At 47.0% G+C, this 53307-nt stretch overlaps 1 protein-coding gene, 1 long non-coding RNA gene and 2 pseudogenes across 2 annotated transcripts; all 4 read left to right on the top strand.

Annotated features, from left to right (window-relative positions):
- Positions 1-11038: 11038 nt before the first annotated feature.
- Positions 11039-12569, top strand: LOC101768518 (annotated as a pseudogene).
- A 734-nt stretch (positions 12570-13303) lies between these two features.
- On the top strand, positions 13304-14594 carry LOC111256642. Its single transcript, XR_002676785.1, has 2 exons — positions 13304-13625; positions 14174-14594. It is a non-coding gene; the product is annotated as an uncharacterized LOC111256642 (long non-coding RNA).
- Positions 14595-16260: 1666 nt separating this feature from the next.
- Positions 16261-18566, top strand: LOC101756058 (patatin-like protein 1). The gene is made up of 3 exons (XM_004962758.4): positions 16261-17118; positions 17405-17566; positions 17731-18566. Exons 1-3 carry the CDS (start codon positions 16483-16485, stop codon positions 18313-18315), a joined length of 1383 nt encoding a protein of 460 aa, XP_004962815.1. The 5' UTR covers positions 16261-16482; the 3' UTR covers positions 18316-18566.
- A 23626-nt stretch (positions 18567-42192) lies between these two features.
- On the top strand, positions 42193-46253 carry LOC101767708 (annotated as a pseudogene).
- The last annotated feature ends 7054 nt before the right edge of the window (positions 46254-53307 follow it).

Here is a 53307-nt window from a genome sequence, read left to right as displayed (position 1 = left end):
TTGACGTTCTTGTTCAACCACGGGCTGGCTATCCCTGGTCATCTTCAACACCACCTACGCAGCACCCCAGTTCATCTTTAGCACCACCTATGCACCACCCCGGTTCGTCTTCTGCTGCACCCACATGTTCAGCGTACCACGCGGCATCTTGTGCACCACAAGCACATGCAACCCCCCCGGGGCGTGGACTCCTCCACATGCACTATTTTGGATAGCTGCTGCAGCACATCCTTCCACTTATGCACCAGGTCCACAGTATTTGACCCCCACAAGTATGTGTTCATTACTTTCTCATTTTCCATTCACCAATTGTTCTCTAATTGGTCGTACAACCTTATAATTTTGTGACACAGTTCCGCAACAGTTTAGAGCATTTAGTGCAGTAGGACCGTCTTCACGTGGGCTCTGTGTGGACAACTTCGGCGCGTCATCAATACATGCATTCTATTCCATTACAAATACGGATTGAAATTTACAATAACACTTCTTGGTTCGATAACAGCGTACACAGGCCGCGAAGGGACCGATGACGAGTCTGTAGAGGATGAGACCCAGAGGACAAGTACAAGCTAGGTGGACTCCTTTTTCACCTACGACACTAAGGAGATAGGTCCTTCACAGTCGGGTGACACGCTAGTGCCTCCGACACAGGGCTACACCTAGGAGTTTGCGACACTAGTAGCAGATGCACCAGGATGTCCGGCTCGCGAGGTTGCCCCTCCAGAGCCCTTTACGTACGACCATCTGCAGACCAGAGCAGCGCAGCGGGCTGCGAGACGTGGTCCTGGTGCTGTGCATCACAAGCGAGGACGCATTTATTCCATAGGGCCTCCTTTATTTTTTGTAGGCTGGTGTTGGCTCTGATGTGTTGGATGTTGTACACTATGATGTGTGCTCCTTTGCAGACTATATTATGTAGGCCGGTGCAGAGACTTTGATAGATAGGCCGGTGCAAACTATGTTGTCCATGCATATCCTTTTCCTTTTGCCATGATGGACATGGTCGATGGATCATGTCACTAGTGTTCAAACGCACTACTACCACTTCCCAACCCGAATGCAACGCTTGTAGCGATGGTTGCGTCTCCCTCTAAGAAATGATGTAGTGGAGGGATGAGCAAAATGAGCGCCTCGGCTTCCGTGCGTGGTTGCAAGTATGGGAGGATCGAGTACCTATTGGGAAGAAGGGGTGTAGGTACTTCAAATGTCTCGACATTGATGATGATTTTAAGGTTATTTCATTCATAAACATTTTAAATATATTTTCTATGTACTGGTACCTAGAACTAATCACGAATGAACATGCAGGCTTACGCATTTATTGAATGGATCAACACTAGGCCTTTAGGGGAGGTGGGCATAATCCCAGTGGTGCTAGAGACCAAAGCCCAATACTATGGTAGGCTGGAAGCCGCTCGAGACGCGGCACATCTTGCTCGGCTCGAGCAAGAGTGACGCATCCGCCAACAACAGATCCGTTTGAAGGGCAAGGAGGATGAACTGCAGAGGCGGCGTGACCAGTTAGGTGCTCGAGAGGCAGCACTAAAATAGCAGTAGGAAGAATTCAAAGCTTGTCAGGTGCAACTCCTCCAGGAAGAAGAGAGATAGAAGAAGATGAAGAAGTAGGAGGCAAAATTTTCCTCCAAAATAATGAGGAAGGGGAAACTTCCCTGGTTCACCCAGTAGAACATTAGTTGTGATCCATCAATTTACATTACCTAAGGCATTTTATCCTAGGGAAGGTGCTCTTTAGGTTTTTCATATTGGGTGCCTTAGATGCCATTGTACTGTTATTTGTACTGTGATAACATTTCGTCTCCATGCTTCAAGTACTCAAATTCCACAGTATTCCCATTATACTGCTATGCAGCCAATATAATACTCAAATAGTGCTAATCCACTATTGACATGAACCGTCACTGAAAAGCCTACTGGAAAGACCCTAAACGTGAGCCTTCTCAGGTAGATGGGACTCGACACTCAGCTCTACGTCCCTACACCTACAAAGCCTATATCTAACCTTTTTCAGGATGATTGAACACGACAGGGTACTGAACAGTGCATCTCCGTCTCAATACTCCTTATATTGGATCTCCCTCTCCCGTATCCTTCCACACCACTTAGTAAGAGGAAGAACAATGGCATCTACAAGAGGGAGAGGTCGTGGGAGGAGGGGAAGAGGAGGGGATGCGCCTATTCCCACCATCAGTTGGCCAGGTTCTTTTGGCCCAACTGAGTATGAGGCACCCCTCGACGACTTCCCTCTGTATGACAAGGCTAACTACGCCCCTCCAAACTGCCTTAGGCCTTATGACGACCACCATGATGCATGGCCAATATGTCACCATGGCGTGGCTTGTGTCATGCAACTATTTGATGGCTACGGTGATGGAAGCCGGCGTTTCTTTTGATGCTCGTATGGCTTGGTCAATCATGTTATTACTTCCTTACTCTTGCTAAGCTTTTCGTGCTACAAACTAACATCACGTTCAGTCTTATCTCGATGAAGGAAATAGCCGCTATGCGAAGTGGGTCGATCCTCCACTTCCTGAGCCAACCCAAAAATACATCCACTACCTCAAGTGCAAGATATTTGACCTCGAGCGTAAGGTCAAGAACCTTCAATCCGAAGTTGATGCAAATTCTTGGGCGGTTAACATTGCAAGTGACTTGATTTGTACTGATTCATGGTGCAAGTGCCCCTACCACCACAACAAGGATCACCCCACATCTCCACCTTGCTTTGAGGGTGTTGGCTACTATGATGCTAGGCCCTCTCACTCTCCCAAAGCCAGTTCTACTAGAAAGTAGAGATGGCTCTATCCCCGTTCTATTTCAATTACCTAATGTATGCTAGGTTTAGCAATGGCACATGTTTAGGATAGCATCCGTGCCACACATGCCACTGCAATCTATAATTAATTGTTCACTTTAGAGTCATTGGTGTTCGTATGTTGTGCACGAATTTTGTTTTTATCTATTGTAATTTCGCTGAAAACAGCTATGTATCTAATGGCCGGAGTTAATTCATTTTCAATTATTTCCTCCAAGCACTCTACCTCTCTCAAATTAGGAAGTTTCATAGCACTCTACCTCTCTCAAATTAGGAAGTTTCATATTGCAACCAATAGTGACATATTCGAATATTTAGTGCTTCCAATGTAACTTCATATTTTTTTTACTCGAAGAAAAAATTACACGAAAATAAAATAATAAAAAAAAATCTCCAACTTATAGCCGGTTGAAACGGCTACTGTTTCAACCGGCTATAGCTGGCTCCACCCAATGCAATCGACGGTTGGAGCGGAGGCGGTAGCTACCACCCTTTCAAATGGCGGTATTCGGCTACCGCCGTTTCAAATGGCGGTAGCTACCCCCTCCGCTCCAACTAGCCACTACTAGAGAAAACGCATCTACTACTGGTTGGGAACCCCTCTCCAGTACCGGTTGTGCAACCGGTACTAACAATTCGGTACTAGAGGGGGCTCCTTTAGTATCGGTTGAGATAACCAGTACTAAATGTATTGAAAAATTAAAAAAACAAATCCCCACCCGCACCCCGCGCCCCCTCCCCCACCGCCCGCCCCCGCTGCCGGCCCCCGCAGCCCCTCCACCCCCACCCTCCGCCCGCCCCGCCGTCGCCACCCTCCATACGATGATACAGTGGACAGATGAGTTAACGGCGTGAAGCCGTGTTGGTAAGACCAGCTTGACCGGCGCGAGACGTACGTACGCGAGGCCAACAGGGGCCAGGGGCTATTGAATCAAATCAAGAGTACGTACTGTATATGCAAGAGCAAAAGGAGTCCTGGGTCTGTCCAGTCGGTAAACACATGTTTCGTCAACTGTCAAGTTGTGATACTTTTGTGTTGGCTACCTTTTTTTTCTTGATAAATATCACATTTGAAGCCTCCTTTTGGATTTCATTCATTCTCAAAATAAGGGCTATATATTAGAATGAAAATAATAATCTCCACGTGCTAATTGTGGGCCTGTTGAGCCTGCAAAGGTGACTGTTCTTTTTTGAGACTCCTTTTGGTCACCCATTTTGTGCACCCCTTTTGGTCACCCATTCTCTAGGATAAACTTAAGACTTGGAACTGATTTTGATAATCCATCACTACATTCAGGTTTATCATTACCACTAGTCTTTTCTGAAGATGGCGCTGGGGGCTACCGTTGGTGCCGTGCTTTGTGCCACTACATGCCGCATGCACTCTACCAAGTGACTGAAGATGTGCTGCATCAAGTTTGACAACACCTAGGATCCAGCAGGAAACATGTTAGTGTTTGCGCATCATTATGTAGTTGACAACCAAGCTACGTACGAGACGACCTTGAGAAGTAGGTGTTGTGTCATGGTGTCTAGTGCATGCCATGAGCACCATGTGATGCTGTCGTGGCGACGCCCAACATGTGTTTACCGACTGGACAGGCCCAGGACACAATTACGCAGTCTTCAATTGCTTCAGGAATGCATCCATCATGCATGCACAAGCTGATTGGAGAAGAACGGCGTCCTCTCGTCTAGTAGAGCCATCCAGCGTTTTTATAGTTCCGATCGTATTTCACCCGAAACTAAAGGGCTTTTAGTCCTAGGTCAAACGGCCACCACCACAGCCACCGATGATGGGAGCTTTAGTCCCCGTTGGTAATATCAACCGGGACTAAAGAGCCCCCTTTAGTCCTGGTTGGAATCTGGTGGGGCTTTAGTCCCGGTTGAAAATTCCAACCAGGACTTACTAACCGGGACTAAAGTACCAACTGGGACTAAATCTTTAGTTCCGGTTGGTGGTTCCAACCGAGACTAAAAGTCCTTTTAGTCCCAGTTGGATTCTCCAACGGAGACTAAATATTTTCATGCGCCCCCCGCTCTCTCTCTCCACCTTATCTTCTCTCCTCCTCTACCTTTCTCCCTTATCTCGCGCAAGGTAGCTCTCTTTCTCTTCTTCCTTATCTTTTCTCCTCCTCCTCTCCCTTTCTTCCAGGTGGAGCGGTGGGGGCACGAGCAGCACGGGTGGGTGGGCGGGCTAGCGCGGCCTGGCCTCTGGCGGCGACTGTGCCGCCGCTGCGCATCGTCGTCTACTGCCCCTCATAAACCAGAGCTTCGACGTTCGCTTGCTGGCTCGTCGTGGCAGCTAAGCAAATGGCAGGAATGGGCTGGGAGGAGGATCTACCACTTGTAGAGAACTCATCTTCCATTCAACATTTTTTTATCCCAGTTGTCTTTGGACCTGGGACTAAAAGGCCTTTAGTCTCGGGTCAAAAATAAACCACCGATGGCCACCTCTGACGGGCTCTTTAGTCCCGGTTGTAATGGAGGAAATCTGGTGGGACGTTTAGTCCTAGTTGAAAACACCAACCGGCCCTCTTTAGTTTCGGTTGGAATTACCAACCTGGACTAAATGTTTAGTCCCGGTTGGTGGCTCCAACTAGGACTAAAAGGCCCCTTTTAGTCCCGGTTGTATCCTCCAAGCGGGACTAAATATTTTCACGCCACCCTTTCTCTTCACCTTATCTTGTCTCTTCCTGTCCCTTTCTCCCTTATCTCACGCAAGTAGCGCTCTTTCTCTTCTTCCTTATCTTCTCTCCTCCTCCTCTCCCTTTCTTTCGGGCGGAGCGACGGGGGCATGAGTGGCGCGGGCGGGTGGGCGGGCTGGTGCGCCGGCATGGCCCGACCTCCGGCAGGCGGCCAGCACGGGCGTGCGGGCGATGCGGGCGGGCGGCTGGCGCGGGCAGGAGCAGGCAGGACGGCGGGGGTGGCCCATTTTTTTTATATTTTTCTGGAACATTTTTAGTCCCGATTGGTAGTACCAACCAGGACTAAAGTAGGTCTTTAGTATTTTTATAGTACCCGGTGAAATACCATGAACTAAAGAGGGGGCCTTTAGTGTCGAAAAATTAGTTTCGGTTGGATTTTCAAGACCTATGCGTCTCTGCAACTAAGACTAATGCTCACTTTTCCACCAATATCCATGTCCACTGCAAGGTTTAATATGGCCACTTGGCTAAGCACTACGATGACAGCAGTGTTAAAATATCCTTTGTACAGTACTTCGTGTCCTTGCTCGATGCATGCGTTTCTGTTCATCGAATAATGGAAATCCAGCTGCGCATCCAGAGATAACTCCATCGATGCAGTATACCTAGCATTGGTCAAGGTCGTCAGGCTGAATATGGTGTCCACTTTCTCACTGTGCACCTCTTGGTCTCTCTATCAACTTACATTTAATTTGCTAAATAAATAGGGGAAAATAGTACGTAGTACAAAACACTGTACCCAGCTAGTAGCTACTCGATCAATGTATCCATCATCTTGTTAATTATTCCTCGTTGCCATCAGAGCTCTTCGATCCATTTCGCCTGCATGCTTTGTCTTGCAAAATTTTGCCGGCGATTGTGCCGCCGCCGCGCATCGTCTACTGCCCCTCAGAAACTAGAGCTTCGTCGTGGCAGCTGAGCAAACGGCAGGAATCGGCCGGGAGGGGGAGCTGCTGAGCTCACCTTCCATCCAACTTTTTTTTCCCAGTTATTTTTAGATGAGGGACTAAAGGCCTTTAGTCCCAGGTCAAAAATAAACCACCGACAACATCCTTTAATCCCGGTTTTAATGGAGGAAATCTGGTGGGGCGTTTAGTTTTGGTTGAAAACACCAGTTCCCTTTAGTCCCGGTTGAAATTAACAACCATAACTAAAAGGTCCATTTTAGTCCGATCCAACCGGGACTAAATATTTTCATGTGGCCCCCTCTTTCTCTCCACCTTATATTCTCTCCTACTCTCCCTTTCTCCCTTATCTCTCGCAGCAATGCTCTTTCTCTTCTCCTTATCTTCTCTCCTCCTCCTCTCCCTTTCTTTCAGCGGAGTGACGAGGGGCACGAGCTGCGCGTGTGGGGACAGCCGACGCGGGCGAGCTGGCGTGGGTGGGAGCACGCAGGACGGGGAGGGTGGCCCATTTTTTTATTTTTTTAAGCTTTTTTAGTCCCGATCGGTAGTACCAACCACTGAAGGAGGTTTTAGTCTCGAGTGAAATACCTGGAACTAAAGAGGGAGGCCTTTAGTCTCGAAAAATTAGTCTCGATTGGATTTTCGAGACCTATGCGCGTCTCATCAATCAGGACTCCACTGCAAGGTTTAATAAGGCCACATGGCTAAGCACTGTGATGACAGCGGCGTTAAAATATGATATGGCCACATGGCGAAGCACTGTGATGATAGCGGCGTTAAAATATAATATGGCCACATGGCTAAGCACTGTGATGTGTGATGACAGCGGCGTTAAAATATCCTTTGTATAGTACTTCGTGTCCTTGTCGATGCATGCATTTCTGTTCATCGAATAATAATGGAAATCCAGCTGTGCATCCAGAGATAAATCCTAGGTTAAAGTTTAGTACGTGTCACATCGAATATTTGGAGGTTAATTAGGAGGATTAAATATGAGTTAATTATAAAACTAATTACACAGATGAAGGCTAAATGGCAAGATGAATCTATTAAGCCTAATTAATCCATCATTAGCAAATAGTTACTATAGCAGCACATTGTCAAATTATGAACTAATTAGGTTTAATAGATTCATCTCGCCGTTTAGTAAATAGTCTATATATAATATTTCTAATTAATATCAAAATATTTGATGTGACAGGAACTAAAGTTTAGGCTAGATCCAAACACCCTAAGTATACCTAGCATTGGTCAAGGTCGTCTGGCTGAATATGGTGTCCGCTTTCTCACTGTGCACCTCTTGGTCTCTCTATCAACTTACATTTAATTTGCTAAATTAACAGGGGAAAATAGTACGTAGTACAAAACACTGTACCCAGTAGCTACTCGATCACTGTATCCATCATCTTGTTAATTATTCGTCGTTGCCATCAGAGCTCTTCGATCCATTTCGGCCGCCGCCGCCCATCGTCTACTGCCCCTCAGAAACCAGAGCTTCGACCTTCGCTTGCTGGCTCGTTGTGGCAGCTGAGCAAACGGCAGGAATCAGCCGAGAGGAGCTGGTATCCAACATATTTTTTCCCGTTTGTCTTTAGATCCGGATCTAAAAGGCCTTTAATCTCAGATTAAAAATGAATCACTGGTGGCTACCTTCGATGGGCTCTTTAATCCCAGTTGGTAATATCAACCGAGACTAAAGAGCAACATCCTTTAGTCCCGATTGTAATGGAGGAAATTTGGTGGGACGTTTAGTCCTAGTTAAAAACACCAACCGGGACTGAATGCTCCTCCGTTAGTCCCGGTTGGAATTACCAAATAGGACTAAATTTTTAGTCCGGTTGGTAGTTCCAACCGGGACTAAAAGGCTCTTTTAGTCCTGGTTGGATCCTCCAACCATGTCTAAATATTTTCACGCAGGCCCCTCCCTACTCTCTCTCTCCACCTTATCTTCTCTCCGCCTTTCCCTTTCTCGCTTATCTCGCGCAGGCAACACTCTTTCTCTTCTTCCTTATCTTTTCTCTTCCTCTCCCTTTCTTCCACGCGGTGCGGGAGGGCGGGCTGGCACGCCGGCGCGGCACGGGCTTCGGCGGGCGGCCGGTGAGGGCGAGCTGGCACGGGTGGGAGCAGGCAGGAGAGCGGGAGTGGCTCATTTTTTATTTTTTTGAACATTTTTAGTACCAACCGGGACTAAAGGAGATCTTTAGTCCTGGGTGTAATACCCAGGACTAAATAGGGGGACTTTAGTCTCGAAAAATTAGTCTTGGTTGGATTTTCGAGACCTATGCGTCTCTTCAATCAGAACTAATGCTCACTTTTTCAAAGTATCCATATCCACTGCAAGGTTTAATATGGCCACATGGCTAAGCACTGTGATGACAGCGGCGTTAAAATATCCTATGTATAGTACTTCATGTTATTGCTCGATGCATGCATTTCTGTTCACCGAATAATGGAAATCCAGCTGCGCATCCAGAGATAACTCCATCGATGTAGTATACCTACATTGGTCAAGGTCGTCAGGCTGAATATGGTGTCCACTTTCTCACTGTGCACCTCTTGGTCTCTCTATCAACTTACGTTTAGGGGATGTTTGTTTCCTCGAGCTAAAGTTTAGTCCATGTCACGTCGAATATTCAGAGGCTAATTAGGAGAACTAAACATAAATTAATTATAAAACTAATTGCACAGATGGAGGCTAAACGGCGAGACGAATCTATTAGACCTCATTAATCCATCATTAGCAAATGATTATTGTAACAACACATTGTCAAATCATGAACTAATTAGACTTAATAGATTCGTCTCGCCATTTAGCCTCCATCTGTGTAATGAGTTTTGTAAATAGTCTATGTTTAATACTTCTAATTAGTATCTAAACATTCGATGTGATAGGGGCTAAAAATAAGCAAAGGAAACCAAACGCCCCTTTAATTTGCTAATAAATAAACGGGGAAAATGCGTAACTATACCCAGCTAGTAACTACTCGATCACTGTATTAATCATCTTGTTAATTATTCCTCGTTGCCATCAGAGCTCTTCGATCCGTTTCGCCTGCCATGCTTTGTCTTGCAAAATGTTTACTACTAGGATTGGAAATCCCCCCTTAGTACCAGTTTCACAATCGGTATTATTAGTTCAGTATTAAAGGGTCTGTAGTACTAGTTGAAATAATCGGTACTGAAGGGGTATTAAAAAAATAAAAAAAATTGAAATCCACCCGCTGGCCCCACCCTCACCGGCCCCCGTCCCCCAGCCTTCCGCCCTCCGCTCCCGCGGGCCGCTCCCGCCACCCACTGTCGCGGCTGCTGCCTCACCTCGCCCCAAGCGGAGGGGGAAGGGGAGGGGAGGTGGAGGAGGAGAGGATGAGGGTGCCAAGAGAGAGAGGATAGAGATAGGGAGACGGGGGTGGGTGGACGGATGGATAAAGGAGGCATGGGGAGACCGGGGAAGGCGGATGGATGGATTAGGGAGGCGGGAGACCGGGGCAGGCGGACGGATGGAAAGGGGGAGAGTTCTTTAGTACTGTGTGGGAGTTCCCACTCAGTATTAAAGGGGGTCACGGGGAACTATACGTTAGTATTGGGCCAAAATACAACCGGTACTGAGCCTCGGGATGAATGCTCAGTTTTTCAGTAGTGGTTGCCGGTGACTGCTGCCGCCGCGCATCATCTACTGCCCCTCAAAAACTAGAGCTTCGACCTTCGCTTGCTGGCTCGTTGCGGCAGCTAAGCAAACGGCAGGAATCGGCCCAGAGGAGGAGCTACCACCGGTAGACAACTCACCTTCCATCCAACGTTTTTTTCCGGTTATCTTTGGACCCGAGACTAAAAGACCTTTAGTCCCATGTCAGAAATGAATCATTGTCGGCCACCGCCGACAAGCTCTTTAGTCCGGAGGTAATATCAACTGGGACTAAAGAGCCCCTTTAGTCCTGGTTGTAATGGAAGGAATCCGGTGGGCATTTAGTTCTGGTTGAAAACACTAACCGAAACTAACGGCCCAACCAGGACCTTTTCACGCGCCCTTCTGTCTCTCTCCATCTTATTTCCTCCTCTCCCTTTCTTATCTTGCGCACGCAGTTGGCAGCGCTAACTCTTCTTCCTCCTCCTCTCCCTCATCCTCCCCCTGCCAGCGCTAACTCTTCTTCCTCCTCCTCTCCCTCATCCTCCCCTTCCTTTCTTCCAGGCGGGCGGGCAGGCAGCTCCGGCGTGGGGCGAGCTGGCGCGGGCGCGGGCAAGCGGCGTGCGGCCGGCGTGGGTGGCCTATTTGTTTATTTTTTTGGAACTGGTTAGTTTACGGTGAATAACCTGGGACTAAAGAGGGGACACTTTTATCCTGAAAAGTTAGTCCCAATTGATTTTTCGTGATCTATATCCCTTACCAATCGGGACTAAAAGCACGTTTTCCACCGGTGCACGCTGCCGTCGGTGACCAGGTGACGGTCCTGACCATCGACAACGATGGCATCCGGGGCCTCATCCCGGGGACCATGCTGGCCTTCCTCGAAGCTCGATCGGCTGCAGGAGCTGGACGGCCCGGAGGCGAGGCTGGCGGACTACTTCGGCTACGTCGCCGGGACGAGCACCGGCGGGCTCATCGCGGCGATATGCTCGCCGCGTCGGGAGAGGACACGTGGCGGCGCCCGCTCTTTGCCACCGAGGACATCAATCCCTTCTACCTCGAGCACGGCCCACGCATCTTCGCTCAGAAGTGGAGCAGCCTCGCTGGCATCCCTGTGGCTTGGGGACCCAGTACGACGGCGAGTACCTTCGTGCGGTGACTAGGGATGTGGTTGGGGAGACGAAGGTGCGTGACACGCTCACCAATGTCGTCATATCCCCGCATTCGATCGACGTCAAGCTTCTGCAGCCGATCGTCTTCTCAACATACGACGTACGTGTAGCTTATTATATTTTGACATATCACAGATGCTTCATTTCATACAGAACTGCATGCTGCCATATCATATTACTGCTAATGATGATTAGAGTCTATCAAGTTGATTGTCGGATACTATTTCTGTATTTTTCTTAAAAATTCTATAATTTGTGTCCTGTTTTTAGCACAACTCTGTTATGCATGCAGGCAGAGATCAAGCCTTCAAAGAATGCACTGCTATCTGATGTCTGCATCGGCACGTCGGCAGCTCCGACCTACCTCCCTGCGCACCATTTCTGGACCCAAGATGCCGACGGAGTAGATCGTGAGTAAAACCTCATCGACGGAGGTGTCGCTGCCAATAATCCAGTACTTACACGGCCACTTGTCCTGACATCGTTCTAGGAAATCAAGTTATCTGCATACGGTCTTGTTAGAGAATTAGCCCTAGCATCGACACACCGCTTTGGGGTCCTCGTGCGGAACCTAGGTATCATGCTTATGATAGCTACCCACATCTTATGTTTAATAAGAAATACGAGCTACATATCTTGACATGAACTCTACCATATAATGCTAAATACAACATTGTAATTAAATTCATCGTAACCGGGCTTATACAAATATTCGATATATATTCTAACGAATACGATCTAAGCATGAGGCCTTGCATCTTGCAGACAATGGTTGCCATGACTATGATCACAGAGGAGATCATCATGGCCAAGGCGCACAACCTTCTTAAGGCGCCGGAGGACGACTGCGGCCGTTTCCTGGTGCTGTCCATTGGCACCGGCTTGAGTTCAGACGAGGGGATGTACACTGCGAAGATTTGCTCGAAGTGGGGCATCCTCGGCTGGCTCCGCAACAGGGGCATGGCTCCCATCATCGACATCTTCATGGCCGCTAGCTCCGACCTCGTTGACATCCATGTTGCAGTCAAGTTCAAGTTGTTTCGCAGCGAGAGGAATTACCTCCGCATCCAGGACAACACGCTCGGCTGCACCGCTGCAGCGATGGACGTGGCGACGCCAGAGAACATGAGGAACTTCGTCAAGATCGGCGAGCGCATGCTAAAGCAGAAAGTCTCTAGGGTCAACGTGGACACCGGGAAGTACGAGGCTGTGCAAGAGGAGAACAGAACCAATGCTGAACCACTCAACGACCTAGCAAAGGAGCTCTCCAAGGAGAGAACGGTGAGGCGGCTGAAGGCTGGACCAGCCAGCGGTGGCGTGGCCCAGTGAGGAGCGCCGGTTGGTCATGTAACGAATCCATCTTGTATTCTTGTTGCGCAATGGTTTGTTTCGAACATTCCGATTTCCAAATAAATTTGTCCTTGTTTGAAAATTCAAAGCTTTGAGCTAAATATTATGATAACTAGAGCAAGTACATTGCTACACATCAGCGGTCTCATGGGTCGTCTCATATGCCACGTAAGATTTTTAATTATTGGAGGAGAGAGAGAGTGAGGAGAGAGAAACATGTCATTGTTTCGTGAAACAACCGCCTCATGAGCTAAATTTTAGGACTATGAGACAACTCATCAACCATTGTACGAGTTGTTGTTGCCATGCAACTCATACTATTTTTTTTATATGCATAAATTGAGGAACTATATAGCTCTACTAGACAACTTATAAGACAATCCATTGTAAAGGTTGTATGTTGACTCGTCTTAAAATTATGTGTTCATGTATGAGACCGCCTATTAGACGATATCAATGTACTTGCCCTAAGTTTTCTAGGAAAATTAATATGCACTAGTTTAGAAATTTTTCACCAACGGTTTATCATCGCCGATTCTGAAGTAGTTGGACGTAGTCGACGTTGGAACTGATAGTAAAAATGTATATCACCGTTATTTCCAATCACAAACTGGCAGTGAAACTAGCGGTAGTAGTTGGTTCGGACCCGAAAATTTTATCCAACTTGATTTTGAAGCCAAGACCTCGCGTCTACACATATTTTTAACCACCGTCCAATACTGGCCCCCTCTCTCCTGAAAACCCCAATCACCCTCTTAGCCTCTTCCATGCCCAGCCCTCCGTCTCCCCGCCTGGTGGCCTTCCATTCCACCCCTCTGCCGGATTTTTCCCTCCCCCTCCCAGATCTCGCTCGCTTGCTCTCCTTGTTGCCTCTCCCTTCCCCCCTCCGCTCGACATCACTTGCATGGAGCCGCTTATGGAAGCAGTGAGGAGTGGCGGTAGGGCAAGGAGCGGTGGTGGCCCGTGGGGACGGAGGCGGAGGAGCACGGCGTGCGCTGGATCTAGTGGTAGTGGCTTTTCTTCGGCGTGAATCAGGTGAGGGGGGAGATGGATCCGGTGATGTTCAAGTACTTGTACATTCTCCTCTCTCTCTCATGGCGCGCAGCAATGGGCCATGGTGCCCTCGGTGACATGCGGCTGCAACGATGCAGATGTGGCATTAGTGGCGAGCGGATGTTTGCAGTGTTTTTTTTCTTTTTTTGTTTGTGGCACTGAGCATCATTGTCAAGTGGGAGTCCAGAAATCTTACCTGTGGGCATCACCAATGACCCAAATCCGCTACGGCCCAAATCCAGCGGTGATGGATGTTTTGGGACTGACGGTGACCCCTCCTGTAGTATTGATGCATCTGCAAAAAATATGTATATATGATGATGCTGTTTCCCTAGATGTTCTATTTATATAGAAAAATCTCCGTATGTTATTTTTTTTCTAATTCGATGATGTGTACTACGCCTTCAAACACAATGTTGGAACCAAACTTTTTATGGCTTCATATGGTAAGATCCGTCTCTGTGCTAAGATCTTGCAAGATTACTCATCTCGTGTTGTGGAATTTATGTTCATCATACGGCGGAGGACAGAAGATGGAGCTGCCAGGTGGTGGGTTGTCAACTCGTCACTGAAAACCTTGGAGCAGATGAGTTCAAAGAGCGTGCAGCAGTGGAAGGGCCTGCATGTTATTGATGAATGATGAAGCCGAGTGTCGTCGATTGGCAGGTGCGGTCGTACGTGTGGCTCAGACCCAAGACGGAGTAATGAGATGGTGAGGTCAGGGTCCCAGCTTGACGGGCGCGACACACGAGGTCAACCGAAGTGAAGAGCAAGCGTGAGGTCGTAAGTAATTCTCAAACAGGCAGCCGGCTGTTGGCTGGTCAGTTGGCTGGTCAGTTCAGACTTTCGGAATTAAGCTATTGGATAAGCTTTGCAGAATATGGCCGTTGTAAAGGATAAAAAAAAGGGACCAATTGTTCAATGCGCTTGCACGTTTGATTCCTTTGCTTATTTTTAGCACCTGTCACATCAAATATTTATATACTAATTAGGAGTGTTAAATGTAGACTATTTACAAAACCTATTACATAGATGGAGGCGGAATCTATTAAGCCTAATTAGTCCATAATTTGACAATGTGCTGCTACAGTAACCATTTGCTAATGATGGATTAATTAGGCTTAATAGATTTGTCTTGCCGTTTAGCCTCCATCTGTGCAATTAGTTTTATAATTAACTCATGTTTAGGTCTCCTAATTAGCCTTCGAATATTCAATGTGATATGAACTAAACTTCAGCTCGAGAAATCAAACGCCCCCTTAAACTATTCTCATTTGATATGGGAGTGCATGAAGTTGACTTCACATCTCCCACACAGTACCGAAAAAATAACAACAACTTGTACCATGTATGTTGGAAGCCGCTTACGCGAGCACCACATCTTCACCTTGTGAGGTAAGTGGACCGCAAGTGGATGGCAACCTAGGGTATGTGTCGGACTAGGGCCGGCGACAGTTTGTAGTGGCAAGGCCCTTGTGCTTGGGCTGGGAAGCAGCCGGAGGGCCGAGGACCAATGCAAGTCAGGACGAGTGCAGAGCGAAGAGGGACATAATTTGATGCACCCTTCCCGGATGCAACTTAGTACGTAAAAATGGTCCAAAAAAGGTTTGTAATGGTACCGATCCATTTATAAGCTATTTTGAAGTTTTAACAATCTAAAAAATTACTTTTATTTGTGTTCTTGGTCCACGCAAAAATTATATATAGTTCTGAAAGAGAACTTTGACATGCAATTGCACAAGAAGATAAATTTGTCCGATGGTGCTATGCACTTGAATTTAATCACTTCTTATTCACAAATTGGCACCCTTTGTCAATTAAGAGAAGGGGGGAGCGAGAGGAATTAAGATAGGTGGGGCCAGGGCAAAATTGTCTTTTTCCACCTCAATTATCAACACATTGACGGAAATGGCAACAAAATTGCATTGAAGGGATGGAACAAAATTTCTATGGCACTGAAGGAATTTTCAAAACTTTCATGGCACTGAAGGAGAAGGCAAGAATTTCTATGGTACCGAGGGAATTGACTTTTGAACGAAGGACAGCCTCGTCACACTAATAGATGTTAATGGCAAGGGAATGGCAATGCTAGCCAGGCACTGGACCTGCAGTCACCTTGACATATATATTTATCGATGATGTGATGAGCTGAGAGCGGTGTCGCCCTCAGCTCACCTCCATCTCCATAGGTTCCAAGTTAAAAATCCTTTGTAGTATTAGGTTGCAATACCCTTGTTGAGTTTGTTTATCAATTAGATGCATTTCTAATCATCAAATCCATATACAAAGTTAGAGACAGTTCCATGAATGTTCTTTATTTATTTGGGTCCATACCTTTGTAGATAATGCTAGTCCATCTGCTAGATATGAGGTTGCACAAGCTGTTCGAAGGACGGCCTCCTCACAACGATGTCAACTGCAAAGGTTTAATGGCCATTTGAGGTGGTATAGCATTAATTGCAACATTTAGTTTTGCCCTGCCATTTTATCAGGCCACCAGTTTTTAGTACTGTTGATCAAGGTTACCTCTGAATATAATCTCCACTTGCTAATTTGTGGGCCAGTTGAGCCTGCCAATCGATTGGTAGGTGAGTGTTATTTTTTTGAGACTCATTGTGCACCCCAAGGTCATTCTTATCGGAATATATAGTGGTAGGTGAGAAGACTTGACCCGGCCCTTTTGGTCATTCTCTATCCACCTTGACTTGCAAAAGAAAGTGGAAAACTGAGGTCTACAAAACACAACCGGATCTGCCCCAACTTACGACCGTAACTATTTGGGCCACAGTGTACTCCATCTCCATACTCCTCGACGCCAGCCATCATCTCTATTTGCTCGATGTTTTCACTTCGTAGTTGCGGTCGACAACTGTGCCGCGCATCCTCTAGTGTCCTTCTCCTTCATCGACCAGTGCTTGTTTCCTCGTCGTGGCAGCAGAACAAACGGGAGGAACCGGCGGCCGGGAGGAGGAGCTACTCACCCCGGCATCCTTTCTTCCACCACAAATGCAGCAGCGGGGCGTGCGATGCCGTCGGCGACCGAGTAACGGTCCTCACCATCGACGGCGGCGGCATCCGGGGCCTTATCCCGGGCACCGTGCTCGCCTACCTCGAGGAGCAGCTGCAGGAGCTGGACGGGCCGGAGGCGAGGCTGGCAGACTACTTCGACTACATCGCCGGGACGAGCACCGGCGGGCTCATCACGGCGATGCTCGCCGCGCCGGCAGACGGCAGTAGGCGCCCGCTCTTCGCCGCCGAAGGTATCAACCCCTTCTACCTCGAGCACGGCCCGCGCATCTTCCCTCGGAAGTGGAGCATCGCCGCGGCGTCGGGACCCAAGCACGACGGCAAGTACCTTCGCGCGGTGACTCGTAGAGTGCTCGGCGAGACGAGGGTGCGCGACACTGTCACGGATGTCATCATCCCCACCTTCGACGTCAAGCTGGTGCAGCCCATCATCTTCTCCAAATGTGACGTACGTTCCTGCCATGACAAGAATTCAGACAGTTTTTAATTCGTAGTCACCGATCTATGATATCGACCGACGGTTATTATATTTTGGAGATGTCACAGATGCTTTCCTGTAGAACTGCATGCTGACATTGATTAGAGTCTGTCGAATTGATTGTCGGATATTTATATTTGTTCTAAAACTTTTAGGATTCGTAGCTTTTCTTAGCACATCTCAAGAGATTCGCAATCAGTATTATACGTCGTGCGCGGCAACCAGTAGAGATGATGCCTCTTGGTGTGTTGTGCAGGCAGAAAAGACACCTGAGAAGAATGCACTGCTATCAGATGTATGCATCGGCACGGCGGCGGCTCCGACCTACCTCCCCGCGCACCACTTCCGGACCAAAGGTGCTGACGGAAGGGATCACGACTACAATCTCATCGATGGCGGCGTCGCTGCCAATAATCCTGTACGTAGACACAGCTGCTTTTACGACATCCTATACTACCTATAATCCAAGACATCGGTGTAGCAAAAGAAATATACCTATAAAAATTAAAACGACCTACAATTTGAAATGGATGGAACGACTTACAATGATCTAAGCCAAACTTGAATCCTTGCACCTTGCAGACAATGGTTGCCATGTCGATAATCACAGAGGAGATCATGGCCAAGGCCAAGGAAAAGGATTCGAAGGCGGTCAGGCTGCTCAAGCCGTCATCGGAGGATGAATGCGGCCGGTTCCTGGTGCTATCCATCGGCACCGGCTTGAGGTCCAACGAGGAACAATACACTGCGAAAGTGTGTTCCAAGTGGGGCATCATCGGGTGGCTGCGCAAGAGGGGTATGGCGCCCATCATTGACATCTTCATGGCCGCTAGCTCGGACCTAGTCGACATCCACGTCTCCGTCAAGTTCAAGTTGTTCGGCTGCGAGAGTAACTACCTCCGCATCCAGAACAACACCCTCTGCAGCGCCACTGCAGCGGTGGACGTGGCGACGCCGGAGAACATGAAGAAGCTCATCGAGATCGGCAAGCGCATGCTAGATCAGCGAGTGACGAGGGTCAACGTGAAGACCGGGAAGTACGAGGATGTGCCAGGGGACAACAGGACCAATGCTCAAGCCCTTGAAGACCTGGCGAAGGAGCTGTCCAAGGAGAGAACGGCGAAGCGACTGAAAGCTGGGCAAGCCAGTGGCGGCGTGGCACGGTGAGGAGCACCGGTTCGTCATAGAATTAATCCGTCTTGTACGTAGCACAGGTTGTTTCAAATATTACAAATAAATTTGTTTTTTCCGTTGTTCGAACAAATTTGAGCTTATATTAAGACAAGTCTAGCTAAGTGGTCGTTGCCCGTGAAAATATACATCTGTAAAAATGATGCATGACGATGTTGTTTCCCTAGATGTACCATTTATAGAAAATTATCTCTATTTTCTTTAGAAAATAGAATTGTTTCCAGCCACACATCCATAAAATTATCTCTATATGTTATCTTTTCTCTAATTCGGTGATGTAAACTACCACTTAATATGTAACTTTGAAACCAAACTTTTCATGGCTTGATGGTAAGCTTCCTCCGTCTCTATGCCAAAGCTCTTGTAAGATTACTCACTCTCCTGTTCTGGAATTTATGTTCATCAAACAACAGAGAGGACAGAGGACGGACCTGCCATTGACAGATGGGTTACATTGTGGACCTCGAAGCAGATGTGTTAATAGCGTGCAGCGGCGAAAGGACCCGCCATTATATTGACAGACGCGGCCGTGTAGATGTTGCTCCGAGGGAGTAACGCTGGTGGTCGGGGGATCAGCAGCTTGACTTGGCGGGAGACGCGAGGTCAACCGAATTGTTGTCACTGCGTGCTCCACATGCACTGTCGAGGGGTTTGAATCTGGAATGAGGAGTTTGTACGCGGGGCTCGCTCGTGCTCGACATGAATGTCTTTTGAGTTCGTTCCTGATCTAAGGGTTGATTTTCCCCGTAGCAAGTAGTAGTAACCCTTGCAAAATCCAAGCCACGAGTACTACCGGAACAAAGCATCTTTGGCAGTCAGCTTTATTTTCCTGTATTCTACAATCTAGTCCCTCGTTGTTCATAATCCAGCAATTTGTCTCCCAACAACCTGGCCTGCTTGAGCACATTCCATTGCCCCGTTACTGCACGCACACGGTTGTGTTCAACTACTGCAATTGTAAGTTTGTAACAACAGATATGAGCAATCAGGTTTTGCTTCAAGAACCTTTTAGACCAAAGACCTGTCAGCCCTGCTTTATTAGAAAGGATATGATCATAGCACTACTGTAGAGAACGTCATTCGTATCGGCTCATTCGTGCCGGGCCAAAGCGTACCGGTGCATTTAGTCTATTCGCACCAGCTCCAAACAAGAACCGACATGAATAAAGACATAAACTTGCCTTACAATTTATTGGACGCCATCACCGATAAATGGGTTTATCGATTTTATTGAAAATCTATCAGTTTATCAGTTTGGTTTTCAGGCACAATTTAAAGATAAATTTGTAGGGTCACACTTCAAGGGGTTAAAACGTGAAGCTATTTGTATAGTTGAGCCTAGTGCAAATGAGAGGCGGTTGGATATATGCCCTAGAGCCAATCACTACTCCACAACCCTACATCACCGCCGCTCCAAACCCATCATCACCGTTGGTTTCGGATCCGTTGTATAGAACGAAGCAGTGATGGGAATGGGCATCACCGCCAAACCTAGAATTGGCGGTGATGCCTATTAAAAAAATAAAAATAAATTCTGCCCGGTCCCGTATCCTGCCAGCCGCAGCCGGCCACCCCACCGCCGGGTGCCACCACCGCGCCGCCGCAGCCCCCATTCCACGCCGCCGCCCAAACGCCAGAGAGAGGGAGGAAGAGAGGAAGAGAGAGGGGCGCTGTGCTTCTTCCCCCGGCGCCGCACGCGCACCGCGCGTGAGCGGCGACAAGGACGTGCCGCCTCACCTCGGCCGCTACGCGCCACCGCCCGCTTTTGTGTTGGCATGCTCGGATCGCCGCCACGCCGCTCACCTCCATCCCCACCGTCGATGCCGCTAGAAACCCTAGCCGCCGCCACTTATAAACTCCGTGCCGGCCACCCCTCCCTATCCGAGCTGCCTTTGGGGTTTTCTCCCCCGTCCGTGTGGCAGAACCACCCAAATTAACCCGGCTAAAGTGTGCTAAACATCGCCTCAAATGCGAACCGACACTTTAATCAGATCAAGATGGTAATCTGTCGGATTTCACCCGATACAACCACATATTTACGATCGAAACAAGCATACAATACTCGTACGAAGATGAGCCCAGAGATTACAACAATCGAGGTGAAATATTACAGAGGTTCCAAATTATTTATTACAAACCAAGTTCAAATCATAAAGTAGTTCAGAGTTCAAGTGCAGTGGAAAATAATGATAAATCTAACATCGATACACGATACCATGGTGAAGCCGTCCATGATATCACTCACCACGGTTCTCGCCCACCGAGGATGGGTCTCACTCAACCGTTCATCCCGGAGGGAGCTGGTACGACCAAGTAACACTAGTACGACCAAGTAACCATTGTTTGAAACAAACTTAATAGTGCAGGTTAGAGCAGTACTAAGAGTTTAAAACATAAACCAGTCCAGGTAAATAATTAAACATCTGAGTTTTGTTCTAGGGTATTGTGAGACTTGTAAAATACCCTAGTTCTTCGAGGCTTCTCCCTCAGCGGACTCCTGCTGAGTTTCTGAAAACAGCAACAAAGGATCCCCTGAGTACGAGGGTATTCAGCAAGACTGACCCGACTAACCAAAATAGATAGATTTCAAATACTGGATGATAGCTTTATGGTGTACTGGCTGACTGCGAAAAAGCTTATTATTAGTGGAACCTTGATTTTGTTATTTTATTTCAGTTTAGTTTTTACCTAACCAGTCTAGATGAATAAAACATTTGAGCACTCAGTAGGACTAAGTCATACATCATATTAATTCCAGGAAAAATATTATATTCAACTGGATTACACTACGGTGCTTAACGGTGATCAAGTGCATTCATAACCGAGAATTGTGGCGATCCGAACTGATTTACATCCTGCAGTAGATACCCGACCACCAGCTATGTACAACTGTCCGGGTTGCACATAACGACCTTTCGATTAGCCGTACTCAAAGATTGGGAATATGACTACCCGAACCCAGGGACGCGCCCCCACATGGGACCCCACGTCTGGCCTGATCTCCATGTGAGTTTCAGGCTACGCCCCTGCCTTTCCACTGCATGCCAAGCATGGGTACGAAATATTCCCGATCAGAGAGCCAACTAACCTACCGGGCTTTACTGGTCCCATACCTAGTAAGCAACTAGGTAAAATCACTTGATCAAAGGTTAAGATAATGAACGGGCCTTAACCAAATTAACTTAGCAGATAGAACTACCATCTCTAGCTTCTGTCCACATTTCCAAATTACATGCTATTTTCCTTGATTAACATGTATGACCAAATTAACCTTAGAGTTGAGTAACCAAAATTACTCATAGGTATCTAAGCATTGCTAAGCATAGGATAGTTACTAATTAGTTGAACAAGTGGCAAAGATGTCCTAAAAGATAAGGTATGATTATGCACAAAAGTGGGTTGCATTCAACTCCTAGACTTAGTGCGCACATAAGGAAATAACCAATAATTGGACTCATGATAGTAATTTCCAAAAGTAGATGGGTTTAGATGCATCGGGGCTTGCCTTGATCCACAAAAAGGTTAGCGTCTTCAGATGAACCTGCCTCGCATGGGATCAACTTGACAACCTCCTCAAACTCCGAAGGTTCTTCAGATAATTCCAAGAATTCCACTTCTAGAGCTTGAGTGTCTATGATTTAGTACATGCAGGAGTTAGAGATGCAAACTTTTGAACACATGACTATACAACTTTCCTTCATGATAAAGTTGCAAGCCAACAAGTGACTATACAACCTATCTTCATGATAAAGTTGCAAGCCAACACTAAACTATCCATAAATATTAACCCACAATTTTAGTTTTATTTACTAACCTAACTTAAGCCTTTTTCTTTTATTTTTGAGAAGCATTATAATTATTTTCTAATCTCAAAACTTAATTCCTATGGATTAATAATAATTTGTGAATAAGAAAGCATTATTCAGAATTTTATGCATTTAATAAAGGCTAACCATTTATTTAAATACCTTAATCAAAAGGCATTAAATAAATACCTAAATTTTATTATTTTTCCTAGGGTTTAAGAATTTTAATGCATAAAGGAAAATAAAACAATCCTAATAAATTAGTTTCACTATTTTTGGACATTTCTAAAATTTTCAGTGAATGAAATGGTGGAATCCGGATTTAAGCTATTTATCTACAAACACAAAAACCTTAAGATTATCCACCCTCCCCCGAAATTCTTTTCTCACCCGGCCCTTTCCTACCCACACCCACAGACACGCGGGGCCCCCCTGGCCAGACACCCTGCCCAACCCAAAGACAGGGCGCCCGCCCGGGTAGCTCCGGCGGCTCGCCGCCAGCAGCCTCGCCGACGACGGGGCCAGGCCGGGGAGCGTCCCCAACCCCAGGCACACCTGCGGGTGGCGCTAGTGCCCCCGGAGGCGGCCTGAGCAGGGCCCTTCACGGCGGCGGTGCAAAACCGGCCATCGACGCGCCCTACGGCTTCCACGGAACCCACCTAAGTTCCTAGAACCGAGCAAATGAGCAGAGAGGGGCAGCGCGAGGGAGCTCACTGGAGGAGCGGCTATGGTGGCCAGGCGGATAGCGGAGGCGGCGGAAAGATGGTCGTCAGCGGGGATTCGCGGAGCGGAGGATCTTGGGGTGTTGACGAAGTGCTGGCGGACCTATGTGCGGGCGGAATCGCAGAGAGGAGCGGCGGAGCGGTTGAATCGGCTAGCGATGGTGCTGCTCGGCCGGCTCTGCTTGCGATGGTGAAAATGGCAACGCAGTGGAAACAGATATGAGCAACGGGCGGGCGCGGTACAAATATGAAGTTTTTCACCGTGCATGGGCGCCACCTCAGCTCACCGGCGTGCTGTGTGGACGTGGACGTGGCCTGGGGCATCGCGCTGGCCGGCGGGCAGAGATGCCGCGCTGCAGCACGCCTTCTCTGTTCTGTCGTTTCTCTTTTCTTCTTCCTCCCAACCGACATGTTCAGGTCCATTTTTCATCGAACTTTTAAACCAAACTTTCGAATCTACTTTAAACAAACTTGTATAGGAATCCAAGCACTTCATTTGATAGATTGGCCCCAGGTCAAAATAATCACTCTAAGACCCTGATTTTTAAGCCCCAAGTTGGGGCAAAACCAAACTGTAACTGAATCCTTTGATTCAGTTTCGTCAGGCATTATGACAGGACCATTTGCCCTTCTTTGGCTCAATTTTAAATACTCAATCCTGTGCTGTGCCACTGAACCCTTATCTATCTTTGTTCTACAACTAACAAGGGTTCCATTTTGCACAAGAACTCATATGCCTTTTACGCTAGATTTTTCAGAAACTTGCGCCAAAAACTGCTAATCATCGCTGTTTCTCAGACTTAGAACTTATTTCAGCGATGAGGCTGAAATCTGCTCATCTTGCCTACTTTGAGCTTAATTTTAAATTTGAATCCTTTACTTTCTCTGGCCAACAACATCTCACTTAGCTCCTCCAAGGACCATATTCCACTAATGTCCAAAAACATTTGCTCACTTATATGAAAAATTATTCAAAAACTGGTTCCAAAGTTGTGCACCTAGCACTATTTCCGGTCGCGTATTTTCGAATGATGAATAGTAGCTTCATTGATTCCATATTTTTGCCAGATTTATCCAAATTTGAAACTCCAAATTGCAAATTTGATCGAATTCGGCTCAAATTTGACTTTGACTCAAATTACCTTCTTTTAATCCAAATCTCACCATTAGCTCATTAATGTCATACTTAAGTTGTCATTAACACTAGGTGTTACAACTAGCAACCACATCATCAATGTCATTACCTGAAAACATAGCCAGAAGCAAGGCTGAGTATACTAATACTCCGCAAGACTTACTCGTCAGGTGGTATCTAATCCACCGACTCCTAGACATGCAAAAATTTTTGGCTAAGGGGTTTACTTTTGCCAAAAGCTCCTAAAGTGGATCCTTACTTTCAAGTTTTAGCATCAATTTCTAGTTGATTAACCATTCTAGGTAAGCATCTACTCTAAGCAAGCATGGTAGAACAAGCATTTTAATCAAGCATCAATATTAAGCATCATCCTTGTTCATCTTCTTACTCAATGCAGAATAGTGATCAAGTAGTATCAAACTATGAGAAGCAAACGATTCAAATCGAATTTCTTAACTTTGCAAGGTGGACCTAAACACACGACATATGCGTACCGCGATGGGTTCACATATTATCAACGATCCCTATCGATCCCCAGCGCTTGTCTAGAGCCCACTTCCCTTGGATACAAGGCCCCACCGGCCCCCGGAACGATGTCATGCCGTGGCCGCACTAGTACCCACATGAGGCCTCATGGGAACCTGGTTCCAGAGAGAGCGGGGTAAAGGTCCACGCCAGTTCAATCAGGTACTAGGCTTCCTAATTACCCATTCTCTCAGTATGTGTTTAGGACGTTCAAACACTTGACCATGACGCCGACATGGTTTGACCTTTGCAATTTTCCTCTATACAGATGGGGCATCCACAATTTCAGGAACACAGTACCAAGCCTCGCCCGTCAACCTTATGATTCCAACATAAGTAAACAGACAACTCCTATAGCTCACGAGTGACAGGAAATCACTCGACTTTTGCCGTGTCCCTATTTAGCATAGCAACTACGTGACTTAACATGCTAGTATTCAAAACATAGGTACTAGGCTGCTAAGGTTTCAATACAACTCCTATGAACGTAATGCACAAACATAAGCAATGAGAATATTGTATAACTTTAGAAACCAAGGTTATGCTCTGGGGCTTGCCTTCTTGTCCTAGGTTAGCCTTGGGCTCTTTCGAATCTTGATTCGGGTCTTGAGTCACCTCGATCAGGTTCAGCTTAGCAGGAGAGTGTCCTTCTTCAGGTGCCGGGACAAGCTTGTAAGTTCTGTCCACGAGGTTAGCTTCTACACGAGATGCATATGCATAATATTTCATTTATAATCTTTCCTGATATAGGTTTCATCTCGTTAATCATTATAAAAGCATAGGGTGTATTTTCGGCCATATTCTCTTTGACAAGTTTATAAACCTTTCTTTTCTTCACAAACGAGGTTGGTTGGAAGGAAAACATAGCTTTTATTTTGATGGTGATTGTGTACACATATAAAATTCTTAGAAACTTATTATTCAAAAGACAATAGGTGGTGTCTTGTTGGTATTGTTTAGCAACCTTTTTAGGTATGATCATGTTACTGATGAAAAGCACAAATAATTACTTGTGAGCCTACAAGTTCTAATAGTAATTATTACTAATCATTAAACTAGCTTTCAACATGAATAAATATTTTAGGATGCATCTATTAATATATGAACATGAACTTTTTACAGGAGCATTCCCCCACCACAAGATATCTATTGTAAAAATTTGAGATGAATTTGACAACCATAGAATTTACTAAAAATCAAATATGGTTATATTGCAGATTATGAGCAATGATTTTTAACTAGAGTTTTATCATCAGTTTAGTTCCACAAATTTTACAGAAAGGTTTCCAGCATGAGAACTATTTATCCCACAATAAGGAGATTAAACAACATGTATTTTATTAAGCAATGAAAACACATATTTCACATAAACAAGTATTTTTACTAGTCAGGCATGAGCATCCAGAGTCTAACAAAATTTATTTTGTATTTTTATCGATTGTCCACTAATTATCATGCAAATAAAAATATTAAGATAGCAAATAGGAAATTAGATTTAAACAGTACGAATACTATAGATTCTACAAACACAAGTTGCAGATTTGGAACCATAATATTAAATGGAAGCTAAAAAAATTGGTTTCGGAATTTTTTGACCATCACATGATTTATAAGGCATTTAACAAGTCTAGAAAAAAATAAAATATAACATCAGATATGCGACAGTAACATGCACATAAACATTTTTAACAAATTAGATATCATCTGGGACTCAACAAAACAAGTTTCACATTTTTATCATTTTTCTACAATTTTCTATGCATTTTCCAAATTTGTAGCCACTTAAATGCATTTTATTCAAATCTGGGTTTTCACTTTTACGGAACCCCCCTTAGACTTTTCAAAATCTCACAGCAAGGCCCCTTCGTTTTTGCACTAAAGACTCTGGGGCAAAACTTTAGCTTGCAATGGGGCCCTTAGGGCCGGCCGGCAGCGCAAGCAGCGTTATTCCGGCGAGGTCCGGCCGTAGGGGTGCAGGCTAAGGGCGGGAAAGTGATGAGGGGCTCACCAACGACTTGTCCTGTGTAGAGCTTGAGGTCGAAGGGTGGTCGGCGGCGGCACTCGACGGAGCAGTGGTAGGCGCGCCGCTTCGGCTCGGATTTCGACGAGTGTGGCGGCGGTGGTGGCCGGCTGTGGGGCTGGGGAGGGGCAATGAGGGTCATGAAGGGCTCTCGGGTGCTTGGACAACAACGATGGTGGCCGGAGGGGAGGGCTCCACGAGGTGGTGTCAATGGCGGGCGGCGGAGGTGTGACGGGCGGCCGGCGGTATGGGCAGCGGCCCTTTTATAGCGGCAAAGGGGAGGAAGGGGGAGTGAGATGCCAGAGCAGGGGTCTTCGCGCATTGGCGAGGTAGGCGGTGGCTGGGCGATGGCGGCAGTGGGCAGGCACGCGTGAATGGCCGGCGGTGGTGCGGCTTGCGTCGGCGCGCGGTGTGTCGCGGTCGTGGGTTGGGCGGCGGGGATATGGCGTGCCGGGGGGGAGGATCGTGCGCGCGCGGTTGGCCAGCTGCGGCGCTTGTGCTAGCGCTGAATCGCCAACAGTTGGGCGGCGTGGCGGTGCCAGGAGGTCTGTGCCACGTGGCGCCGGCGAGTTCACCGTGGCACGTTGACCGTGCCCGGTGCACATGGTGTTCGCGTGTGGCGCGCGAGGGACGGATCTTTTGTGCTAATATTCTCTCAAAATTTGAACTGCACGAGGAAAACTTCAAATACAAAAGTTTGAGACCAAACTATAGGCTCCAACTTCAATACAGGCCAAGAGGTGAAAAGCTTGCTAGATTTGGAGATAATTTCGAGGGAACTTTGGTGGAACGCTGGCCAAACCGGTTTTTGAATTAAATTTGAATTTTGGCTGAACTTCAACCAAGTTTTTGAACACCTTCCGCTCAAAATCAGAAAAAGTGCCAATTATGAAAGTTGTTCCATTTCAAGAGATCTACCACTTTTATATTGGATAAAAATTGAGTTCTTATGTAGAATCTGTTTTTAATTACTTCACAAGTGAGCATCAATATAAAGGAGTTTTAACACTTAGCAAAAATTTGATTTGTCTTTGATCTTTAGAAATTTTGATTTGTCTATAATCTCTTTCTTAATTGCTCTTGGTTTGTTCTTAATTACTTGAGATGTCACAGTCCGCTGCCAGCCTTGGAGGAGAAGAAGAGAGAGAGAGGGAGCCATGGCGAGAAGAGGAGAGGCAGAAGAAGGGGAGCACCTTCGCCATGCCTCCCGCGCTGGAGCTCACCACGGCACGCCGCCTCGACACGCCGCGCCCAGTCCGCTCCAGCTCGCTCCTTCGCTGCTTCCTTCACCGCCGGTAAGCTGCACCGCCACCCCCCTTGTGTCGTTACTTCACCTCGTCTGAGATGTGGCCTCGCTGGGCTGTAGGACGCCGTAGGACGCCGCCGCCGCGGGCGCGGTCACCACGCCTGCGGAATCAACGTTGCCCGTGGGCGTGTACGCCACACCACAGCCGGGACACGTTCCCGCGCCCGTGTGTTATGTCGCTGTCGCTCGCACGCATTTGAGGACCCAAGCTTCGCGTTGTGGTTTGAAGTTTGCGGCGCTACTTCGCCGCCACCTACCGCTGCCTTGCCGCTGCGGCCAAGGCCGAGCATTGGCCCCCGCGCGCGTACGGTGTTGTTAGGGCCCAAACCCTGTCTTTTAGGCTGTGTTCACGAAGCTGCCGAGCCATGACGCCGCCCTTGCGCCGCTAGTGGCCGCAGGGGCCGCCGCCGGCCGTGCGCCACCATGAACCGCCGTTGTGGTGTTCTACCAAACACCTTAAGTGCACCACCGCCAGCCAATAGGAGTGAGCCACACCGCCGGGCACTCAGAGAAGTTGCCACACCATTTGCAGAAGATCCCATGGAGCAGCCGGAGAAGAGGTGGCCACGTGAGTCGCCACGTGTCGCGCCACGTCAGCCTACAGTCAGCCTGTAGCCGCCTAGTAGCCTACCTATAGATGCCACGCAAGCGTTGGCGTAGCTGGCGGTATAGCCACCTACAGCTGCCACACTGGACTAACAGTTAACCTATAGCCAACCTAGCGCTACCCTATAGTCACCTTGTAGCTAGCCGGGTGCCACGTCAGCATGTGGGGCCCACTGACCGTTGACCTGTTGACCGGGTCAACGCTGACGTCATCAGAGCCCACTGATGACTTCAGCAAGACGCGTGGCACGCCCTGGTGATGCCACATGTCGCACCCCTGTTTTTCTTATTTTTTGCTAATTATTTAAAATTCCAAAAATCGGTTTAAACTTCAAAAACTCATAACTAAATCAACTTAACTCTGAAAATTATGAAACCAGTTTCATAATTTTTCTAAAATCATGACTAACACGATAGGCTAGCTCTTGTTCTTGTTTGGGTCTTCTTTGGATCTCTTTTGGTTCTTCTTTGCAAATAGGACCTCGGTATGTATATTAATTGCGTAATTAGGAACTGCTGAAGACACGGAGCCGAGCTAGGATCCGGAGTGGTACGAGGAGGAAAAGTACTCAGGTTCACACCCATTCAATTTGAATACCCATTAGGCATTGCTATTAGAATGCTATCGCTTGATTTCCTCGTATTATGATGATAAACCATGCATAGCCTATTTTTATGCCTTGAATCCTTGTGTGACCTACTACCATACTACTTATATATGTTATGTGCTATGCTTGCATGTGTATGGGATATCGTGAATAGGATTCTTGGCGTGAGTGGGGTTAAAACCGGCATGAGAAGGTGTTTTTAGGATACTTGACGAGCGTGAGCTTTACACAACCCAATCTTCGGATTGGGGGCTTGGGGTCCGTTCTCGGACGTTCCCTATTTGGTACTTGTTGCGGGTACACAGTTGAGGAGCATAGGAGTTGGTGGCGATACCTGTAATGAGTGCAGCTGCGGACCATGTTGCGGAGACACTTTTGGAAGTTAGGAGCTCGCCCCGGTCTGAATCCGAGTGGGTTGCCATTCTTCACAGGAATATGTCAAACGTGCACACCACTCGCCGAATTATGGGTTTAGACCTGGGTCGAGACTTGCAAGTGTGGTACCATACCTGCCGTAGGATGGAGTATTAGTGTAGTGGGGAGTGGTGCTAACCTTTTGCCCCCTGATTTGCCATAGCCCCCGACTGGCCCCGGAGGGAGGGCTTCACAGTACCGGGGTGTTCCACTGCGGGGGATCGCATTCGAGCCCGGTAGCAGGATGGTATCGTAACTCCCAGGTTCTTCACTTAGTAGGGTGTGGTTCAGTCGACTACCTACCAGCTGCGCTCACCCCGATATGGGTCCAGGTGTACACACTCTGCAGAGTTAAAACTATACATATAGCCGCATCCTCGATCATGGACAACCCTGTGATATCATGACTCTCCATTGTTTTGGGATCTTCTACCTCCCCTTATAGCTACATGTGAGTGTGGTGAGCCGCAATTGCAGCCCAGAAGAGGGGAAGTTGCTCCCTTTCCCTTTACGATCCGGCTGTAGTTGTTGAGAGGTGAAGAGAGGGAGTCTTCGCCTCGACCCTAGTCTAGAGTTAGAATGTTGGTGACAGGACCCTGTTGAAGCAGGTAGGCCCGATGAGCTGAGAGACTAGGATGATGGATATGGAGTTTATCTTTATGCTTGCTGCTGCTTAGGAAACCCAAGCCTACTTCTTGTCTACTTTTTGACCCTTAGCATTAGGCCACTTAAAGCTTGCATACGGATGGTGACATGGATCTGCCCCATTCCTTGGGGACAGCTCGTGAGTTTGCAGGTTACGAGTCCGACTTCGACAACAACTTTGATGGATGGTATGATTGAGGGCTGAGTGCTACGCTCAAGGAAGCTTGTTGTGAACACCGAGGATGAAGACTTGAAGCCCTAGTTTCCGCTACGTATGAGTTTTGTTTGTCGTTTAGCCCAAGGGGCATGTACCATATCTGTATTCCGAGTTGATTCGGATGTAAATATGAAATGTAGTACTCTGATTTCGTTGTATGGAAATGATATTATGCTGAAATGAGTTCTGCACGTGGTAGCTATTGATCCAGGGACTATCACAAGGGTACAGCGAGTCGGATTCTCAGAAATGAAAATCCAGTTCGTTTCACCGAAGTTCGTCGCCGTGCCCCACTCGCCCACCTGACAAACCCTAGACCCGATCTACTAGGCGCTGTAGCGGCAGGAAGTTCCGCCGCCACCTATGCCGCACCGCCGCCGCCACACTTGTCGTCGACGCCGCTGTCACCACCCATGGCGTCTCTACTCTCTTTATCTCTCTCCCCCTCTCGGTTTCTCTTGTTTACACCTAAGACAATGTTTATTAACCTAGATTAAGTGTTATACCTGCTAGATGAACCCCAATTGATCTTTGGTTAAGTTTTTGAGTTAGTGCTAAACTAATTAGAATCCATCAGACACAAGTCAACTCGTGACAAGCTCACCCTAGGAATGATTAGAAACGCTCAAAGCGTAGCGAAAGCAATCGCAAAACGAGGCATCGACAATCTTGCAGAAGGGAATAAGCCAAGTCACTATTAAAACCTCACTCACTAAACATTCAAATATAATTAAATCAAGTGCTAACCAAGAATCACAAAACAACACAGGAACTACTAAGCTTACTCAAGGAATAAGAACCATAAGTAGATCACTGTTGCAAGAACCTCTACCAAGAATTGAACTAACTGTGCATGCATACCAGTACTACTACTGTCGGCCACTAATCAAGTAATGATTGCCTTTTGTCCTGTAGCCTGAAAGCAACATTTCACATATAAGACTAGAAGAGCCGAGTAGGAGAAGCTTCCCTGCTGTCTACCTGGACGATCTGCTGTCGTCGTTGTAGCTTCACCTGCTCTCGGTGGGTCGGCCTGCCAGGCCACGCACGCTGCTCACCTGGGGGGACAGGCCTGCTCCGCTGGGCGTGCCGCTGCCGGCCTGCTAGCTGTGCCAGGCCGCTGGTCCGGGAGCGTGCCCGCGTGGGTGGCCTCGCCACTGGGCTGGCCCGGTGCGGTCTGCTCGGCCTGCTGGGCTCCTGGCGCCACGAGCCAGGCTGCGTCGGGCCTGCGACTGCTGCTTGCTGCGTCTGAGCCGGCCTGGCGCGCGTGCAGCTCGCGTGAGGCTGCTCAGCGCCGGTCGGGCGCCCGCACGACGAGGTCGCCTACCCCGAAGCGCTGCTGCCCAAGAACAGAAAAAAACTACACCAAGAACACACGCAAAGGACCGAACCTTCAAACGAAAAGTCCTCCCTCAATGCACAACGATCCCAAACCAAACATGAGCCATAGAAGCACCTCCTTAAGGGCTAATAGATCCAAAAAAAACACCTCCTCAAGAGCTATAGATCCAGAAAAAAGATCTCGAAAAGCTCAAGTATTCACCGCAGATATTGGAGAAATCCGAACGCCCTACAAAGAACACGGTTTTGAGGAAACTTCGAATTCAAACCGAATCCACGAGGGATTTGGACGGGGATCACACCAAAGTTGCTCACACGGATCCTAGCAACAAAAATCCCAAACAAATCTCACGGGATTCGCAAACAAACGCGAAGAATGAAAAATTCCCAAATACTTCGAAAAATACGAAAAAGAGAAATCTCAAATCTTGATAGAACGAAACCAGTGAGCACAAATTTGATCTTTGGATTACTCCATCATGTTCGGTTACAAGCCACTCTTAAGCACAATCAAAACTAAGATGGCAAAAAGATAAAATCAAAAATCCCTCATCTCTCTCCCTCTCTCCCTCACCAAAGGCTCTCAAACACAAATGAGAAGCCCACCACACAAATGAGAAGCCACTCCTCGTATATAAAGGCATTTGGCAAATGTACAAAATGCCCTTACATGAAACATACAATCCCAATACTCCCATAGGGGTAAAATCGTCCAACTTTTTGTCGGTACATCAAACGGACCCGACGCCTTCACGACCTCGCTTCGCCTCAACAAAACCTTCACGATGGTGCCACGCGTCCTTCGACTCGACGCCGTCCGGCTGCACCGGGCTCGCCCCCGGTTTTGAGGCCAAACCGGTCAAACCCTCTCGCACGCCCCGCCAGGCGTGACTCACCCCCGGTTTTGAGGTCAAACCGGTCAAACCCTCTCGCACGCCTCGCCAGGCGTGACTCACCCCCGGTTTTGAGGTCAAACCGGTCAAACCTTCTCGCACGCCCTGCCAGGCGTGACTCACCCCCGGTTTTGAGGCCACACCGGTCAAACCCTCTTGCACACCCCGTAGGCGTAACTCACCCTCGGTTTTAAGGTCAAACCGGTCAAACCCTCTTGCACGCCGCGCACGACGTGATTCACCGAAGTCGACGTGTGTCCGGCCTTCGCCAAGCCTTTCACGCCTCCAAGTCTTTCACTCCTGATCCTAGGCTGCCTACTCGACTCGCCTCCGTCCTGCTGGACTCGACCAATGCCGTCTCCATCGCTATGTACTCTTGCTCTTCCGTGCACCAGGTGGATCACCCATGACTCCGCCCGGATTCCTCAGGTCCCTCGGTCCAAGCCTACTTGTGTCCATCCTTCAGAGTCCTAGTACATCGGCATGAACCATTCGCTTGACCTTCATCACATGTCGCTGCACATCACAAGCCAAGAGACACAACACACAAGATATGTTTTACACAAACACCACAACACGACGCACACAACACACACCTCCGGTTAGCCGTTAGCATAATCAAGCACATATGAAATATGAACTCAATCGGTAAAGCCTCAAATCATCCAGTGAATCACTCATCACAAATAGACCAAGGCACATGTCAACTTGGTCTCTCAATGTCCCCCTTGATAAGTGCATTGACAAAAGATGATTTGAAAGCAAAAGAGAACTCATTCAAGTGCTCAAAAGCCAAGTAAAAGCAAACACAAGGCCACTAGAAATGAGAAGGCATTATGTAAGCTCCAAAAAAAACTTGGTTCCCAAAGAAAAGGACAAAGACTTAACACAACCGAAGAGTCAAGCAAAAGACACAAGAGCTCCATGCATCCAAAAACGTTCAAACAGATTTCAACATTTGTCAAACGCTCATCACAATCAAATCAAGGTTCATATCAACTTGATTTCTCAATCTCCCCTTGATGAGTGTGTTGACAACATTCAAGCACAAAGAAACGGTTTGAGAGGCAAAATTTGAAAATCTCATCTAAGTGATCAAAAGTCAAGTAACGGCCAAGATCAAAGTCATTTGAAATGAGAAGAACCATAAAAACCATGTTGTGACACCAATTATGTAAAACTCTCATCCAAGTGATTAAAAATCACATAAAGGCAAAGATCAAAGTCACTCGGCATGAGAAGAATCACAAAGGCCAAATCAACTTGGAAAGAGCAAAAGAGAGCACAAATCTCACAAGCTCCTCCTGAACACATGCACTCCCCCTGAAAACATGCCATAATGAAATGCATACACAAGAGCAAAAGAATGCATGCTCCCCGTTAAATGTAAAACTCCCCCTTAAATGCAAACATCAAGATTCGCATGAGAGCACAAAATGCATGCCATGGGGTGTATAACCTACCAAGCTTCTCAAATATATCACAAAGCACTTACAAAGGCTACAAATGAGATAATGCACAAGCAGGTAGATCATAAAGATCAATTGCATCGCCATCAAGAGGATATTATGATAGAAGCAAAAGACGAAGGAAGTTGTCAAGCTTTGCAGTTTATAAAAGTATCACTACATGAGCAAGCACCTAGTCATGCACCACTCAAGCAAGAAGTAAACTAGGCCATCAGAGCTCATACAAGGAAGATACATTCTCAACAACAAATCATTGCAAACACCCACATATGCATCACAAGTCATGTTTAAAGCTTGTTGAAACCAAGTGCCTACTTCTTGTGGTAGACATCTTGTAACAACTAAGCAAGCAATAATATCAACATCAAGCACAAAAACTTGGTGAATTACTAAATTTTTCTTTTCATCATTCACATTAAACAAGTTACATGAAGTGCTTGTGCGGCACAAAGAAGCCATGCTTCCCCAAGGAATGCATCATGGGCTAAAAATTTGCAATGATACCTAGATCATAGACCCAATTGAAAAGAACATGAATTCCAAGTAGAAGCTAAACATGGAGCTAGCATTAAAGTAAGAGAATTCATAAACAGGTAGCTAGTCATGGGTGATAAGCATTTCAGAATTCATTATTCAAGATTAACATTTGATTTAGAAAAGCATTTATCTCAACATGGTTATATGACAATATCATCAAGAGTATATGCTGCACTTTGCTACACAATCACCAACCAATACACTAGTTCACAAATAGCATAAGGAAATGCTAAGGATATATAGGAGAAGCTCATCTAGTGCAAAATGTACAAGGTGCAATATGATACAAATGCAATGCAATGCTAAAATAGATGGGGTTTGGCTAAATATCAAGATAGCTCAGGAGGGTCAAACCAACTAGGAAGAGCTCCGTGGCAAAAGAAGAACCGCCAACGATCCCAATTGAGTACCATAGAGGGGATGCCAATTGAAGGATCAAAAATTGATATCACTTGAAGAAAATGAAATCCAATTGAAAGATCAAATGAGATACCAATTAAAAGATCAAAAACGGATATCAAAAACCAAGGCAAGTCTTGGTCCAAACTCCCCCTCGAATGAAGCCGAACTCCCCCTCAATCAAAGACGCCTTAGGAAAAGAAAAGCTAGAAAAGAAGGAGCAAGAAAAACCAAATGGAAATCTCCAACTAATCAAAAGGAAGGTAAAATTCAAAGAAGGAGCAAACTGCAACCCAAAGACAAGACAAGCCTAAAAGCAAGATAAAGCTCAAATCATGCTACACAATGCAACGATGATATCAATTGTAAGGAATTAAAACATTGTAACATGATGCCACAGTTATGAATAAAAGCTTGGGCTAGCAAACATGTCAACAAGGGCAAATGATCATACCAAGATACTAAGCTAAAATGATACCAAATGAACAACGTGCCAATACCCAATATGAAGCCTAAGTTAAAGCATGGCACGATGTTCATGAGGATCATCCACCAAGATATATTACAAAACTAGCATGACAAGATATACATGAAGATCACATATGCTAACATGAAAAGGTGGCTAGCCTACCATGGTATATTCACAGCATGATACAAGTGCAAAACATGCAATAGGTCCACAAGTGAGTAGTATACAAGAAAGGAAAAACTCACTATACAAAGTGTGCAAATGCTTCTCGAGGGCCATCCAAAAGGTGTGGAGAACCATCAAGTCTTGATCACCTCAAGAAAAATATCAAGTCCCTTCAAGCTCATGTTCTCCATCCGCATCCCTGTACCTACACATGAAGGGATAAAGAAGACCGAGTCTTGGATCCCAAAGGGTTAGCAAGCATGTACTTAGGAATCCAAACTTGGTCACAGATGCACTCAACTTATCATGTGGGTTAGCATGATGCAAATGCCGGTTCAAATGTGATAATTTTGAAACACCATTGGAAACATGCCTCAAAGGAGCAACTTGAGAAGAAGAACGAGTTCTACCACTAGCGAAAAGGCAATGATCCTCCGAGGTCTTAAGAGAAGAACCAACACAGGCATCATGAGAACCATGTCGTGGACCAACATAAGAAGAACTAGAAGCATGTCCACATGCATGACCTAACTCACTAGAAAAGGAGTCATAAAACCCATCAATGAAATGTGGATTCTCACTAAGCTCACAAGTGTTCATGCCATAAGCAGGGCTATGAACAACCAAAGGCCTAGAAGCATGAGTTCACCGGATTTGTCTTGCATGACGATAGCAAAAGCTCTCTTGATGCCCATCTTTCTCACAATAAGAGCAAAGGTACAAAGGCCTATTTGGAGGCACAGTCCGAGAGGTCGAATCACCATTCTCATTCAAGTGAGAAGTCGCTTGGAACTTAGAGAAAGAAGCATCAGCGTCCACCTTGGTGCCCAATTTAGGATCACACGTGCCATGGGAAAGGCTACACGGCTTCCTAAAAGCTTTGGCATGCACACGTCACTCTTGCTTGACATGGCGAAAGCAAAACTCAACGATATGCCCATATTTCTTACAAAAGGTGCAATGGAACTTTGGTTTGGGAGTTTTACATTTGAGGGAGAGCATGCATTCTTTTGCTCTTGTGCATGCATTTCATTGTAGCATGTTTTTAGGGGGAGTGCATGTGTTCAGGGGGAGCTTGTGAGATTTATGCTCTCTTTTGCTCTTTTGCTGGTTGTTTTGAGATTTTACCTCTTCTTGAGGAGCTGGCGTTTGGTTGGAGCTTTCGATCGTCACATGATTGGTGTTGAGCCCTTTCTTCCTCTTCTTGAGGGATCATGTGTTTTCGATCTTCACATGATTGGTGTTGAACCCTTTCTGCCTCTTCTTGAGGGATCGTGTGTTTTTGTCTCGGTTTTGTTGAGCCGTTGCCCAAGTCTTTGGGGACCAAGACTTTCCAAGTTGATTTTGCCTTTGTGATGCTTCTCATGCCGAGTGACTTTTATCTTGACCTTTATATGATTTTTGATCACTTGGATGAGAGTTTTACCCAATTGGTGTCACCACTTGGCTTTTATGGTTCTTCTCATTTCAAATGACTTTGATCTTGGCTGTTACTTGACTTTTGATCACTTGGATGAGATTTTAAAAGTTTGCCTCTCGAACCATTTCTTTGTGCTTGAATGTTGTCAACACACTCATCAAGGGGGAGATTGAGAAATAAAGTTGATATGAACCTTGATTTGATTGTGATGAGCGTTCGACAAATGTTGAAATGTATTTGAAGGTTTTTGGGATGCATGGAGCTGTTGTGTCTTTTCCTTGACTCTTCGGTTGTGTTAAGTCTTTGCCCTTTTCTTTAGGAACCGAGAGTTTTTTGTTTGGAGCTTGCATAATCCCTTCTCATTTCTAGTGGCCTTGGGTTTGCTTTTACTTGGCTTTTGGGCATTTGAATGAGTTCTCTTTTGCTTTCAAATAATCTTTTGTCAATGTACTTATCAAGGGGGAGATTGAGAGACCATGTTGACATGTGCCTTGGTCTATTTGTGATGAGTGATTCACTAGACGATTTGAGGTTTTACCGGTTGAGTCCATATTCCATATGTGCTTGATTATGCTAACAGCTAACTGGAGATGTGTGTTGTGTGTGTTGTGTTGTGGTATTTGTGTAAAACATATCTTGTGTGTTGTGTCTCTTGGCTTGTGATGTACAGGTGATGGATGTGACATGGCGGTCGACGGCATGAGGTGAAGGTCAAGTGAAAGGTTCATGAGGATGTACTAGGACTGTGAAGGGTGGACACGAGTAGGCTTGGACCGACGAACTTGAGGAATATGGGCAAAGTCATGGGCAATCTACATGGTGCACGGAAGAGCAAGAGTACATGGACGAGATGGAGACGACGTCGGTCGAGACAAGTGGGATGGAGGCAAGTTGAGTAGGCGGCCTGGGAGCGGTAGCGAAAGACTTGGAGGCGTCGAAGTCTTGGCGGAGGCTGAGCACGCGTTGACATCGGTGAGTCACGCCTTGCGGGGTGTGCAAGAGGGTTTGACCGGTTTGGCCTCATAACCGGGGCACGAGTCCGATGCGGCCGGACGGCATCAAGTTGAAGGACGGGTGGCACCATCATGAAGGTTGCGTCGAGGCGAAGCGAAGTCGTGAAGGCGCTGGGTCCGTTCGATGTACCGATAAAAAGTTGGACGGTTCTACCCATATGGGGTATTTAAGTTGTATGCTTCATGTAAGGACATTTTGGATATTCACCAATTGCCTATATATATGAGGAGTGGGCTGTTGGGTAGCTACACATCTCAAGGATTGTTAGGTGGTGGGCTTATCATTTGTGTTTGAGAGCCTTTGGTAGGGGATAGAGGAAGAGAGATGAGGAATTTTTGATTTGATCTTTTTGCCATCTTAGTTTTTATTGTGCTTAAGAGTGGCTTGTAACCGAACATGGTGGAGTAATCCAAAGATCAAATTCATGCTCACTTGTTCCATTCTATCAAGATCTGAGATTTCTCTTTTTCATGTTTTTTGGAGTATTTTTGGGGAATTTTTTGTTCTTCGCGTTTGGTTGCAAATCCTGTGAGATTTGTTTGGGGCTTTTGTTGCTAGGGTCCTTGTGAGCAACTTTGGTGTGATCCCTGCCCAAATCCCCCACGGATTCGGTTTGAATGCGAAGTTTTCCCCAAAACCGTGTTCTCTATAGGGCGTTCGGATTTCTCCAAAATCCACGGTGAATACTTGAGCTTTTCGAGATCTTTTTCCTGGATCTATTAGCCTTTGAGGAGGTGCTTCTATGGCTCAAGTTTCATTTCGGATCGTTGTGCATTGAGGTAGTAGTTTTTGTTTGAAAGTTGGGTCCTTTGCTTGTGTTCTTGGTGTGGTTCTTTCCTGTTCTTGGCAGCAGTGCTTCGAGGGAGGCGAGCTCGTTACATAGCTGTTTCCAGCGAAATTACAACAGATAGAAATGAAATTCATGCACAATATATGAACACCAACAACTCTAGAGTGAACAATTAATTATAGATTGCAGTGGCATGTGCGACATGAATGCTATCCTAAACATGTGTTGTTGCTAAACCTAACATGCCTTAGGTAATTGAAATAGTTGGGGATAGAGTCATCTCTACTTTCTAGTAGAACTGGCTTTGCGAGAGCTGGGAGGGCCCAGCCTCATAGTAGCCAGCACCGCCAGAGGATGGCGGAGATGGGGGGCGATCCTTGTTTTGGTTGTAGGGGCACTTCCACCATGGATTGGTACAAATCAAGTCACCTACGATGTTAACCACCCAAGGATTTGCATCAACTTCGGATTGAAAATCCTCGACCTTATGCTCGAGGTCAAAGATCTTGCACTTGAGGTAGTGGATGTACTCTTGGGTTGGCTTAGGAAGTGGAGGATCGACTCACTTCGTATAGCGGCAGTTTCTTTCATCGACATAAGACTGAACATGATGTTAGTTTGTAGCACGAAAAGCTTAGGAAGAGTAAATAACTAATAACTTGACTCACCAAGTCATACGGGCATCGAAAGAAACGCCGGCTTCCATCACCGTAGCCATCAAACAACTGGACGACACAAGCCACGCCATGGTGACACATTGGCCAGGCATCATGGCGGTCGTCATAAGGCCTAAGGGAGTTTGGAGGGGCATAGTTAGCCCTGTCATACAGAGGGAAGTCGTCGAGGGGTGCCTTATACTCCGTTGGGCCAAAAGAACCTGACCAAGTGATGGTGGGAATAGGAGCATCCCCTCCTTCCACAACCTCTTACTCTTGCGAATGCCATTGTTCTTCCTCCCGCTCAGTGGTGTGGAAGGATACGGGAGAGGGAGGTCCAATATAAGGAGTGTTGAGATGGAGATGCACTGCACCCCCCATGTGCTCAGTACCCCGTCGTGTTCAATCATCCTGAAAAAGGCTAGATATAGGCTTTGCAGGTGCAGGGATGTAGGGCTCAATGTCGAGTTCCATCTGCCTGAGAAGGTTCACGTTTAGGGTCCTTGTAGTCTATAGTGTAGCTTTTCAGTGAGGGTTCACGTCAACAGTGGTTTAGCACTATTTGAGTATTATACTGGCAGCAAAGTAGTATATTGGGAATAGTGTGGAATCTGAGTACTCGAAGCATGGAGACAAAATGTTACCATAGTACAATTAACAGTACAATGGCATTTGAGGCGCCTAACATGACAAACCTAAAGAGCACCTTCCCTAGGATAAAATACCTTAGGTTATGTAAATTGGTGGAGCACAACTAACGTACTGGGTGGACCAGGGAAGTTTCCCCTTCCTCGCTATTTTGGAGGAACATTCTGCCTCCCGCTTCTTCATCTTCTTCTGTCGCTCTTCTTCCTGGAGGAGTTGCGCCTGACGAGCTTCGAATTCTTCCTCCTGCCATTTCAGTACTGCCTCTCAAGCATCTAACTGGTCTCGAGCCAAACGGATCTGTTGTTGGTAGATGCATCACTCTTGCTCGAGCCAAGCAGCACATGCCGCGTCTCGAGCTGCTTCTAGCCTACCATAGTATAGGGCTTTGGTCTCTAGCACCACTGGGATTATGGCACCTCCCCTAAAGGGCTAGTGTCGATCCATTCCATAAATGTGCATGCCTGCATGTTCATTCCTGATAGTTCAAGGTACCGGTACGTAGAAAATATATTTAAAATGTTTATGAACGGACTGACCTTGAAATCATCGTCAATGTCGGGACACTTGAAGTACCTACACCCCTTCTTCCCCCTAGGTATGCAATCCTCCCATACTTGCAACCACGCACGGAAGCCGCAGTGGCATTTGGGGCACTCATTCCATAGTGGAACCCCATTTTGCTCCTCCCTCCACGATAACATTTCTCAGAGGGAGACATAACCTGAACGTCTCATATGTAGAACGTCTTAGGTTGGGAAGTGTTAGTAGTGCGTTTGAACATTGCGTGAACGTCTCATATGTAGAACGCTACTGACATGGTCCATGTCCATAATGGCAAATGGAAATGGACATGCATGGACATCATAGCCTGCACCAGCCTACCTATCAAAGCCTCTGCACCAGCCTACATAATGTAGTCTGCAAAGGAGCACACATCATAGTCTACAGCATCGTACACATCATAGCCTGCACCGGCTTACAAAAGATAAAAGAGGTCCTATTGAATAAATGTGTCCTCGCTTGTGACGCACAGCACCACGACCACGTCTCGCAGCCTGCTGCATTGCTCTGGTCTGGAATGGGTCGTACGTAAAGGGCTCCGGAGCAGCAACCTCGCGAGGTGGATGTCCTAGTGCGTCTGTAGCTAGTGTTGCAAACTCCTAGGTATTCCAGTGTTGGAGGCACTGGCACGTCACCCAACTGCGAAGGACCTATCTCCTCAGTGTCGTAGCAGAAAAAGGAGTCCACCCATGCCAAACTCGTCCTCTGGATCTCGTCCTGTACGGACTCCTCATCGGTTCCTCCGTGGCCTGTGTACGCTGTTATCGAACCAAGAAGTGTTATTGTCAATTTCGTTCCATATTTGTAATGGAATAGAATGCATGTATTGATGATGCACCTAAGTCATCCACACGGAGTGAATGTAAAGATGGTCCTGCTGCACTATATCCTCTGTACGGCTGCGGACCTATGTCACAAAATTATAAGTTAGTATGACCAATTGGAGAACAATTGGTCAATGGAAAATGACAAAGTAATGAACACATACCTATGGGGGTCAAATACTGTGGACCTGGCGCATAAGTGGAAGGACATGCTGCAGCAGCTGCCCAAGACGGTGGGCGTGGAGTAGTCCATGCCCCGAGGGGGAGGGGGCTGCATGTGCCTGTGGTGCATAAGATACCCCGGGGTACGCTGGATGAGTGGGTGCAGGAGAAGACGAACTGGGGTGCTGCGTAGGTGGTGCTGAAGATGACCCGGGGTAGGCAACTTGTGGTGGAAGTAGAACGTCGGCATCACCACCACGGCAGCTGACGGCCCGCAGGAACCTAGTACAGAGGCGCTCTATCCTCTTGTACGTGGATTCATGCTCCTACGGAGACATGGTCCAGCACTGCTCCACGCCGGTCCTCACCGTCACCTAAACCACTGCAATAACATCGTACTGTTGCCAATTACATAGTTCAAGTTAGGCACACCATATTCCGTACAAAGTGCAACATAATCCAAAGAAGTTTGAGTAGCAAATGATGCATAAGCATACCGCGATGTCAAAGTTCACGTCCCTGGAACGTGGGTAGGTCTGTGTTAGTGGTGCGGTCTCCGTTGGTGTCTACCTAGGAACGTGCATGACGCATGTCCGTGTCCTCGGCAAGTACCACTGCAGGTACACTGCGAAAGTGTCGTCGGAGTGTAGACGGTCCTCCTGCACTAAGTCCTCCAAAGCGGCCGCCCACATCTCGATGTACGAAACCATCCTCAGACCCCACTAGGTCGCTGGCCCAGCACTACCCTGTTGTGTCCACCTAACATATGCATCATGCAATGGGTTAGACTAATGCAAAATCTTTATTAGACAAAAAATGATTAGATGGGGTGTACCTGTGAACGTCGGCAGGGATGATGTGAGTAACAGGAAGTGGGGAGTCCTGGTACTGGTGGAACTGCCTCATCACACGGTGTAGCGCGTACTCCTCGACGTGGATGTCCACAAGTGGCCTCTTCATCTTCTAGTACTCCCTGTCTTGCAGGCAGAAGGAAGACAGCCCATGTGGGGTACAAGCATGGATGCCTGCTGCGGTGTAGGGTGTCCACCTAATGTTGGTGTCGACAAGAGTGTCAACTGACCGACAAAGTCTGGGTACGACTTCTTCGTCTGAACTCCAACCCACGGTCCCTACAAAAAAATATTTCACAAACAGGTTTAGTAATCGAAATGTGAATGCATGCAACATATCAATTGAGTACGAAAAATAATTGTAGGTATAGTACCGTACCTTTCTCAAGCAGCACAACGACCCCATCGTGGGTTTGTTGACATCATCGTGGTTGAAAGGCAACTCTGGGTAGGGTGCCACGTTAATGAGTGGGTGACCTATCGGGAAGCGCTCATACGACAAAAGCCAAAGAAGCAACGGGCAACCAACAAAGATGGGCTCCATCGAGTTTACCTTACAGCAGCCCATGCAAGGCCCCATGTAGGTCGCCACCAATACAGCTGAACCCTAGCTGTACTGTGGAACCTCGTCAAGCGAGGCCTCCACTATAGCCCTCATGTAAGGAAGGAAGTGTTTAGGCACCGAGTTCCCTTGGGATGTGCAAAATATGATCCACCCAAAGAGCCATAGTAAGTACACCTCCAAGTGCCTCACAACTGTGGCGTCGTTGGCGTCAGCTGTCATGTAGTCGGCCTGTACAACAATACAAGTTACTTGACACATTCATAAAACTTAGCGATAAAGAAATGAAAAGATAGGTACATAAGTACTCACAATGAACTGCATGAGCCACTTCTTCGTGGGTCCGTGTGTGGAGCTAAAGGTGCGGTACGGCTTGGCCCGATCGTTCTGCGGAACGTGAGCAAACCGGTCCAAAAGCTCCAAACACTAGCTAATTGGCACGTCCTACACGCCAACGGCTCTGCCGGCACAAGGAAGTCCAAGTAGGAGCGACATGTTCTGAAGTGTCAGGGCCATCTCACCCACTATGAGGTGAAACGTGTGAGTCTTAGGCCGCCAACGGTCAAGAAGAGCTGCTAGGAGTGACATGTCCAAGTGGAAACGTGTCACCTTGTCCACGCGCTTCACTTCGACGTCCATCATGTCTCCCTCATCCAACCTTGCTAGAGGGAGGAACCCCGCAGCGCGTAACCTGTACCATGGATAGCATTTATTATTTAGAAGAGCACAATGTTAAAACTTGAAATTGAGTTAACTAAGTAAAATGTACCTTGGAATCCATTGAGCGTTGATCGGCATTGTCGAAAGCGGGACACGTGCGCGAAGCGTGCCGTGGTTGGCACCCCATCTTCATTATCTTCTTTAGTTTGCCCATCAGTACTCTCCACACCTTCCTCGCCTCTAACTTCCCCACTTCCCACTTCTTCTTGCATCTGAATACTAGACCCAATCTTCCGGAACATTTCAACAAATAATATCAGCAGTAAACCGCGTTGAGTACAACCATTTACATAAGCCCTCCAGTTCTGGGTTCCTTCAAGTGGCATCAACTCCCAAAATATTATTTCAGGCCGTAATCTCACTACAACCCTAACAGACAACTCAACTTGATCTCTATCAAGATTGAATGCCTTATATAGCCAGTTGCATATTGAAGCCCGAGTCCTCACTCTTGCTCTTGGTAATTGTTTGCAGAACGACTGAAATTCAGACAAAACTACCCCTTCCAGACCATATCTAACCTCCCCTTGACCATAGAACACTTAGAAAAATAAACTTTTCGACATGCCTGTCAATATACATGACATGAACGGATATTATTACTAAATGTTCTTAATTTAACTAACTCCAACAACACCTACATTTCAGCAACTATATAAACATCTAACTCGTGCATTGCCAATAATAACAATTTTAGAGTTATCTAAATATATCAACAAAATTTGAAAAACTAAATATTACTAAATTTAACTAACCCTAATCAACAGAGAGCATTACTAAATATACACTACCTCAATAGAGAGCAATACTAAATATTACTACATTTAAGTAACCCTAATCACACGTTCATTCCGAAAAAATATATAAATATATGCACAACATGAACACAAATTATAACTAAATGTAATAATTTCAACTAACCCCCAAAACACATACATTCTGAATAACTATATAAATTTTAACTCATGCATTGCCAATAATATTCAGCCGCCATCGATGCCGTCTCACTCCTCTACTACTTGGCCATCCTCAGCCGCCGTCAAGGCTCAGGCCGGCTGCCGCCAGCCCCCCGGCCGCTCCCGATCATCAGCAACACACTGGACCTGTGAGGCAACCTCCACCACACGCTCACGCGGCTGGCGCACACCCACGGCCCCATCATGTGCCTCCAGCTCAGCCCCGTCTCGACTGTGGCCATCTCCTGGGATGCTGCGACGGAGGCCTTCACCAGGCACGACCGGCGCCTCACGAGGTGCTACACCATCAACGCCGTCCTTGTGCTTGGGTGGGCGGTCCGCTCCCTGATCAACATGGCCAGCTCGGACCCACTGTGGAAGCTGCAGCGCGGCATCCTGGCAGCGCATGTCTTCTCGCCGTGGAGCCTCGCGGCGGTGCGCAGCGTTCGGGAGCGTAAGGTGCGGGACCTGGTCACACACCTCCGCGCGCGCACCGAGCGGGAGGTGGATGTCGGAAGGGCGCTGTACAGCGGCATGATCAACCTTGTGTTGAGCACCTTCTTCTCCATCGACATGGTGGATGTGGACGCCACCGGCGAGTCAGCGCACGGGATAAGGGAGCACATGGAGAACATAGGCGACCTGATGACGAAGCCCAATGTCTCCGACCTCCTCCCCTTCCTGCGGCGGCTCGACCTGTAGGGGCAGCACCGCGCGGTGGCCTGGCACCTGAGGGAGATCTACCGCATCATGGACGGCATAATCGAGCGCAGGCTGGCCAAGAATGCCGACGGCAGGCACGGTGACGACTTCCTCCAGGTGCTCTTGGATCTCATGTCCATGGGCAAGATCGACCGCGACACCGTGAAGGCCATCGTGTTCGAGGTCTTCTTCACCGGCGGTGACACGATCACGATCACGGTGGAGTGGGCAATGGCCGAGCTGCTCCACAACCCGAGCGCCATGGCCAGGTTGCGTGCGGAGATCGCCGGAGCTCTGGGCGGCAAGGAGACCATCGAGGAGACGGACGTGGCGTGCCTGTCATACCTGCAAACCGTGTTCAAGGAATCCATGCGGTTGTACCCGGTGGCGCCGCTGCTGGTGCCCCACAAGGCCGTGGAGGACGGCGTCGAGGTCTGCGGCTACGCCGTGCCCAAGGGCTGCACAGTAGTCGTCAACGTGTGGGTGTTCATGCGGGACACGGCGGTGTGGGACGAGCCGGATAGGTTCATGCCGGAGCGCTTCTTGGGCAAGGCGGCAGAGGTGGACTACATGGGGAAGGAATTCGAGTTCTTCCCGTTTGGGTATGGACGGAGGCAGTGCCCCGGCATGCCTATGGCGGAGCGCATCGTGCCGCACCTGCTGGCGTCGCTGCTGCACGTGTTCAAGTGGAGGTTGCCAGAGGGCATGGCGGCCGAGCAGCTGGACGTCAGCGAAAGGTTTAAAACTGGCAATGTCCCGGCCATTACCTAGCAGGCACCAAATAAGGTGTATTGTACTGCAAATGGTGTCCGTTGTTGCAGCAAAATGTTTCTTGTTTCTAGCGTATGATTGATGCTCGATAGTGATACACTACTAGGGAATTGACCTCTCATCCACTCCCTTAGTACCGGTCACATTTGAACCCGGTACTAATGTTAGCATTAGTACTGGGTCAAATTTTGAGATCCCCCGGAGGCCCTTTAGTACTGGATGGAGCCCCCACCCGGTACTAAAGCCTTCCTCCGACTCGCTCCGTCCACACGCTAAGTAATTTAATTGCACCAGCCCCTCTTCCCTCGAGGCGCTCCTTATCCTCTTACGCCGGCCTGCTCCCTCCGCCTCTAGCTCCTTATCCTCTCGCTGGCCATGGAGCCCCTCCTTATCCTCTCTCTAGCTCCTTATCATCCGCCTCCCTCAGCTCCCTCCCTAGACATGGAGCCCCTCCACCGGCCCCCTCTCCCTCCCTCCCCAGCCTCCCCTCTCCTCCCCCCTCCGCTCGCCGCTCACCTCGTGCCTGGGGTGAGGAGCGGCGGCGGGGCGATGGCGGGTGGCGTGGCAAAGGGCGGGAGGCGGAGTGGCTGGCGGAGTGGGAGTGGCTGGTGGGCAGGACTGGAGTGGCGGGGCGAGGGCCGGCGGGGGATGGAGGCGGAGGCGGGGCCGACGGTGGGGCGGGAGGCGGAGGCGAGGGAGCGGCTGGCAGAGCGGGAGTAGCTGGTGGGGGAGGTGGGGCCGGCAGGGGGATTCATTTTTTTTAATTTTTTAATACCCTGTAGTACTGGTTATCTCAACCAGTACTAAATGACCCCTTTAGTACCCTCTAGTACCGGTTGCGGAACCGATACTAGAGGGGGGTTCCCAACCGGTACTAGACGTGGAATCCCCGGTAGTGATATTTCCTGAAAGTATGGAGGTGATTGCATTACTTGTATCATTGTATGTATAACTAGTGGACATGCACGTACGGCGGGAAGATATGTAAATCAACGACACCCAGAGTACACAAGATACGTAAATCAAGTTAGAAGATTTTGATCAGTTTGATGACCTTCCTCCATTCTCAGTTGAGGTTGACACCAGCATCCTATTATCCAAAAAGGACACTCCGTACTTACACCGCTATCATGACCAATGGACGTTCGTAAAGAAGAAGATTATCAATGTTCATTGAATAATGATGAGTAGGTTTACAACTATTATATTATGTGGTCATGTGATGAACTATTGTAATGTATTTTGTACAATTCGAACAATTATGTGGTATTTCTCACTGTTAACAATACTATTCATACAATTTGGATCACAAATTCATAAATTATTTTTTCATGGTCAAAATATTAAATATTTTCCAGTATTTTGGATCATCAAAAGTATTCAAACATTAAATAAGAGGCAATTATACAAGTACATTGTATACTGATGGTATAATTGTCGAATTTATTATAGCTAATATTTCTTAATATTTTTCATGTTCAAAATAGTAGTTTTTTTTGTTTTTTTTGTCATTAACAACAGTGTTGAAACATTTCATATCCTATTAGTAATTAAAAATTTCTATTGTTGTATGGTTTAGAGATAGCCAACAGTAAGGTATGAAACTTTTTTCAATTTTTTTCCTAAGTTTACTCCATTTATTAAGCATAAAACAAATATAACAGCAACTTTAGAAATAAGAAAAGAAAATAGAGTGCGTGCAGGCGCTTGGAGGTGGATTAGTACCTGGCGGAGGCCTTGCCCGGTACTAAATTCCCCCTATTTTGCCTCCCGCCTTTTTGGCCAGATCAGTACCAGGCGAAGGCCTTGGCCGGTACTAAATGAAACAATTTAGTACCGGGCAGCAGCTAGCACCGGTACTAAAGGCCATTTTGTACCGGCCAAGGCCACCGCCTGGTACTAAACTGCCCAAACCTATAAAAACCCCACCTCACTTCTCCAACACTTAGCTGCGCAATCGTTCCCTCTCCTGATCCTATCGCCACTCCGCCACCCCCGACGTTGTCGTCCACCATCGACCGCCGCCACGGCTCCTCCTCGACGTCCGGCCGCGCCCATCACTCCCCGGCATCGCGGCGCACTCCAGCCCACCGCACGCCACGCTCCTCCTCGACGTCCGCACCGCCCAGCGCCCCGGCCAACCGGCCCCCTTCCTCGCCGGATGCAACCCCGGGTCCTTCTCGACTTCCACAACATCCGGCCACACCTGGCGCTCCCTGGCAGCATAGCGCACTCCTCCTCGCAGGACTCCGCACTTCTCCTCGACGTCCACAGCCTCGGCTCCTCCTCGACTTCCTCGACGTCCAGCCACGCCCAGCGCTCCCCCGGCACCTCGACTCGCATCATCCCCACATGATTCTATGCTCCCTGACGCCGGCCGCCACCCCGCCTCGGTCAGCCCCCCGTGCTCACCATGCTCCGTCGCGCCGGCCGCCACCGAGCGCCTCTGCCCTCATCGCGGCCTCCATCACCCGGAGCTCACACCGGCCACCGCCAGGACCCTGCACTCTGGCCTCCTCCCCCGCCGCCGCACCCTCAACCCTTCCACGTGCGAACGTAAGCCCCGAACCCCCCACCCCAATCGCTGATGTCACCAAGCCCCATGATGATGTCAGCAATTAGAAATTTGAAAATATAAGAAATTGGTAGAAATCATTTAGATTACTGGAAAATGGAAAGGAAACTTACTTACATGAAGCCTAGAATTATTTCTTTTGTTTCATTTAGTTACATTATTTTTAGAATTAATTTTTAACTGTTTCTTTTAGTAATGGTTAGATTTACTTGTTAATATGGATGATGGCAGCGAATACCTAAATATGACTAGTGATGGCGGTGATGGTGCTCCAGCCGAAGAGGAGGAAGAAATTGCTGAGGTATATAAATCCCTATATACATAAACATGATTTGAATTCTCTACCTATCAACAATGGGTATAATTAATGCTTATTTTTTTAGCCATCTGGATCCTCCACGAGGCCTAAACAGAAATGAGGCTGGAAGAAAAAGTTGGTGGGGCATACCATCATTACAAAAGTGGATGATGAAGGCGCACCAATTGCTCCCCCCGTGTGTGTACGACATTTGTCAATGAATGTGGGTTTGTTGTTTGGGAAAATATCCCCATAAGCATTAAAAAATGGAGAGCAACCACAATTACTGATGCAACTGAAGATATCGTCCCTGAGCGAGAGAAGGAAATGTGTTGGCAATAGTTGATACTGCACTTCACATATCCAGAAGGGAAAGAAAAAGAACTGGAGGAATATTCCTTTAGGAAGATGGAAATTGATTTCTAAATGTTCAAGAAAAACTTGGACAAAGATTTTATCAAGAAGGGCATCAAAACAGATTTGGAGAACAAGTACCAAAAGCTACGACCTTATTGGGAAGCATTCAAGCAATACAAGTTGTCGGAAGCTTTCAAAAGGCGAGCTCAAAAAGCCAAAGATAATGCAAGCAAAAAGAAACACTTTCATCGTCTTGGCCAAGGAGGTTATAAGACGACAATGCCCAAATGGTAGAGGATAGAAGATGACCTAATGACAAGAGGAATCGTGCTGGCAACTCTCAATTGGCCATTGCGAGCAAAGAACTTTTTCAACGCTCATGGTGGCACACTAAATAGGGAAGAAGGATCGTTTATTACTAGAGATTCATTAGTAGCAGAAGTCACAAGGTTGGGAGCTACACTAAAGGCTAAATGGCAAGGAACTTTCAAGCCTGACAAAGAGAAAGATGAGCTGACTTATGCACTTGGTAATCCGGAAGACACGGGATGTGTCCGAGGCATGGGCGTAGTTCCATGGAAGAAAGGCTTTAGTGAAGATATCAAGTCTTACAGAAGTCAAAGAAGAAGCAAGGCCACAGCAGAAGAGAATATGTGTATCCTAGAAGAACAAGTAGCTTCAACTAATGAAAGAATGAATCTGCTACAAGAAGCGTTAGCACTTAGCCAAGTAGGAGCTGCATCAGGTGCTAATGTTGACATAATAAGCCAAGCTTCCCAGCGTCGTAGCAGCGTCGCTTCCACAATGTTCCAACCAGAATAATAATCTGATATGGTTGCGGGCAACAACCAACACTACCCCATGGAGGACATCACTGTGAGGACCCGATGTGAGCTTCTTACTCCAATGAGGAAAACAGTCAAATTAGTGGCTCATGGTATGACGAAGTACCGGTACCAGGTGGGACAATTCATGGCGTGGAGATTCCTGAAGGATATGCTAGAGTCTAGGTTGACCGAGTTCAAACAGGATGGGAAGACCTGGACCTCAAGATCCCTGGAGGCGATGGTGAAATGGAACTGGGACATGCCATCCACACCTGGATTTGTTGGACCAAGCGCTACATAAGGTTTTCGCAAGCAGACATAGTTCCTGCATCATCCCCTCAGAGGTCAAGGCACAGATCACCAACACCACCATCTAGGGATGCACAAGCTACAAGGGACCAAAGCATGAGTCCATCATCCCCACCAGCTACATGGGACCAAAGCATGACAAAGCATGAGTCCACCGTTGCCTCAGCCTCCACTTCCTCAAAAGAAAAACCTGAACGCTTCGATCCCACCACCTCCTAAGCAGAAGAATAACCCACATCCTAAGAAAGCAAAGCTTGCACCTTCGAAGTTGGCAAATGAACTAATAGATGAGGAATGTCACCGAATATCTATGGCTGAGGTTGCTAAACACTTCGGCTGAAAGAAGAAGCTTAAGGAACCACCAATGGATGAAGCAACAAATAAATACTTTAAATTCCTAGCGGTTAAAAAAGTGGTGAAGAACCATGTCAGACTATGACTACTCAATCACAAAGTCATATCAAAAGAAAAAAAAGATTAGGGTCCACCGCTAAAAGTGCTTTCAAAAGAAGTTGACATTTTGGCTGAATTTATTGCCTCGACCAATCTCACAAAAGCTCAACTCCTAGGGGAGGACTATATCCCAAATCACCCAGGGGCTGGTAAATGGGAGTTTAAACTGGGGGAACTTCTTCTGTGGCCACAGTTGGTGGTTCACCTACCAACAAAAATGTATACATTTCATAAATGGCACATGGAGGCAGCTGCAGATGGACGGATCATGTTCGTTGCTCGGGTTCAAGATCGTGATTACTTTCGAGGGCCAGATGACATATGGATTGAGTTTGACAGTCTTTATTACTTGTACATTCAAGACACCCTTGACAAGTCTCTCATTAGTGCATGGGTTCTGTAAGTGTTTGCTCTCCTTTCTAAATCCTAGCTTCTACATTAATTATGCACTATCTCATCTCATATTTTATTTTGTATCATGCAAAATGGAGATTCAACATTGCTGGAGAAAATAATACTATAATGTCAAATTCATGGACCCGCACATTATAAACAAAGAATGCTTAATGAAATGGCCAAATCGGACCATGAAGACTACTTTCAACTTCATGGATAAGCAACATCACATGCAATTTATACTTTTGCCTTACAACTTTTAGTGAGTCATTCATCCCTTTTCTCATCCATTCAAAACTAATAATAAGTATATTTAACATTGCCTATGTATTTGAATATGAATAGCTTCTATTGGATACTACTTGTTATCGAGATTGATTGAAGTCACGTCATAGTGCTGGACCTGAAGAGGAAACCAAAAGAAGAGTACCAAAGCCTCATAGACATTCTTAACAAGGCATGGGCTTGTTTCATAAAAAAACACCCAGGATAGTTCAGGGAACAACTTCATATTAGGGATAACTATCCGGTATGAATTCAATTTGGACATCTAGTGTCATTTCTTTAAACACCACGACTGCTTGAATATTTCATAACTCCTTTTTCATATATGGTGTTTGATATATAAGGATGGAAACAACTTATGTGGATACTACACGTGAGTTCATCCACAACTTTGTAGGTCCAAAGTGATTGAAGGCCCGGGAATGGGAAGTACGTAAACACAATTCATAAAAATTCATTATTTATCATTCTACGCATGTATTGATTTAAAATGATGATGTTTGCATGTGACAAATTTGTGACATGAGAGAAGAACTCCTCACCCCAGAACGACTAACGGCAATTCAAGAATAACTATGTGGATTCCTTTTGGAGGAGGTCGTAAATCCAAAGGGAGAATTTTAATACGAACAACTTAGGGCAATTCAAGAACAACTACGTAGATTCCTTTTGGAGGAGGTCGTAAATCCAAAGGGAGAATTTTATTACGATGGAATACTTGTAATATTTGAAGTGTATGTAAATTGTATATAAATATAATATATGTAAACTTTACTATGCTAGATCAATATATATTAGCATAATATTACTACTATACGCAAACGGATACTGTACATGAATACGAATAAAAATACGAATTAAAATGAAAGGAAAACAAAAAAAAGAAAAGGAATAACCATTTAGTACCGGTTCGTAAAACCAACCGGTACTAAACTACCATCCGCAACAGCGCGATGTGGCTCGTAGTTTAGTACCGGTTGGTATTACCGACCGGTACTAAATGGCACACTTATAAGTACCAGGTATTTTGGTCGGTACTAAATGGCGTGGCATTTAGTACCGAACAAGCGGTACCGGTCAGGCACCCGGTACTAAAGGGGGTTCCTGACCGATACAGAGGTTGATCGTCTAGCAATGTTTTAGCATTTATTATGCTCTCGCGTTTGTAATAGTTTGAGTTACTTACACTAGTAGAGAACTGATCTTCCATCTAACCCTTTTTGTCCTGGATGACATTGGACCTGGGACTAAAGGGCCTTTAGTTCCGGGTCTAAATTTTGTAGACTGGTGGAGCCCTTTTAATCCCGGTTGGTGGTTCCATCCGGGATAAAAGAGGAGCTTTTAATCCCGGTTGGAGCCACCAGCCAAGATAAAATGAATTAGTCTCGGTTGGTGGCTCCAACCGGGATTAAGAGCTCCTCTTTTATCCCGGATGGAACCACCCCCGGGATTAAAAGGGCTCTACCAGTCTACAAAATTTAGACACGGAACTCAAGGCCCTTTTACTCCCTGGCCCAGTGTCATCCAGGACAAAAGCGTTAGATGGTAGATCCG

This window comes from Setaria italica, chromosome III, assembly GCF_000263155.2.
Source record: "Setaria italica strain Yugu1 chromosome III, Setaria_italica_v2.0, whole genome shotgun sequence".
NCBI lineage: Eukaryota > Viridiplantae > Streptophyta > Magnoliopsida > Poales > Poaceae > Setaria > Setaria italica.
This window is presented reverse-complemented; position numbering and strand designations above follow the sequence as displayed.

Excerpts from the sequence above, each read along its gene's own strand:
- LOC101756058 (XM_004962758.4), top strand. The coding sequence starts at position 16,483 with ATGTTTTCACTTCGTAGTTGCGGTCGACAACTGTGCCGCGCATCCTCT. Across the intron at positions 17,119-17,404 it reads TCATCTTCTCCAAATGTGAC|GCAGAAAAGACACCTGAGAA; the intron begins GTACGTTCCTGC and ends TGTGTTGTGCAG. Across the intron at positions 17,567-17,730 it reads GCGTCGCTGCCAATAATCCT|ACAATGGTTGCCATGTCGAT; the intron begins GTACGTAGACAC and ends TGCACCTTGCAG.